The sequence below is a fragment of the Myodes glareolus genome, chromosome 19, assembly GCF_982192425.1.
Source record: "Myodes glareolus chromosome 19, mMyoGla1.1, whole genome shotgun sequence".
In the NCBI taxonomy this organism is placed as follows: domain Eukaryota; kingdom Metazoa; phylum Chordata; class Mammalia; order Rodentia; family Cricetidae; genus Myodes; species Myodes glareolus.
In genome coordinates, this window is record NC_142044.1 from 38744695 (window position 1) to 38795208 (window position 50514).

At 48.1% G+C, this 50514-nt stretch overlaps 2 protein-coding genes and 1 long non-coding RNA gene across 7 annotated transcripts in view; 1 reads left to right on the forward strand and 2 right to left on the reverse strand.

Annotated features, from left to right (window-relative positions):
• The window catches only part of Mb (myoglobin), a 6740-nt gene extending 4962 nt beyond the window's left edge, over positions 1–1778 (reverse strand). The window contains exon 1 of the mRNA XM_048454649.3: positions 1598–1778. Coding sequence (XP_048310606.1) covers positions 1598–1692 — 95 coding nt within the window. The 5' untranslated portion in view covers positions 1693–1778. The remainder of the gene's footprint in view (positions 1–1597) is intronic.
• Positions 1779–9880: 8102 nt separating this feature from the next.
• LOC125413346 (uncharacterized) lies at positions 9881–20291 on the reverse strand. Of its 3 annotated transcripts, XR_015735627.1 has the most exons (4): positions 18522–18698; positions 13648–13851; positions 12050–12130; positions 9881–10680 (listed from the first exon to the last, which is right to left on the reverse strand). It is a non-coding gene; the product is annotated as an uncharacterized LOC125413346 (long non-coding RNA). The 3 variants fall into 3 exon arrangements; XR_014997858.2 differs by lacking the exon at positions 18522–18698 and adding an exon at positions 19703–20291 and having other exon boundaries at positions 12050–13851; XR_007235927.3 differs by having other exon boundaries at positions 12050–13851; positions 18522–18706.
• Apol6 (apolipoprotein L6) lies at positions 18742–47754 on the forward strand. 3 transcript variants are annotated; one of them, XM_048454650.3, is made up of 4 exons: positions 18742–18897; positions 40565–40634; positions 42696–43545; positions 46357–47754. In XM_048454650.3, the coding sequence occupies exons 1-4, from the start codon at positions 18762–18764 to the stop codon at positions 46483–46485; spliced, it is 1185 nt and encodes a 394-aa protein (XP_048310607.2). In that variant the 5' UTR covers positions 18742–18761; the 3' UTR covers positions 46486–47754. The 3 variants fall into 3 exon arrangements, with proteins under 3 accessions (XP_048310607.2, XP_048310609.2, XP_087755039.1); XM_048454652.3 differs by lacking the exon at positions 18742–18897 and adding an exon at positions 33898–34004; XM_087898913.1 differs by lacking the exon at positions 18742–18897 and adding an exon at positions 38076–38295.
• Positions 47755–50514: the final 2760 nt, after the last annotated feature.

Consider the following 50514-nt stretch of genomic DNA (forward strand, 5'->3'; position numbering starts at 1 on the left):
GCCCTCTTCTGGCCTCCTTGGGCACTGCGTGCTTGTAATGCACATCCATACATGCAGGCAAAATACTCAAACCAAGTAAGTAAATCTTAAAAAAAGAGAAAAAAATTGCAGGTTTAAATGAACCAGAAAAGACCAGACAGAAAAGCGGCAGTCAGCCCCTTTCACCTGGAACCCACAGCTCTGCTAGCTGCTGGATCTCCTAGTTCTAGAGCTCTGTGTTTTCCAGCTTAGGCCTGCTAAGGCACTTGGAGAAATGACCTTGCTGAGGTCAGCAGACAAGGCTGGGGTTGGTATCTGGGACAGGCCAGGAGCCCAGTGTCCATGGGACCCTTGCTACCCTGAGAGTTGGGAGGCCACCTCCTTGTACCCACAACCGGAGAAGGCAGGAATAGCTGGTGTGGCCCCATGACCCAAGTCTGAGACATGTTATGCATTTGGGGCTTTTCAGGGTCAGCAGCCCTGGGCATCATGTCCCACCTGGCCCTGGGTCCTGGCAGCCCTCCACTACTCCCCTGGGAAGGGAAGCATATCTCTCTGATTACACAATACCCTGAGTCTCCTTCAAAGCCCCAAGTCACTGCCTAGGGCCTGGCAGCCTTGGAATCTTGCAAGACTCTCTTCTACCTACCCTGGCCCCCAATAGCCTGCTGTCCACAGCAAAGGAGGGCAGAGACTCCGAGTCCTGGGACACAGGAGTGGTCAGGGGTCTCAGAGCGGGGAAACAACTTGTCCAAGGTCACATAGGAAATCTGTGGCCTAGGAATTGGTGCTAACTTGTCTAGTCCAACAGGCCTGTAGGCCTAGCACCTAAGCGGGGTTGGGGAGCAGTTGGAGAAGAAAGACAAGCAGGAAGAACCAGGGGTTTCAGCAGCTGCCCAGTCTTCTTCCAGTATGGCTGCCCAAAGGGCTCTGACCTCAGAATAACCTTGCCCCCAAGCCGGCGGGGGGGGGGGGGGTGTGCTTAGCAGTGGACAGGGGCTGAGGGAGCATGCAAGACCATTGGGATCAGGAGGAAGACTCACCCTGGATCAAAAGTAGCAAGGAATTCATTTTCAAACTACAGCTTCAAGAACATTGTCGGGGCTGATAGCAACAAGCCCACCTTTTCCCAGAGCCAAAATATTACTCATAAATATCCCACTAGGCTTCTGAGCCAGTCAAGCCCAGAGCCCAGGGAAGAGCCACAGCCTCTGGGTGAGGCATGGCAAGTGAGGCCCCACATACCAGCCTCAGCACCCTTCACTTGCCCAGACTCAGAATTTCGGGTTTTCTGGGCTTATCTAGGAGACCCTTGCAACCACACGCTGTAAGCTTCCAGTCCACACTAGTGGGCAGGCTCTCCCTCAGCCCTCATTGTTCTGGCCATCTGCCATGATAAGCTTCTTCTTGGTGCTCAAGCTTGTTCCAGCTACTGACGTCAGCTGGGCTGGATGGGTCCCCTTTCCTTCCCCCAGTCCAGGCCCCGGCACTTAGAATCAAGTGAAATCTGAGCTCTTTATTGCAGCCAACTGGTCTACCCTGCCAACTTCCACCTTGCAGCCATACACGGGTAATCTTTAGGGGACAGGTGGCGGGATGGGGGGTCTCTCCCTCTTACCCGATGAGGACAGCCTGTCCATGGCCGGCAAGGTCAGCCTCCACCTTCCCCCAGGCGTTCAGCACCAGCTGCCACTCCCCATCACTGAGCCCCATGGCAGCTTCTGAAGAGGACCAAAGGAGTGAGCCGAAAGGAGTGAGTGTGGGCTGGCTGTCAGTTGTGGTTTGAGGCCACCTGGTCCTGAAGGGCTTTTATACCTTCCCGATGTTATTCTGGCCAGGATCACTGGGTACCACATGCTCCTCCTGCCACCCTCCTCAACCCCCCAGGGGTCTAATCTCTGCCTTTCTCTGGCCCTCACATGGGCAGCTATTTTGAGGCAAGTGCCATTGTGGGGAGCTAGGACAGCTTGGGGCAATAGGGGGTGGGGAGCGGGAACCAGCCAGGCCACTGTCTGAACTTGCACAAGACCACGAAAGGGCACTGAAGCCACTGCCAGCAGCTGAAAGTCAATTCTCCCCGCCTGCTGCCCAAGGGGACTTGCCATGTTTCTAAGCTTGGGCACAGGCATCCAGCTGGCCCCCAGAAGTCTCCTCTCACTTTCTGACTGCTTTTCTTTTTTACTACATTTGGGTGTGTATGTGTGCGCGCGCATGTGTGCATGTGTGCCACAACATGTTTGTAGAGGTCAGAAGACAACTTTCAGGAGTCAGCTCTTTCCTTTTAGAAAGACCCAAGGATCTGAAGATGGCAAACCATTGTACCCACTTAGCCATCATGAAGCCCCCTGCTTACTTCCTGACACTCCAAACGAGCCGGAAGTGGTAAAAAGGAGCCACCGTGGGTCTGCACTTGCTGCTGAACCACAGACAAGTCTCTGAGTCTGGGTCCAGCTCTGGGCCTGCTCCCTGTTCCTTTTGGAAGGTTGTGCTACCATGCTGCACAAAGCCCTCAGCCCCTTGCCTTGCCTTGGGATCTCCTACCCCTCAGCTCCCCTTGCTGCCTCACGTGGCATTTCCAGCAAGGTGGTAGCTGCCAGTGCTCCCAGATTCTACCAGGTTCAGGCCCCCTTCTCTTTGCCTGGCTCTTGCAATCCCCCAGGAGCCCTTAGGGCAAACACTGACATGGGCCCCAGGATGAATAACACAGCTGGCATTTGAACTCAATGAGTCTGAACTCATTGATCTTAAAAACCTTATTCAGGAGCTACAGATGGTTCAGTGGTTAAAGGTCCTTGCCGCCAAGCCTGAGGATCTGAGTCCCATCCTCAAGACCCACATGGTGGAAGAAGAGAACATACTCCTGCAAGCTGTCCTCTGAATTCCCTCTGTGTGTGTGCACATGCAATAAACAAATATAAAAATAAATTTTAAAATATTTTTGGGGGATTTTATGGGGTATTAGAGGGTCTGCTTTATTTATCCGTGTATCTTTGAGCCCCACACTGGTCATTGTACCAAATCTGAACTGATGAAATACTGTTGGCTTTCTAAGGCAGACAGAGGCTGAGCAGAGTTTCCATCTGTCTGTCCAGCTACCCATCCTTCAACCTGTCCATTAGCCAGCCAGTCAGCAGTCAGCTATTATCCATCCATCCACCTCTCCATTTATCCCCATACATCATTCACCAACCAGTCATTACTCATCTCTCAATCCATTCATCACCCATCTTCATCCATCTATCCATAATTTATCCATAATTTATCATCCATCCATCCATCCACTATCCATCCTTCATCCTTGTTCCACCCATCAATTATCCATTATCTATCTATCCATCTATCCATTCATCATCCATCCATCAGCCCTCATCCCTTCATGCCTCCTTCCTCTATCTACCCATCCATCACTTACCTACCATCTAGCCAGCAGTCACAGAGTACACATGGTATCACTGTCACTCTGTCACATGCTGACCAAACAAAATCAAGCACATTCCGTGGCCAAGAAGCTCACAGCACTCTCAAGGAGGGTGCTCAGTTCTGTGATGGGGGTCCCATGGATATTTTTGTTTGTTTAGGGCTGTGGTAGTTTGAATGTCATTGGCCCCTGTAAGCTCATGGAGTGGTACTATGAGGAGTTGTGGTCTTGCTGAAGGAAGTGTGTCACTTTGGGGGCGGGCTTTGAGGTCTCTTGCTTAAGCTTCATTGGGTGTCACAATCCACTTCCTGTTGCCTTCTGGTCAAGATATATCCAGTGTCACATCTGCCTGTTTGCTGCCATGCTCCCTGTCGTGATGATAATGGACTAAACCTCTGAAACTATAAGCCACCACTTCAATTAAATGTCTTCCTTTAAAAAAGTTGCCACAGTCATGGTGTCTCTTCACAGCAATAGAAGCCCTAACGAAGATGAGGGTGTTCCAGTTTTTGTATTGTTTTGGTTGAGACAGGGTCTCACTGCGTAAACCTGACTGACTCGGAACTTCTTATGTAGCCCAAGATGGCCTCAAACTCACAACCGTTTGCCTTCATCTGTCTCCCAAATGCTTGAACTAAAGGCAGGTGGCACCACACACAGTGGCTTTTCAGGTTTTAAAGTGTCTCCCTGGCTACCATTCAACCACCAAAGAGGACGGGGGCACTGTCTAGCTCAGAAAGAACAGGCCACACACATCTGACAATGCTGGGTCTTCTCTGGGTATGTCAAGAGTGGCTGCCCAACCTTCATGGTACTTTAGAGTGGTGGCTCTCAATCTGTGGAGCACGACCCCCACAGAATCAGTGTTATCAGACGGATATCATAACAGATATTTACATTGCAATTCATAACAGAAACAAAATTATAGTTATGAAGTAGCCACGAAAATCACTTTATGGTTGGGGGTCATCACAACATAAGGAACTGTATTAAAGGGGCATAGCATTCAGGAGGGTGAGAGCCACTGCCTCAGGGAACCTGCTCTAGTGAGACCTGCTGAGGTGGGAGAGGGGAGCCACGTTCTGGGAGCACACGACTGATCCCCCTCAAACCAGTCACCGGTTGCAGATGGTGGGGTCAGGGATGATACCCGACTCAGGGCTGTCAATAACAGGACTCAACCCAAACAGCTGGGGCTGTTAACTCTGCAGTCAGATCTCTCTTCAGACTGGGAACAGAGCAGTGGCTAAAGGCAAACAGGCAGGGGGAAACGCAACAGGAGAAGTGTGAAACTCGTGCCCCGCCCTGGGGAAGAATGCCAGAACAGAGGGCTCTTGGCCACCCTGGTCCCCACACCCTCTCTCAAATCAATTCCCATGAGGCCTCACTTCCAGCAGGACTCTGTGTGCACGCCAGAGTCCTGCCCCAGCTGGGTTCTGAGCCGCAGGATGGAGGTGTGAAGTCGGCGAAAAGGAAGAGCCCGGCCACTGGTTGTCTTTCAAACAGAGGGCCCCAATGGCTCGAGCTGCCTCATTCACGCATGTTCCAATGTGTCCATGCATGGGCAGCTTCAATTCATTTCTCCTCTCTAGCCATTTCCCAAGAGTCATTAACATTTACCCAGTTTAGTTCCTTTTTCTCTTCCCCGCTCCCTCGACGTCACTAACTGACCTTCTACCCTGTATCTAAGCATTAATTTTATATTGTAAGTGAAATGATTATAACTAGCCAGGCACATCTTATTTGTACTGTGCCCAGGTTGGCAGCAAACGTGGTTAGAGAAATGGGAGATACTCAGGCCCTCTGGCTAGTCTTTAATGGTAGGATGCTTGTATATCTGTGTAGTTAGCCGAGAGCAGGAAAACATACCTAGAACATGTCTACAGGTATAAGTCATTTTCTAAATGGCCTGCATATCACCTTTGTGTGAGCCGCTCTTGGAATCCTGTTCTTTATACAAACTCTGAATGGCAGTGATTATAATGCCTGACTCTTAGCTCTTAGGCCCAAGTTTCTATTCTTCCTGAAGTTTCTACCTGTTCCTTTATTCCCAAGGGGACTAGGAACTCCAGATTGATATTTTGGCACTGAAATAAATGAAATAAATTTATTCCCTGGCACCTGACAGATGTCTGACCTTTCACATCCTTTATCTTCTCCTTATATGTCCTTACAAGTTTTTAAATGTCATCTTTTAAGAAATTGTCTCTTATCTGGGTGGTGGTGGAGTGTGCCTTTAATCCTAGCACTCAGGAGGCAGAGGCAGGCAGATCTCTGTGTTTGAGGCCAGCCTGGACAGTCAGGGCTACACAGAGAAACCCTGTCTAAAAAAAAAAAAGAGAGAGAGAGAGAGAGAAAAGTAAAGTTCCTAAGTTCTTGGAATATAGTTATCTCTCAGGGTGACTACAAAGACTGCCAGGGACAACAATATGAACTGGTTTTTGTGGTAGACTGCAAAAAGGCTTAATTTCCTTGAAGAAACTTTAGAAAAATTATCAGTTTTTGTTCCCAGTAAACTCAGCCATAATCACAACTGACAAAATAAAACTAAGAATCACCATAGGAATAGGCACAGCAGAAGTTAGAGCTGTCTGAGGCTCAGGGGCATTGCCTCCGCAGTCCTGGGCTGGAGCGGCACCTCCACAGGTCCTGGGCTGGAGCATCACCTCCACAGTCCTGGGAGGAGTGGCACCTCTGCAGGTCCTGGGCAGGTAGGCAGAATTCTCCAAGGGGCCTGCCATAACAAGCTCCATTCACAAAACATATTCCCAGAGATGACAGCATGGTTTCCACCGGTGTTCTTCTGCAACAGCAGCTGCTTGTAGGGAGGAATAAAAGGCAAGAATCATTCTTGCTCATGCCTGATGCCTACCTAGGCTGCCCGCCACCAAGGCCCAAGCTGATGAAGCAGGTTCAAAGATATGGGCTCCAGAGTGAATGTCCATGTGTCATTTATCTGTCTCTGTGTTCATTCTCTATCCCTGGCCTAGTCGGTGCTGGCCTTAGAGGAACTGGCCCTCTTCCACTTCCTACCCCTCCGCATCTCTGAGGGGATGAGTTCTGGGTCAGGAGGAAAAGGCAGAAGAAAAGAAGTCAGCTGTCCCAGGCTGGCCAGACCACTTAGACCACATGCTCACCTCCTTGACATACCTGCTAGAACCAGCAGCTAGGTCCTTCCTTCCATCAGTGGGACACTGTGAGGGACTCACACTTTGTTGTGTGTCCCTGAGGAGCAGCTCCCAGGGATTGGCCTACTAGGGCTCATTAGGGCAGTACCACCCAGCTCTGCTCTGTCTCCAGCTTCCCAGAGTTGTCTGGTGGTAGCCCCGGTAGTTAAACCGTCATCAGTACCTCAGTGGTGCTGAGGTATTTAACTGGAAGCTGTCTCTAGTTTGGCAGGTGTCCCATGAGCCAGCCTGCCTGGGGAAGCCTGTGGCTCTGAAGTGGATGATTTTTTTTAAAGCTTTACCGTTAAGCTTTCGGGGAAGCATGCTGTCTTAGTTAGGGTTTCTGTTGCTGCGAGGAAACGCCATGACCGAAGAGCAAGTTGGGGAGGAAAGGGTTTATTAGGCTTACACTTCAACATTGTTGTTCTTCACTGAAGGAAGTCAGGACAGGAACTACAGGGCAGGAACCCAGAGGCAAGAGCTGATGTAGAGACCATGGAGGGGAGCTGCTTCTCCTGGCTTGCTCAGTCCTCCTTCTTATAGAACTCAGGACCAACAGCCCAGGACGGCACCACCCACCATGGGCTGGGCCCTCACTCATTGACCACTAAATGGCAGAAAATGCCTTACAACTGGATCTCATCGAGGCTTTTCCTCTACCGGAGCTCGCCCTTTGCTGACTCTAGCTTGTGTCAAGTTGACACACAACATCAGTCAGTACAATGTTCAACTGTGTGTACTTACACATTGCCACAATGGAGCTCGCCTCTCGGTTGCTATGGAGATCCAGAGCCAACCCCTCCATTTGATACCTGCTAGTCTCCCTGTGACAGCTGGACCCTGGCCAGGCTAGGAGGCTGCAGACCCACCGTAAGGAGGCCAGGATACCTTGGTGTGCAAAGCTCCCAACAGCCTGATTTCTACACACTCTTGTCACACGTGTACACATGTGAGTTTGCTAGACACCCATGGGACAAGCTGAACTACCAGTCAGCCCACTCTCCAACCATCCCAGAGTGTTTGCATCCCCAATTGTGAGGCTAGTAAAACCCATCTCAAGCCTTCAGAATCTCGAATCTCAAGATTCATGGACAAAAGTTCTTGGTACACAAGAACTTTTCTTTCTTTCTTTATCTCTCTCTCTCTCTCTCTCTCTTTCATTTTTAACCTCTCTAGAACCTTGGTTTCTAGATTCTAGGCATAGACATCTAGGGATGGAGACATCTAGAATGACAGGGCCATGGTGACTAAGCACTAAAGAGACTGTTTAATGTGCACCATCCCAGTTCCCACTCAATGTCACCATCTGATTGCTGCTCAAATGCTTCTAGGGTCAGTGAACACTATTCAGAGATGTCCAAACACTATATTGACCCCAAATACGCCTGTGTGCCACTCACTCTCCTGCTTGAACTTTGCTTTCTTCTGGACTGTAGAGGGTCTGCAGGGTCTCACACAGCAAGGGGAGGGGCTGGAGGCTAAAAACTCACCTAACTTTTTTTTTTTTTTTGTCCAGACCACACCTTCTGAGAATTCTGAGCACCACACCAGACAAGGACAACTAGATGCTCAGTCTGGGGCAGGAGATGGGCTTCCATGTCCAGTCTGTCAGTGCCCACTGGGCAGTTATGTACCTCGGCAGCTGCAAACCTGGCCTTACTCAAGGCCCTAAACTTCTCTAGTTACCTGGGAATTTGACAGCCCTTGGGCAACCGACAAGCTTCTCTTGCAAGGGCAAGAGATGACTCCTTCAGACTCTTCTGATACTGAGAACACAGTCAGGGGAGGGTGTGTGTGAGCACTCTGGCTCCTGAAACCTGGGTTCCCCTCACTCTTTCCTCCTTGATCTGGGCAGGACTTACGCCTGAGTTCTCCTTCCCTCACCTCAGACACATCCCCGGTCAAGCCTTCATTCTGGCTGTCACGGGCCAGGACACAGGTACAATAGACCCGATGTTGGCAGAACTGGGAAACACTGACGGGGTGGGGGGACCCACAGGCTTTCTTCAGATCTCTCGTCAGCTCACCACCCGTGGCTGAGGCTGTCCTTCCCAGTCATTGTCATACTGGCTGTGCCAACCTTTTCCCCAGATAGCCTCTGGAGTCTGAGCCAGCGACCAAGGCTAAGAGCAAAGGAGGCGCCTCACAGAGGCCAGGAGACGCACACGGAGCTAAAAATACAGTTTACACGCAGGCTTCTCCTTCCCCGAAGGCCCTTAGGAGCTTATTGGAGAGGCTGGCAGGGACACAGGGTCTGCTTGGACCAGTCAACAGGTGTGGCCCAGGTCACCAACCTTCTTCCGTCTTACCCTCTACCACCTCCGCCAAACCTGTCACCTGGATGATCCCGGCCCCCTCCACAGTCCCTCATCCCAGGGCTTGCCCATTCCTCTGCTTCCCTGGTCACACCCTGCCTTCACCTTCCAGGCTCCAATGCAGGCTTAGACCTCTTACCTCTCTGTTTTGGGGTGCAGCCAATCTGGACCAGTAGAACCCCATTTTTACTCTGCGAGTACACCAGAGCCAGGATTATAGACTCAGGAGTGCAAAACACAGCACTAGAAGAAGTTAGACCGTTGTCTCTGAGCCAAACAGAGCTGAACAGTGTTGGGAGTGGGTTCATGTCACAATACACGTATGCATGTATGGCATACACATACATACACATATGTAGGTGTGACACTATTCATCATGGAATGGCTATGTGAAGTGTTTGTTTCCTTGCTTGTTTTTGAGACAGGGTCTCATGTGGCCCAGGCTAGCACTGGACTCCTCATTCTCCTGCCTCTACCTACCAAACACTTGAATTACACACATCCACTACCACACATGTGCTCCATTAACTTTTTTTATAGTCAGGCAACAAACCAAAAATAATGAATTAAGGCATTTAGCAAACACATTGGTGAGGGTGACCCGCAAGGCATGTTCTGGGAAACCATAGATTTCAAAGCTGAAGACAATCTTAGATGTGGGGATTTGGGGAGCTAACGGTTTCCCTTGGTAGTAGAAATATGTTATGATCAGATATAAAGGGGTGGGTGATAAATGGCTAAGGTTAGGGAAGATATCCCAAGATAAGGCTGACCTTGGATCTGCAACACTCCAACTCTCCAGAAGCACAGGGCTCTAAGCAGTCAGATTGCAGGATCTTCGATCAAGACATGGCCTTACACAGGGAATCTACCTTCATGCACAGACTCCACAAACACACCACGCTTGCACACCACGGCTGCCCCCTCCCTCCTCCCATAGCCCGTCCTCTGGGACAAATGCTTTTAGAGTCCCCACTCTCATACATGAAGAAACAGGCACAGAAAGGTCAGGAACTTTATTCAAAGTCCCAGAGCTAAGGGTCCGCAAGCACGGCAGGACCCAGGGCGTCTGTGTCCACATCCGGACTTTCAGGCTCAGCGGTGGTCTGACTTAGTTCTCTTCGCCGCCTCATCTTCCTGGCAGCACTAATAAGAACCAGGTCTGGGCGTTCTGAATGCTTATTTTAGTGTATGGATTCCATCCAGGGTCCCAGGGGCCAGAGAGAAAAGGTCTTTCCTAGTGGTTGCCAACGGGGTGCCTGCTGCCATCTAGTGGCAGCAAGAAGAAATGTCACTGCCGTGCTTGCTTGAGATTCTGTTCACCATCCCTGGCCAGGAATGCATTCCACGTTGTTAAAAGATGAGTCACACACACTCCTGGCTCTCAGGGTCTCAGAGTCAAATTCTTGTGAGGCAGATATTGTGGCAGAAACCATGGGAGGACCGGCAGGCTGTGCCCAGCTTGTGGGCAGAGCGACAGTTGCCTGAGATGTTTGAGAATAGGAGGGAGCGTGGGTACTGAGGGAGGTGAGCCCCGGGTGGAAGGACCTGGTGGCCAAGTGCGGACTTGAGGGTGCAGAACTGGCCCTGTGTGAAGCTCTCGGGGCTGCAGAGAGAAACGTGCTCCCTGGGCTTCCTAATGGAGTGTAGGAAAAGTCGCTTTAGCTTGTGTGTGAACAGCTATGAAGGCAGCTCAGCTGGGTTGTGAGGCTTGGGAGTCACATGGCTGCCTGGCTTTGGTGTTGTTCTAAGATGTTTCCGCCATTAAGAGAAAGAATGACCACTTCATTTCTTCCACCATCTGTAAAATGAGAATTTTAAAAGGTGTTCATTCTCAAGTGCCATCATGAATATTATGTGTGTGCACGTGTTTATGCAAATGTCTCTGTGTGTTTATCTATGTGTGTCTGTGTCTCTGTGTGTCTGTGTTTCTGTGTGTATGTCTATGTGTGTCTGTGTCTCTGTGTGTGTGTGCATGTCTGTGTGTATGCTTATGTGCATGTCTTTGTGTGTCTGTGTGTGTGTCTGTGCTGTAGGACAATGGTCTGTACCCTGTCACTTGTACTTTGATTGGCCAGTAGCCGGACAGGAAGTATAGGTGTGGCAATGAGAACAGGAGAATTCTGGGAAGAGGAAACGATCAGTCTGCAGTCGGTCTCTCCTTTTTTTGTGCCTTTTGTGTTCTAATTTTTTGTAAACCTACTTTGTAACCCAGGTAACTGGCAGAATCTCCTCTTTGTATTTTTTCAGGAGCAATTTGTAATCCCCATTTAGGCAAAACTTTGTTTACTTCTCCAAACATTCTTTCTAAAGTATCTGCATCTGAGTCAGATAGGAAAATGTCATCCATGAAGTGGTGAATGTTCCTGCCTGTCATGTGGGAGATTCCAGATGTGCTGAGGACCAAACCACGTGGCTAACACAGACAAGAATTATGGGTTAAGATGTAAGATATAAGAGTTAATAAGAAGCCTGAGCTAATAAACCAACCAGTTTATAATTAATGTTGACCTCTGTGTGTTTCTTTGGGACTGAACGGCTGCAGACAGAAACCTCTGTCCACATGTCTGGATGTGCATGCGTGTCTGTGCGTGTCTATTGTATGCATATGTGTATTCATCTGCAAGCATGCATGTGGCATCCAGAGGAGGATGTCCTGCTCTCCACTTTGTTCCCTTGAGACAAGCTCTTTCACCCCCAGAGCGTGTTACTTTCCTATTGGGCTAGGCTGGCCAGCAAACCCTCCCAATCAGCCTATCTCTGTGGCCACCCCCAAGCCCAGCACTGAGGTCACAAGCACGGGTGGCCATGCCTGACTTTTTACCTGAGCTCTGGGGTCCTGAACTCAGGGCCCCATGCTTGTATAACAATCTCTTATTTTTGGTACCATCTCGCCAGCTCCTCACCATGAATGTTAAAACAGGGAGTAGGTGTCAACACTCAGCAAGGCCTGGAATGTAGTAGGTACTCAAAGCTGCACACTGTGATATTAGGTGCTGATCATGACTGATCAACATATACATATGTGTGTATTGTGAGTATACATATATGTGGTGTGCATGCATATATGTGTGTGTGACGTGTACATTATACAGGGAGGTGTCATGCATTTCATGCAACCTGTGTGGAGGTCAGAGGAAAACTGTGTGAAGTTGGTTCTCTGCTTTCACCTTTGTGTGATCTCCAGGAACAGGACTTCGGTCATCGGGCTTGTGTGGCAAGGGCCTTGACCCACTGAGCCATCTTGCGACCTGGTCGGAGGTTTTAATGAGCAGAACGAAGAAAGGATAAGTCAGAAGGAAAATTCTGGAATATTCTACATCTAATTACATGAAAGGGAAAGGGGGTGGGAAATTAATCAAACAAAATGCAAAGAGATTGTCTCACATCCCTGAAGGTACAGTGACCTTGGCTTAGACCCTGTCACAGCTGACCTCCAGAGCCTCCTGCCCTGAAAATTCACGTCTGAGCTTCCAGGCAGCCCTACCAGGCAGGTCAGGGGCAGCAGTCTCCACTCCCCCAGGACTGCCGCTCACCCAGTTTCCCCTGTCTGTTTTATCTACCTATAGCACCACAGGTTCATTGTTGCCAACACTTCCCTGCCTCCAACTTCTCTATAACAATCCCCTTCGCTCTGGGCTCAGCAGACACCTTCCCCGCTGCTGCTAGGACCTGTCCTAGGGTCATTTTTTTTTTCTGGATAACATCTAAAATGGCTCAATAAACCCTTCTATTTCAGATACCTTTTTGAAAAGTTTTGGCTCACGTAAACCCAGCACAAAGACTAAAGCTAGATCTGGGTTGGTGGGTTAGGACAGAGCTTGGATATGGGTGGCACCAAATTCCAGATAATAGGGTCTCATAAGATTCTATTCATTTCTCTTTTGTTTGGAAGTGCACTGTGAAAAGCATCTACTGGGTTCTGCGTGTGTGCGCACTTGTGTGTGTGTGTGTGTGTGTGTGTGTGTGTGTGTGCATGAATGTGCTTGTGCACTTGTGTGTATGTCTGTGCATGCGTGCATGCTCATCCACTCACCTGAGCACAGAGGCTGGAGGTGGATGCCAGAGGTCTGCTCTATGACCCCCAACCTCGGTGGCTGAGTCTCTCACTGAACACAGTGATTCTCCTGTCTCCCTCTCCACAATGCTGGGTTACACCTATAGTCACATCCGGCCTTTTCTGTGGGTGCTGGGTATTTGAACTCAGCGTCTAATGCCTGAGCACAAGAGCTCTTAACCACTGGGCCATCTTCCCAGCCCTAAAGGATTGTTTTAAAAATAAATGTCTTTATGACTTGTCTTCATTAAATGCTTGGTTTGTATAGCTAGTTTATTTTTTGCCTTTTAATTTTTAAAACATGTTTTTAATTGTAATAGCATTTCATAACTTTCCTCCCTCCAGCCCCTCCCAGGCTCTCTAGAAACCCTCCCACACTTCCCACTCTCAAGTTGAGAGCCTTTTTCTTTTATTATCATTGTTACATACATATACGTGTGTGTGTGTGTGTGTGTGTGTGTGTGTGTGTGTGTGTGTGTATGTTTGTATGTGTATGCACAGGTGTATGTGAACATAACCTGCCGAGTCTGTTTATGTTGGTGGCGTGTATGTGGTTTCGAGGCTTGCTCTTGAGACAGGCTAATACTCTCACTCCCAGCAGCCATTATTTGCCTGCAGTTCTTTCTGTGGGCTGGGACCCTGCAAAAAAACTCCCCCTTTCACGTGAACGTTTCCAGCGATACAGCCATCGTCCTGATCTTGTGTATGCACCCATTTCTAGTAGGGCCTGTTTCCCAGCAGACTTCTGGTCCTCTGCGATGTTCCCCGAGACATAGCTGTGAGTTATATGTATCTTCTGGGCCTGGCTTCCCTCCATCCATTGACCTCTGTATCGTGATCAGTGTGGTTTTCGGTGATGGTCTCCATGTGCTGTAGAGAGAGGCTTCCTTGGTGAGGGGTAGGAGCGACGCTTATCTGTGGGCACAAGCGTAAAATGTAGGATGTAGAACTGGGCAGTGGTGGTGCACACCTTTAATCCCAGCACTAGGGAGGCAGAGGCAGGAGGATCTCTGGGTTCAAGGCCAGCCTGGTCTGCGGAGCAAGTTCTAGGACTCCAGGGACTACAAAAAAAATTCTTTCTTGAAAAACAAAATAAAACAAGAAAGCTTTAGAATGCGGAAAGGAATTATGCTGGTCTAGCAAAATGGTGGTAGCAGCTTCTCTTCTAATGTCCATGGCCTCAGTAGCTCCAGGAAAACTGGCATGATTCCCTGCCTGTTGAATGGACCTTACGTCCAAATAGGGGATTAATATCCAGGATATGCAAAGGCCTCAAAAACAAAAAGACAAGGAAACAAATGACAATTGAAAATGGCTAGGCAAAACAGTCCTGTACAATAAAAGAACTTCTGGAGGCATCACAATCCCTGACCTCAAACTCTATTACAGAGCTACAGTACTGAAAACAGCCTGGTACTGGCTAAGAACAGACAGGAGGACCAATGGAACCGAATAGAAGACCCGGATATCAATCCACACATCTTCGAACACCTGATATTTGATAAAGAAGCAAAAAATATCAAATGGAAAAAAGAAAGCATATTTAACAAGTGGTGCTGGCATAACTGGGTATCAACACGTAGAAAAATGAAAATAGACCCATATCTATCACCATGCACAAAACTCAAGTCCAAATGGATCAAAGACCTCAACATAAAGCCAGCCACACTGAATCTCATAGAAGAGAAAGTGGGAAATACACTTGAACGCATTGGCACAGGGAACCACTTCCTAAATATAACCCCAGCAGCACAGACACTGAGAGAAACAATTAATAAATGGGACCTCCTGAAACTGAAAAGCTTCTGTAAAGCAAAGGACACGGTCAACAAGACAAAACGACAGCCTACAGAATGGGAAAAGATCTTCACTAACCCCACATCAGACAGAGCTTAAAAAATTGAACACCAAAAGATCATATAATCCAATAAAAAAAAATGGAGTATAGACCTAAACAGAGAACTCTCAACAGAGGAATCCAAAATGGCTGAAAGACACTTAAGGGAATGTTCAACATCCTTAGTCATCAGAGAAATGCAAGTCAAAACAACTCTGAGATTCCATCTTACACCTGTAAGAATGGCCAAGATCAAAAACACTCATGACAACATATGCTGGAGAGGTTGTGGGAAAAAGGGAACACTATGCATTGCTGGTGGGAATGCAAGCTGGTACAACCCCTTTGGATATCAGCGTGGTGATTTCTCAGAAAATTAGGAAACAGCCTTCCTCAAAACCCAGTAATACCACTTTTGGGTATATATCCAAAGGATACTCAACCGTGCCACAAGAACATGTGCTCAACCATGTTCATAACAACTTTGTTTGTCATAGCCAGAACGTGGAAACAACCTAAATGTCCCTAGATTGAAGAATGGATTATAAAAATGAGGTACATTTACACAATGGAGTACTACACAGCAGAAAAAAATAACAGCAGCTTGAATTTTGCAGGAAAATGGATGGACCTAAAGAACGTTATTTTGAGTGAGGTAACCCAGACCCAGAAAGACAATTATCACATGTACTCACTCATAGGTGGTTTTTAAACATAAAGCAAAGAAAGCCAGCCTATAAATCACAATCCCAGAGAACTTAGACAACAATACGGACACTAAGAGAGACTTATATAGATCTAATCTACATGGGAAGTAGAAAGTATAAAAAGACAAGATCTCCTGAGTAAATTGGGAGCATGGGGACCTTGGGGGAGGGTTGAAGGGGGAGGGGAGAGGCAGGGAGGGGAGCAGAGAAAAATGTAGAGCTAAATAAATATCAATAAAAATATATAGAAAAATCAAAAACAAATGTGCTAGGAATCGAAACAGAGAGTCCTCAATAGAAGGAATAAGAATGGCCACGGAATACCTCAAAATGTGTTCATCATCCTCAGCAATCAGAGAAATACAAACGGAAACAGCTGTAAGATTTCAGCTCGCTCCACTCAGAAGGCCTAAGCTCAGCCAAACAGCCGATGGCAAATGCTGGCGACATTGTGGAGAAAGAGGCGCCTTCAGTCACCGTGGGCGGAATGCACATCTGCGCAGTCACTCTGGCAACTAGTGCGGAGAATCTTCAAAAAGTAAAACTAAACCTGCCATATGACCTAGGGGTAGAACTCCCTGGCACATGTCCAAAGGAAGACATCCTACGCCACAGACACTTGCTCAGCCGTGTTCACTGCCTCCCTATTTACAAGTCAGGAAATGGAAAAATAAAAAAATGAGGAAAACCTAACTGCCCTTCAACAGATCCATGGATAATGAAAATGTGACAATAAACACAGTGGAATATTGTCTGGCTGCAAAGAGAAATGAAACCATGAAATTTTCAGCTAAATAGATGGTACTAGAAAGGATCATCTTAAGGGAGATAACCCGGACCCAGAGAGCGAATGCCGCGTGTTCTCTGTCATCTGAGGTTCCCAGCTCCAAACCTGCAGGTGTGAGCACACACGGAGTAACCACAGACAGCTGAGAAGACTAAAGGGAGCATCGGCGGGGGATGTGAGGTGGAAAACGGGAAAATAGGGAGGGGCTCTGACGGGGGATGGGGAAGGGAAATGTGTACAGAGAAGAAGTGGGAACAAATGACACCGAGGTGGTTTAACAAAGTCCCATGGAATCATATTATTTTATATTCACCTAAAAATTACATGTAACATAAATATATTCTAAAGGAAGTTAGACCTCTTGGGCCGAGCATACGCCCCCGCAAGAACCACAGACGAACAAAAACTGCAATAGTAGGTATAATAAGCCTTTCAAACGGTTGCTCAGGTTAGCCCTGGCAACTCCCCAAACCATAGAGATTATCCATGGAGCCCTTGGTTTCCTCTCAGGGGTTGAGAATCTTGGCATCTGTGGCTGAAGACACCACACACTTAGGACACAGGACTTGGAAGATTTGAACTGGATCTGACCTGAAAGTCTCTTTCCTGCAGTCGAGTGTCCGTGGTTCCAGAAAACACTGTGCAAGCTGCCGATGGAGGGAAGCCCTGCCTAGCCGAGATACCTGTGAACCGCGACAATGACCAGCACAGAGAGGGTTGCGGAAAGGTGCGGTGTCACTCAAGGGTCAGAGGCAATCAGCAGCTATATTGTTTGTTATTTTATATACCTATGTAGCTGAGTTTGCGGAACACTGCCTTAGGTGAAAAGGTAGTAGGCTACTCCATCTGTGTGATGTTCACACAAGGACCAGCAGTCATATTTTAGAAGGGATCTGGTCTCCAGGTGATGCCTAACTGCAGGCTTCTGGTTGCCTCCTGTGTGATGCTTCACCAGGCTTTCCAGATGAGAAGCAAGGCAGGCTTGCATTTAAGTTTCTTCCCAGTAACGCTCACCCTTGGCTCACCCAAACGATCAAGACCTAGGACACTGTCACCACCACCCCAAAAATTCCCTTTCACACCTTGCGGTCTGTCTCAGCCTAGCCCACCTCCTACACACTCTCTTAACTAGTGACAGAGGCAGAAGCATGCGCTCTCGGCCATGAAATTACAGCCAGGGTCTATTAGGTTTTTTAAACTATGGATAGGTTTGGGCAAGAAAGACACTTAAGAGCCTGCAGTGGGACGTGGCCAAGGCGGTGGTGCTGGTTCTGCAGAGGAGAGAGCGACCACGTGGCAGAGTGAGGGGGCGGGGGAGCAGCCGGAGCGGTCAGGGTGAATGACTCACCAACAGATGGCGTGCGTTACTAGGAGTCCTGCAGGCCCGGGGCCGGCTGGCAGAGTCTGCTCAGCCACCGCAGTGGCATTGAGCTGCCAGCGCGTCCTGGGTTGGCAGCGTCCACGTGTAACGGGGTGTCCTCCGCTAGGTCCCCAGCTCCTCCACTCTGGACTTCTGTCCTCTGGAAAACCCAGGACCTACTCCCCAAAGCTCTTCCCATGGGTGGGGATCTCGGAAGAAAAAGGGACAGGGTATCCTTGGGCCACTTAGACTTGCACCTCCAAAATCGAACCCACTCTGCAATACAGAATCCTGGGATACATTTACGATGGGAAAGAGCCCATGTGCAGGGCTGGGGCGTCTCTGAACTTAGCCCCTCCCCCAGTCTTACTCTGTCATCCAAGGGGGGCAGGGGTGGTTGTTCTGTTCCCTACCCAAGTTGTATCCCAGAACAACCTGGGGTTTATTCAACAATTTGGAGATGTCCCCATTTGCCCCACAGAGCACAGGTTTGGATGTAAGCTGTAGGGTCTATCAGTGTACAGAAGGGACAAGAAGGAAGGACCTTGTCTCAGTGTGCACTCTGTTGCTATGCTAAATCCAAAAGCAACTTATCCAGGAAGAGATATGTTTGATTTACAGATTACAGCCCATCATCCAGAGAAAACAAAGCAGAAACTGAGCAGGGGCTGGCTGGTTCAGCTTGCCTTCTTATACAACCCAGGACCACCTGCCCAGGGGTGACATCACCCACAGTGGGCTCCACCCTCTACATTGATCACTGATCTCGAGAAAAAGGCTCGTAGGCCTCCCTACAGGCCAGACTACCTGGTGGAGGCATTTTCTCAACCAAGATTCCCTTGCCCCAGATGGCCCCAGCTTGAGTCAGCTTAACAAAAACAAGACAAAACTAACCGGCACAGGCCCTGAGGATGCTAAAGCAGAGGAACTGGCAGGAAGAAGAGACTTCAAGGACCATGGAGTCTTGGCAGGGAGGAGAGTGATGACGAGTTGATCTGCACTGTGAGGACAAAGGAGAGAGCCTGGCAGAGGTGCTGCTGAGGCTCTGTGGGAGGAAGCAGGAGGCAGAGCATTCTGCTGTAACAAACAGCCCCCAGTCACAGTCACATCAGCCTCAGTGACCAGGCCTCATTTATGTCACCGTCCAGCTCTAGAGGAGGCTCCGCTCCACGTGACATTCAGGGAACCTATCTTCCTTCTCCAGGGGCACCAAAAACCTCTGGTCTTCTGGGTGAAGCCAAAATGGAAGAAGAGAAGTGCTCAGAACCAAGTAAGAGGTTTAGAGACCCCTCTGAGAGGACTATGAACTGATTTAGCTAGCCAGCTCTGCACACTTGCAGGGAGGACAAAGACAGGCCTCTCTGGGCCGGGGGGATGAGGCCAGAAGTGGGTGACCACACTGCTGCCGTGGGCATTGCTGGAGAACGGAAAACATCTGCTGCTACTCATGGTTGTGCTTGGCAAAGAGTAGGAGATGGTCAGGGGCAGGAGGGGCAGGTGAAGGGGCAGATGGAGGAGTAACAGCTCTGATGGTGGGGGCACTGAGGGATAATTAGTGTACACTTGGGGAAGCAGAAGCATCTGGAAACCCCAAGATGACCAGTCTGGCGGGGTGGGGAAGTTTGTGGAGTGGGTTGGTCAAGAATGAGGTTTTTAAAAGAGGGATTGAGTGTGAGCTCATTGGGAACGATTTTAAGCTTGGAGCATTTGGTGAAGCTCCAGCCGTCCAAGGAATGGCTGGAGCTAGGGGCGGTTCCGGGGCTCTGGCATGAATCAGAGGGCCAGTTAAAATTAGTCCCTGTGGTCCAGAAGCCAGAAGGCACAGTGTGTGAACTGTGTGGCAGCCAGCTACAGCCTCAGGGGAATCTTGGGCAGGGAGTGCTGTGTGGGATGGGGCTCTGTGTCGTCCTGGGAACTCATCTGGGGCTGTGGGCAACACCCTGGAGCCTTTTTGGTAGTGTGACCCGTGGTTGCTCCGCTCCCTGGTCAACCTCTCTGGAGCTGCCTCAGCCTGGAGAGCTCCCCTTTCTTTGCAGCTCCTCCTTCAGGGAAGCACTCTTCTCAAGAATACTCACCAGGTGGCACTAACATAGGTCCCCTCCTTGTCTCGGTGGCTCAGCCCGCTGTCACTTTAAACTGGACGACGAGGCAGAAGTTTTAAGCCCTGTATGGCGGTGCCTTTCCACAGCAGAGGCCGCAACCGCTCAGTGGCTCAGTGACTCCCGTCTCTCCTTCATCCCTCCCCACACTTTCCTCTCGTGAATTCAGGCCTTTAAATGTCAGGCAATGGGAAGAATCAGTAAAAAATGAGTCAATTCTGGCAAATTCTGCAAGCCCTGTAGTTTCCTAAGTTTCTCCGGAATCATGTGGCTACAGGCTTCGATATTCTTTTCTTTGTTATCACACGTGCTTTCCTTGGAACGGAGGTGGGGGGCGCTCTGCTTGCAGGGACGCAGGCTAAGAGAGACAGTGTCTGGGGCTGAAGTACTTCCTCCTTCTCCCCTTCCAGTCCTACTTGCTCCTAGGAGCCCCCATCCTCCCGTCTCTTTCAAGGACACTGCTGTTGGCGTCTCAGCCCCGACAAGCGGCAGGATGATCTCATCTCCAGATTTGAGTTGATTTTTTTTTTATCCTCAGAAAATGTTTCCAAATACGGTCCCGTTGCAGGTCACATGGTCTCAGGCTCAGCTCTGGGGGAGGGGGTGTCATTGTTCGACTGTACAGAAGGGAAAACGCAGGCTTGGCGCAGAAGGGATAGTCTGCGGACCTCGTGGAGCGCATCAGGGCAGCCCAGGGAAGCCCTGCCCCGGGGAGGGAGGCTAGGCCAGTGTCTGGACGGCCGTGGTTCCGGTTCTGGATTCTGGAAAAGCACTCATGTGAAAACCATCTGTAGCTCGGGCGGCACTGGGGAGTCCCCGCGTGTGATCACGCGATCACTGGCGGGTTTCCCTGTCTGGTGGTGGGTGGGGGAGGGAGCAGCTTCTCCCACCGCTCATGAACAGGCCACGTCACTCCCATGGAGTCCTCGCTTCCACCCGCTGGTGGAGGCCATTGCCACCACAGGGTTGGGGGCCGGGGGCACTCCCTGCCCTGCTTTCCCTGGAGAGGGTCCCTGCTCTCGGGTGAAAAGTCAGGCACACAACACAGGGTCGAAACTGAAGGTTCCATCCGCAGTGTCCTCAGCTTCCAGAGGTCATGGAGCAGAGGGAATAGGATTTGGCCTGGGAACCCAGCCGCCCGCCCATTCGGCCTCGGTTCCCTGAGACGGAAAGAGCTGGCTGATCATTCTTACTGACAGGGTGACAGACCACAGAAGGGGACAGCCTAACTCCATACCAGGCACCTGGCCCACTCTGTGGTGGTCCTGCCCTAGCCCAACCTTTCCTTCTGGCCCATTTGGCGCATCTCCAGCCCACACCCACTCCACTGCCACATTCCACCATGGTTGTCATGGTTTGGCTCAGAAATGCCCCTTAGAGGCCACACGCTGGGCTTCATACATCTGATGCTGCTGGAAGTAACATAACTGTTTTTTTTTTAAATTAGTTACGTCTATGTCTATGTGTAGGTATGCGCACACCAGTGTAGGTGTACACCAGAGTAGGCGCACACCAGTGTATGTACACACCAGCGTAGGTGCACACCAGTAATGGTGAATCAATCCCACACCAGTTAGGTTTTAAAGGGGATATTTATTTTGGGGGGTAAAACTTACATATACACAAACCATGTATACACGACCAGGAAAGGAGCCTGGTCGCTGGAGCAGGAGCCAGAACCAAGCGCTGGAACCAAGAGGCCGAGCCGAGGCTTGCCTCTCTTCTTTTAAAGAGAAATATACCATGCCCCAGTGGGCTGGTATTTCAGTAGCTACTGGCTGATGGAGTGGAAGGCGCTCATGACTAATTGGCTGAAGCAGCGGAAGGTACTCCCGCAGCACCTCCCCCTTTTGTTTAAGTAAGAGAGTTCTAAGCCTACTATGAAATTATATACCGTAAGTACAAACCTACACAATTATATACAATAAGTACAAATATCCTATTCTAACTAGCTAAAGTCTTGTATAATAAATAACTTGGCCAAGTCCTGAGAGGAAAGTAGCTACATTTATCTAGTCTTCAACCCCATAGAAGATCCGAGAAGGGAAATAATGTTACCTGAGTAATTAGGAAGTGCAATCAAAGAACTTCCTAAACATGCAACAAATCACAGAGACAACTGGCTACCTGGGCAATCACCAAAAACCTGTTTGCAGCGTTGAAGCAACCAACTTTGACTAAGGCCTAGAATAACTGACAGATCATTTTTAACAGGCAAGAGATTTTTCAAAACCATCTTACCCTGTCTTGGCAAGATTTAACAGTTCTGTTTATCCATTTCCGGATTTTATCCATTTCCGGATTTTAACAGGCAAGAGATTTTTCAAAACCATCTTACCCTGTCTTGGCAAGATTTAACAGTTCTGTTTATCCATTTCCGGATTTTATCCATTTCCGGATTTTAACAGGCAAGAGATTTTTCAAAACCGTCTTACCCTGTCTTGGTAAGATTTGACAGTTCTGCTTATCCATTTCCGGATACCGTGTATTTGTCAGTAGTTGAGGTATGGGCAGTTCCTTGCCCAGAGGCCAGTTTTGTCAAGAAGACAAGCTCCAAGTGGAGTGTCTTTGGTGCTCAACAATCTCTCGGGAATAGGTCGGTATTGCCAGGAGTGATTGTGTCACACTACACAGAACTCTAAGATTAAATTAAATGCCATTTTCTACAGCTCTTCGAAGAGGTTGAAGACTATTTATATATAATCTCTATGTATCTAAAGAACCTGATTAGTCTAACCATAAATATGACAGACATAGATGACTATTGATCTACAATTCTTAACATGTATCTAACTTAAAGACTAAGAGAATAAACAATTGTGCAATAATTGAGGACAATGACCTCCAAATGTAAACAATAAATATCAATACATAAACAATATATGAGTATCTTAATCAGATACACTGATTAAATGTACACTGCAATATGGTATACATATATCAATACAATATATATCAATACATAAAAATGTTTTAAACAGGTAGAAGCATGCATACATACAATATTCAATATAATTTAACTTTGTATCCATATACAAAAATCTATGCCGATGTAATTATCTATAAATAATAACTCACAAATACCATTATTATCTATCCAATTTTCCCTCTTTTTTTTTTCAAAAAGGTCCCTGAGCTTATAAAATTCCTTTCCCAACTTTCAACCGTATACTAATTATAATCAATCCCTAAATATTGTTCCTAAACCTGAGGATAAACTTTGCTGAGAGAGGAGACATCGTCCTCTAGAATTACTTCCAGCTGTCATGGGGGTGAGGTTCTTTCTGGGGGATCCTGTGAAAGTAAAATGATGGTTAAATTTCAAGATCAATGTCTTTTAAAATTGCAAATAGTCTCTGAGTATTTTGTGGAGGTCTGGCCAGAATGTTGTACAAGATGTGCACCATTTCAGCTAACCAAGTTGGAATCATCTGTGCAGCTGATACCCAAAACAGGACTTGTAGTAGCACTATCAGTATCATGAGGTCATATCAACCGAGTGGAGTTGTTGTTATGTTGTTATGGGAGTCCCATCTTCTTCCTGGAAACTTCAAATGTCAGTGCAGAAAAAACTCATTGTTCATTGTGGAAAACAAACATTAATTATATAGACATATACAAACATATATTCAATGAAAGGTATGATAGACATATTCAATGAAAAGTATGATAGATATGAAGAAAAACAAAGATTTTTTCTAAACTCATATTTCTTTTTGTCTCATATCATGGCTCTTGACATAAGACAGAAACTCCAGAAACTCTGGGTTTTTCTCCTAACAACAGGCTTGGAATTAGAGAGGGACCGAGCCAAGAGTCCAACTCCAAAACCAGCTCTATAAATTCAGAAATATGATTTAGTATATTCTAGAGCTTCATACTCACAGAACCTATTCGGTTTTCTTGCTAATCCATATTGGGTAGTTATTTTTCCATCTGTCAGTATTCAAACATCCAGGGTCCTTTGAATTTTTCAAAGACGAGTGTTTTCCTGTGGAGACAAGAACAGAACCCTGCCCCCATTTTATGTTTTTCTTACCACCTGTATGATCATCATCATTGTAGATGCTGTCATTTCTCCTTTCCAAGAGGTTTCTTCTCTTCAAATCTAACCTTTATTAATTTTGATGGTATCCACAATTTTTCTTCTCCTGTGGAAACAAGAGCAAAACCCCTTCCCCAACGTAGCACATCTCCTGGCTTCCATTGAGAGGTCAGCACATCCTTGATATAAACCGGTTGATTTAGTTCAGCAGACTTTTCCATTATCTAGTGTCTTTCTGCCGCTGTTGTTCCCTTCTCATTAGCGTTAAGAAAATTCAAGGTTAATAAGGCATTATGTAATCTATTTCTGGGGGCATTTTCCACCCCTTTCTGTTTATTTAACATATCCTTTATAGTTCGATTTGATCTTTCTATGACTGCTTGACCTGTAGGATTGTATGGTATACCTGTAACATGCTTAATATTATAATAAGCAAAAAAAGTTTCATTTTCCTAGAGACATAAGCTGGACCATTATCTGTTTTTACTTGTGCAGGTATACCAATAATGGCCATAACTTCTAATAAATGTGTGATTACTGAGTCAGCTTTTTCTGAGCTTAAAGCAGTTGCCCACTGAAAGCCTGAATAAGTGTCAATGGTGTGATGTACATATTTTAATTTTCCAAATTCTGCAAAGTGGAAGACATCCATCTGCCAGATTTCATTCCTTTGAGTACCCTTCAGGTTAGTCCCTGCAGGTAGTGGTGTTTGGTTATATAAAGAGCAAGGAGGGCATCTCTTTACAATCTCCTTAGCTGTGGCGCGCTGCTTGACCAGCAAGCAAAAACGACCACGAATCGAGGATTCTTCTCTGATCACACTTTATTGGAGCCTCTCGGGTTGAAGGGATAGCGTGGAGTGAGAGAGGAGAAGAGAGAGAAAAGTGAAAGAGAAAGAGGCCCAAGCGGCAGCTGCTTTTCTAGGGTGGAGGGGGTTGGATACTGTCCTGATTGGTGAATACCATTCTGCTGATGTCCAGGGCTCGAGATTGGCCAGGGGCAAGGCTCAGTTATGCAAATGCAGGCCAAGGGTGCCCACGCAGCAACATCAAAGGATCTGTTTACCTCTAAGCTGCAGGACCGCCAGCGCCATAATGGCGATGTCCTGACGGCTCCTTACACTTAGCTTGTTGCCAGGTAATGGAAAACTCTTTCTTTAAACTTTTGTTATTGACATGATGTTTTTTATGAAATTCTGAGGCCTGCAACATGCTTCCAATCAATAATTGATCAATTTCTGCATTACCTTGTGCTAGAGGACCTGGCAGACCCGTATGGGACCGGATGTGTGTTATGTACATCGGGCAAAGCCTATTCCTGATTATGTCTTGTACCTGGATAAACAATGAAGTCAACTCTGTATCATCTGGTATAAATTCAGCAGTTTCAATATGCAAGATAACTCTTTCTGCATATTGTGAATCTGTAACAATATTAAGAGGTTCTTTAAAATCCCTTAGCACCATAAGAATGGCATATAATTCTGCCTTCTGGACAGAAGTATAAGGGCTTTGTTCCACCTTACTCAAGTCATCTGATTTGTAACCAGCCTTCCCTGATTTATTAGCATCAGTATAAAATGTACGGGCTCCAGTTATTGGAGCATCACGTACAATTCGAGGAAGAATCCAAGAAGTTCTCTTTATGAGGTTAAATCTACCGCTTTTTGGATAGTCGCCATTAATTTCTCCCAAAAAATTAGCACAAGCCCTTTGCCATGGTTCATTGTCTTCCCATAACTTTTTTATTTCATCAGTAGTGAAAGGCACTATAATTGCTGCTGGGTCTATACCTACTAGTTGATGAAGTCTCAGTTTACCTTTTATAATTAATTCAGGGACCTTTTCTACATAAGTTTTCAATTTTTTACTTGGTTTGTGTGGTAAAAAGATTCATTCTAAAATAGTATCTTCCCTCTGCATTAAAATTCCCGTAGGAGAAATTCTGGAAGGCAATATGACTAGAAAGCAACTAAGATTTGGATCCACCCTATCTACATGTGCCTCCAGCACTTTTTCCTCAACCATCGTCAGTTCCTTTTCTGCTTCAGCTGTTAATTCTCTGGGACTATTCAAATCTTTGTCACCATCTAAGGTTTTGTTTAAATGAATTATTAGATCAGGTGTTATCCCAACAGCTGGTCGTAGACTGGAAATGTCTCCTAACAATCTCTGAAAATCATTAAGAGTCCGTAACCGGTCTCTCCTAATTTGTGCCTCTTGTGTCCTAATTTTCTGTAAACCTATTCTGTAACCTAGGTAATTAACAGAATCTCCTCTTTGAATCTTTTCAGGAGCAATTTGTAATCCCCATTTAGGCAAAATTATCTTTACTTTCTCAAACATTCTTTCTAAAGTATCTATGTTTGAATCAGATAGCAAAATGTCATCCATGTAATGGTATATTATAGATTTAGGGAATTGCTTACGTATTATTTCCAATGGCTGACTTACAAAGTATTGACACAGGCTGGGGCTATTGAGCATTCCCTGTGGGAGGATAGTCCACTGGTATCTCCTAGTAGTCTGGGAGTTATTATAAGTAGGCACTGTGAAGGCAAATTTTTCTCTATCCTTTTCTTGTAATGTTATGGTAAAGAAGCAGTCCTTCAAGTCAATAACTATAAGAGGCCATCCTTTGGGTAACAGAGAAGGCAGAGGAAGTCCAGACTGTAGAGGGCCCATAGGTTGAATTACCTTGTTGACAGCCCTTAGATCTGTCACCATTCTCCATTTGCCAGATTTCTTTTTTACAACAAACACAGGAGAATTCCAAGGGCTAGTGGACTCCTCAATATGTTGAGCATCTAATTGCTCCTGTACCAATTGTTCTAAAGCCTGCAATTTATCTTCAGCTAAAGGCCATTGTTTAACCCATATTGGCTTTTCAGTTAGCCATTTTAAAGGTAGGGCTGTAGGTACCTCTAAAGGTTTGTTAGTTGTTTTATGTTCTTGAACAGCCTGAATGGCTGGTGACCTTTGTGCATAGTACTTTATTACATCCTTCCCAGAATCATGACTTCCTGAGACTGCAGGAATGTTAATCTGGGTATTCCATTGTTGTAGCAGGTCACGGCCCCATAAATTTATTGCAATATCAGCTGCATATGGCCTTAACTTTCCTCTTTGACTCTCTGGCCCAATACAGTGAACCCATTTCGTGCTTTGTTTAACTCGAGATATGGTTCCAATTCCTAGTTATTGAACATCTGCCTCTTGAAGAGGCCAATTTGGATGCCAAGATTCTGGAGTGATGATACTCACATCTGCTCCTGTGTCTATCAAGCTAACGATCACAATTCCATTTATACGTACTCTCAGCTTTGGTCTCTGATCATTTATAGAAGTTTGAAAAATATACGTTTCTTATTTCCTAATTGAATTTCTGACTTATCCTCCAAATTTGCATCATTTAGAACCTTATGATCTTGTACAGAAGCTTCTAGAGTTTTTAATTTTCCTGGTGTGACATGTCCTCCACGGTTACTGGGAATGACTGGGCCACTTTTGGCTTGGGGGCCTGTGAGAGGCCCCTCAGGGAGTTTCCCAATGGTATCGGGTGGCCTTGTCTGTCTGTTGTTGATCTGCATTCATTCATCCAATGTTTTCCTTTACCACACCTCCTACATATACCTGAAGGCCGAGGTTTCCTATTCCTGCCATTCCCAGATGAAGTGTTATTCCTAGAAATACCTTGCCTGCAATCCCTTTTTAGATGTCCAAATTTACCACAATTAAAACATTTGGCAGGTTGATGTCCCCTCATCACTTTGGAAATCGCTTCTCCTACCCAAGATTCGTCATCGTAATTAAAGGTCTGAAAATTCATGGTATGCTGGATCCATTCATCCATAGGTGCTGATCTAGACCTTAAAGGCCCAGTTATCTTTTTGCAGTCTAAGTTTGCATTTTCAAAAGCCAGTGATTCAAGAATTAGTTGTCTAGCTTCTGGGTCTGTTATTCCTGTGTTCAGAGCCTTAATTAATCTTTGCAAAAAGTCAGTATAGGGTTCTCCCTGTCCCTGCCTAACCCTAGTATATGACTCTACCTTTATTTCTGGCTCTGGTAATCTACCCCAGGCATTTAAAGCTGCCTTGTGGCACAGAGACAATACTTCATCATCATAAAGAGCTTGGACCTGTGGATCAGCGTAAGCTCCTACGCCAAGAATTTGATCCTGTGAAACCTCCACACCTTTTGCTCTTCCTTGCTGTTCCATATGTTTGGATTCTTCCTTGAAATAAACTCCAAACATCAAGGAAGGTCCATCTTCAAGGACCGCTGAAGCTAACTGTGAGAAATCGTGGGAATAGCCCTGACATTAGAAGCCCAAGTCCTTATCATTTCCTTAAGAAATGTAGAGTGCAAGCCATAATTAACAATGGCTTGTTTAATTTCCTTTAGGTCATTCATTCCTACTGGCGTCCATCTAGATTCTTTGGCTTCCTTTGAGCCTTTAGAAGTTGATGCTTTGTCAGAATAAATTACAGGGTATGTTGCTAAAACCCTGGGTAAGCCAGTTCTAACAGGTGGTGGTGATATTGTATCCTGCCCTTGTGTCTTCTCACCTGAAATCATCAGTTCCAATAATTTTTTCAATCATTTCAAATCTTTGTATCATCATCTCTCTTAAATCCGGAATCTCCTGACCTGCATGTGTTTCTAGTGATTTCTCTAAGGTATCAATTTTTTGGTCCCCATTCTGCACTTGTGATTTCAAGATCTTAATGGTTCCTTTTAAAGATAATATCTCCTCCTTGAACTGCCCCTGGATATCATGTAAATTGCCATCCTGGAGGTATATTCTGTCTGTTACCTTATCAAAACTCTGTGATAACTTTTCAAAGTCAAATTCAACAGCTTGGATCCTTTCAGGTAATTTCTTAGTGCCCTTAGATAAGGAGTCAATTTTGCCTATCACAGTATTAATCCTATCAATTAATGCCACATATTTCCATAATGATATAACATTAAGAAGGAAACTAAAACCTAATAACCAGTAAATCGAGGTACCTCCATAGGCATATAGGCCACTTGTGATTTCTACCAAAGTGGCAGCAAAAGCTGCAGCTAGAGTCCCATTAAAAAAGAAACCTGCCATTTTACCTGTCAGCCACTGGATGGCGATGTCTCCGAGTCATGACTGGAACCACTGTAGGCCTCACGACAAATCCTGTTTTAAAATCTGCTCTGTTATTTGTTTAAAAACTGGGGAAAATAAGTCAATTGTACAGATGTACACAGAGAGAAAATCCAGAGGCCAGGCACAGAGCACAAAAGGTCAGAGAGCTTCTAGTGGCCAATAAACAAGGCAGCCTGGCCTACCCCGGCCGGGCTCTCCTGCCCTGCCGCTCTGTTCAACCTGATGCAGAGGGTCGTGACACAGCCACTGCACTGTTGCTAAAGAGGCCTAGTGCTTTGGGCCCTGTGTCCCTGTGCTGGGATTAAGGGTCAAGCTGCTTGCAGCACTCCCAATCAGTTATGGCGGATGGCAGGGGTTTCAAACAGCTTGCTGGAACTTCAATGGGAGCTTGTGCTGTGAGCTCTTTGACTCATGTTGCAAGGAAAAATTTAAAAATCCGTGCAGAACAGGGCAAAGTAGGCTGGCAGAGACTGTCCGGACCTGTGTATCCTGGGAGGCATGGAGGTTATGGCTGAGGGAGGGCTCGTGCCAAGCCAAGCTGGCCAAGCCGAGCTGGCGGCAGGTAGCCAAGCCAGAGGCCGCAGCTGAGCCGGGGGATGGGGGGTGTGGGGTGGTTCTTAAACCAAACACTGGGCGCCAAATAATGGCGAATCAATCCCACACCAGTTAGGTTTTAAAGGGGATATTTATTTTGGGGGGTAAAACTTACATATACACAAACCATCAGGAAAGGAGCCTGGTCGCTGGAGCAGGAGCCAGAACCAAGTGCTGGAACCAAGAGGCCGAGCCGAGGCTTGCCTCTCTTCTTTTAAAGAGAAATATACCACACCCCAGTGGGCTGGTATTTCAGCGGCTATTGGCTGACGGAGCGGAAGGCACTCCCACAGCACTGTGGGCTCATGCTTCAGCAACTATTGGCTGAAGCAGCGGAAGGTACTCCCGCAGCACACCAGTGTATGTGCACACCAGTGTAGGAGCACACCAGTGTAGGTGCACACCAGTGTAGGTACACACCAGTGTAGGTACACACCAGTGTATGTGCACACCAGTGTATGTGCACACCAGTGTAGGTACACACCAGTGTAGGTACACACCAGTGCAAGTGCTCGGCGAGCTCAGAGGAGTCGGATCTTCTAGAGATGGAGTTACAGGCGGCTGTGTTTTACCTAATATGGTTACCTGGAATTGAACTTGGGGCCTCTGGAAGGCCACTACATGTTCTTAATAGCTGACCTGTATCTCCAGCCCAAAGGGTGATGGGCCCTCTAAGAAAAGAGACCTAGTGCCAGGAAGCGAGGTCATTATGTCCACACAAGGAAAGGGATTGGAGCCAAGTTCTTTTCCCTTATATTCCTTTGTTGCTCTGCCCAGCTCGCCTCTTCCCCTCCTTCCCCTCCTCCACTGCTTCCCTCTTGCCCTCCTCCTTCGCTCTCCTCCATCTCTCTCACCCCTTCACCCTCCTCCCTGGCTGCCCTGAGGTGAGCTGTTCCCTCCACCACAGCTTTGGGTGCCTCACCACAGACCCCATGGGACCAGCTCACCACAAACTGAAGTCCCCGAAATCATGAGCCCAAACAAATATTCAGCCCAGACCCCTCCGGCGTTTCGTTCCAGTGACTGTCCCCACCTGCTTCCCGCAGCTCAGAACAGGGTGGGGGGGGTGGGGGTGGGGGTGTGAGGGATGGAGGGTGGGGGGTGGGGGTGTCAGCGCTTGGCAGGCTGGGAGTTGGAGTCCAAGCCAGGGCAACCGCCAGGCCAGGGGCTTCCAAATCCCAGACTTCTTGGATATAGGGGTGTTAGAGGGCTGGGGTGACGCCTCCAGCTTAATATTACATTCCAGACTCTTTGGATATAGGGGTGTGACAAGGAGCTGAGGTAATATTTATGACCAAACATTCCAGAATGGATGCCAGGGACTGGGGTGACGGGTCCAATCACCCAATGGCTATAGGGGTGTCATTTTTGACCAAACAAGCATCTCCTAAGAGAGTCAAGTACAAAGCATACACATTTCCACATATATCCTGCATACATGCACATAAGTGCCTATAGGCAAGTTCCCTCCCGGGTGATCTGCTGTGTGCGCGTGCGTGCGTGCGTGCGTGCGCGTGCGTGTGTGTGTGTGTGTGTGTGTGTGTGTGTGTGTTCCTACTGCACTCAAGACAATTTGTTGTCTACAGGAACCCAAGCCAGGGAACATCTAAGGAGCTACCAGAGCTGAAACGCCATGTTGTTAGGATCAAGTTTGGTGCCTCTGACTCTACTCATAACCACTGCTTCCCTGTTCTGCTCTGCCTGTAGTTACCGGGGTCCTAAACATTGCTTCTAGGCGGAGCCTGCAGGGCAGAGATGGAAACTATAACATTCGGCACTGTGCAATCTCAAACATCTTCAACACAAAATGTGCTTACAAACAGAGGCCAGGAAAAGATAATTGTTTCCAGGAATCAGAGACTTGCAGGGTCAGAATGCTCCCTGGGCCATCCCCCTGCGGTGGATGTGTCCACAGTCATGCATATATGTGTGTACATGCTGAAACTATGATATTCATGGGGAAAGACTCTAGGGTCCTTTCAGACACCAAACCCTGGGGCTGCTCAAGTCTCCCGGAGAACAATTCATGCTATTTGCAGAAAGCCCCTGCAGGCACTCCTGTCTGATTTTGATCCTGGTCTCCTGGGACTTACAGCACTTGATACAATATAAACGATATGCAAATTGGTAGCGATTTACGGTACCAGGAAGCATCTGTATGTGTTCAATGATCAAGCAGTACTTTCCCAAGCCAAAGGGAAAAGGATGGTTGTGAAGCAGTATGATGTTGTGGAGCTGGCAGCCTTTAACCTCCTCATCCTCTGGGCTCAACCCCCAGAGCGCTGGGATTACGGGAATGCATCTCTCTGCCAATTCAATATTACTATTTGTGGTTGGTTGATCCACAGCTGTGGAAGCCCCAGATGTGGCTGACTGACTGTAGCATGTGTGTATGAACCACTGAAGCATAAGCTGATAAAGATGAGGGTTAATTTAGAGGTCAATTTGATGCTCTGTGCCCCTCAGAGAAGTTTCTCCCTGCAGCAAATGGCCGTTACCTCAGAGCTCACAACTAATCAAAGTGCAGAGAGCAGGCGACTGTGGAAGGCTCAGGACACTCATGTCTTACCTTCTCCTGGGGGCTGAGGTCAGGTTTTCCCACCAAATGTGTGGGCTAATCGTGTGTAAGTATTCATATATGTGTGTGTACACCTTTGTGCACAGGTGTGTGTTTGTGGAGGCCAGAGACTGACATGAGTCTCTCCATCAGTCAACTTCCACCTTAATTTTGGGACAGTGTTTCCCACTGAACCTGGCTGACTGGTGGACCAATCTAGGATCCTCCTGTCTCCACCTCCCCAACTGGGATGAAAGGCATGGAGACTTTTTACTATGTATGCTGAGGACCAAACGCAGGGCGTCATTCTTGCGTGGCAGTTTACCAGCTGAGCCTTCCGTCTTTAAAACACTTCGTATCAAAGGATCTCAGATGTGGTTATTAGTCCTGATGCTCTCTTCCTAGGGGGGTAGTGACAAGGGTCACACATCTGTATCAGATGCAATAGCGTACCGGGCGCGAGGTCCTTGTGTATTGGAGACCGTGGACCCCCAGACCCTGAATTTCCTGTGACCTCCCTGCCTGCCGGAGTACACAACTTGTTTTCCTATGCTTGCAGCTGCTTTGAGCAAACAACTTGTTTTGGAGCTGCTCTGAGCACGAGGCCCTCACAAGTTCCTGATGGCAGGGAAGTGGTTTCTGGTGGGCTTGCAGCTGAGAGTTAGGGCGTGGCCATTAGTCAAGGAGACCGTATATAAGCTGCTCTGGAACGCAATAAAAGGGACATTCTTGGCGTTACCCGTGTCACTGTGTGTGTGTGTTTCAATCTCCAGGCCCTTGTCCAACTCGTGAACCATACTGTAGCGTGTAGTGCATAGAGCAGGCGTTGCACTACACTTGTGCTCACAGAACACACACAGGCTTTTCTAAACAGAAGGGAGTTGTGCCTGTTTCTGCCTTGGATTGGATCTGGTTAATAGCCTGGTGACCTGTGCTGTCTGTAGGGTCAGTCCTCAGCCGAATACCCCAGACGATTATTCTTATTCCAGATGCTACCCAGACTCCTGAGCATCTGTCTCTCCGTCAATGGAACCCATCTTTGTGGATGAGGTCACTGATGCTTTGCAAAAGACATGTGCTTTGAGAAGTTTCGACGTAATCTTTGCTGTGAAATGTGTCACAAGGAAACCTGTTGCCAAAGTTGTACTGTGTTTTGCTACATCAAAAATAAACCACTTGGTGTCAGGGTCTAGGCTAAGATGTATTGAACTGGATTTTCTTCTTGCCTCATGGGGATCTTACTCTGCTGACTGACTGTGGGGATTGCAGAGACACCACCACCACCACACACACACAGTAGGAGACAGCCTGGGATGGGGGAAGGATAGAGGGGAACCCGACACTGAATACCCGCTGCTGCGGCTCTATTACATTTGGGCTGCCTGCTGGGTGACACAGCGCATGCTTAGGGGCGTCTCACAATTGTTTAAAGCCATCAGCACTAGCTTGGTACCCATGCACAGGACTGTAGAGGCAGATGCCCCATGGACTTCCGCGTTCTGGCTCCGCAGGGACCACTCAGTATGGAGCCTGGCAACCGCTGGGAAGCAGGGGTGAAAGGGACGGAATTCTTTGGCAGAGCTGGGGACCGAATTCAGAGTCTGGCCCGTGCAAGCTCTCTGACCCTGAGCCAGGCCCCAGCCAGTCCTCTGCCCTTCCACTTCGCTGCGCACGCACGTGGGAGAAACAGAAGAGCGTGAAATGTCAAAGCGGGCCGCTTCTCAGCAACGCCCATTTTCCAGGAAACTGACTTCCAAGCTGTGCTGGTTTCACAGCACCCTTTGAGGTTAAGAAATATTCAGTTTCATAATCCTACTCCCGCCTCCATGAGCCACCCCACTCCGACCATTGGCCCAGCTAGTGAATAAAAATGTCTATCTTGGCTTCTGTCTCCGTTCAGCCCAGGCTCCTGCCACGCTGACCGGAAGGCTCTCGGTGAGGTGAGTACTCAGGCCCCCCGCTCCATACATCTGAGGTTCCACTGGGAACCTCACGGGCTCAGAAGGGCCACTTGTGAGGGACATGTGGCTTGGCCTGTTTATTTACTCGGAGTTCCTTCCTTTGAATTGAGTTTGGTTTGTTTTTATCCTCTGTAATTCTGAAAAGTTCAGGGATGATGGACCCTTAGCAAAGGATTGGCTCCCTAGCTGTTCCGCAGACAAAGAGACACCAAAGAGCAAGCTAGATTCTGTGGAAATCATGGCTGTCAGGGCTGCGCCTGCACTGCCGAGAGCGTCTGTCTTCCCTCTTCCCCGCTGCCTGACCTAGCCACTTGGGCCCTTGAGGACAGCAGAGTTACCCTTCCTGTCACCATCACAGCAGAATCTGCCATGGTATGTCCTGGGCCACCACTTGACCCATGACAGAGGAAGGTCATTATGGGTCAAAGGTGGAGAAATCAGGCCGGATATTGAAAAATACCCGGAAGGCTGGAGTGGTCCCAGAGGCTTGAGAACGTGAGAGGCCTGGGTTCAAGGCCCAGCAGTCTGTGCGATGGTGGGGAGCGGGGGCCAGAGGACTATCAAGCAGGTCCTCTCAAACATTCTCTCAGACACACTCACCTCTGCTTTCTCCTCCTGAGCTGTGACACTGGGTGACTTAGCTTCTACTTTGCCTCTCTCACCTGCTATGTGGCTTTAGCTGTTCCCTCGGCTCTGGCTGGACACTCACTCACCCCCCACCCGGCCCCTTCAAATCAGTGGGACGGCTGATGGCCCCTTGAGCTCAACCAGGGGCCAGCCTCTATCACGCCCCACGACACAGAAACACCCATCAGCCTTTGCATCAGCACAGAGGTCAGCTGAACAGCTGTTCATGCCTCGGGCTTGACGTTGCTCTTGGATCTCACACCCCGTGCCCCACTGGGGGAATTTAAGGGTTTCCATAACCTGGCCTAAGCTGTCACCCATTTGTTCCAAGAGCAACAATGCCATTCTTCCTGTGACTCCATTTCTTCTCCACAGCCTGAAAAATGGTCATTTGCACACTGGTCAGTGTCCCCGCTGCCACTGAGCTCCCAACTAGGCCACCTCCAACAGTGGCAAGGTGGCTGACACAGAGTTCCTGGAACTTCCTGGGTTCTCCTGAGGGTCCTCTTGAGTTTTATGGAGGCTCCCGTATGGATGTGTGAGTGACAAAGTCATCGCCTACTGGGTGGCTGAGTCAATCTCCAGCCCCTCTTTCCCCTTGGAAGCCTTGGCACTCGTCCCCTGTCCCGCGCTACCGTCTCGCCAGCAAGAACCATGCGGTACACATAGGATCCTTCTGCAGAAAAGCTTTATGTCTCTTGGGAGCTAGAGCATAAGCCACATGGCGGAGACCCAGAATGAGGGAAACCCATCCCTTATAAAGGAAACAGACCCTGCTTTGGACGTGTCATTCCTGGATTGGTTAACTGCTCCCAGTCCCAGGTGAAACCTCGGGAGAAGGCAGGGACGCAGCGGGTAGAGAGTTACAAAGCACGTGCGCTGGGATTAAAGGCGTGTGCCGCCACACCTTGGGGTCACAGAGGTCAATTTCCACCTCCGTTCCTAGAAGCAATGGAGAATGTGGTCCGGCCCTCCACATATCCCCCTTTTTTTACTTCTTTGCAGAAAGGCAACTCCCTAGGAAGGTAAAGATAGAGGTCGCACTTCCCAAAATGAAAACATAAAAATGGGCTTACATGGAATCTGTCCCTAGGCTCATGACACCTGGAACCTATCCGGCCTGCCCTCTGCCAATTTTCTGGGAAAGGGAATATATGGCAGGAAACCCTTAAGCAGAGCGACTTATCTCTCAGAGAGGGCCATTCTCTGTGTGATGCTCTTTAGCTCGACAACCTTTAGGGCTAGCTAAGCCAAGCATTCCACCCTGTGCAATGGACCACAGTCCTAGGGGTGCAGGAGCTGGTTGGCTTAAACCTTATTGCTTTAACATAGATAACCACATATCAGAAGAGGCTCCCTGTTCTAGGGCAGCCAGCGCTGAGCAAAAACCATTTTATCCCTATGGCTTTGGGATTTGAGTCAGCAGACCATCCAGAGGAGAAACACTAATCCATAGCATAGGACTGTTTCAAACATTCCAACCCCCACCCATTCTTTGAAGTAGGAGATGAAGGACACAATCCAGGACTGGAATCCTTTGGCCAGGCTTATGTCCATTTGCGTGGAGTTGATTGTCACGATGGACCATCTCAAGGAGGACAGCAAATCATCAAAATTTTTTTGTAAGATACAAAGACAATTTTCGGGACAAGTTAGCCATTTTTATAAAGTTTTTATATGGTACATTGGTCATACATAAGGCTGAGTTTTCCATTCATAGTCCAATTGGGCAAGCTGCCATAAGATATCCACCTGTTTTTTATTTTACCTCTAATAGATGTATCTATGGTAGCCTGTTGATCCAGGGCTGTAGCCATTGTGGTAGATAACTGATTGAGGGTCTTTGTTTTTTATGATATAGGCCGTGCTGTCCCAGTGGCGCCTAGGAAAAACCCAGGCCCTGTTTGTTGATATTAGGTTTAAGATTTATTGGCTCCCGTATTTCTTGTTGGTACGGTGACCTCGGGTTCCAGAGCCCGCCCGCCATCCAAAGGCTGTGTGCGGCCCTGGACCTGCTCGCTGTGCGGCTCCCCGTGTCCTGCTGTGCGGCTCCATCCCTAGGCGCCCCAGCCTTTTCCGCGGGGCTAGCCTAGTCCTCCATGGCGGCTGTGTTGGTGGGGGAGTGTGGCGGGAGCCGACACTCAGACCGTGGCGGCACAGGCCGGCAACATCTCAAGGTCCGCGCCAGAGCCGCTGCGGCTCAAGGGGCCAATGGGAGAGGCGGCGAACAGGGCCGCTTCCCTACTAGCAAACTCTCAACATCTGTGCCATAGCAAAAGCAGCTGTAAACAAACTCTCACAGACCCAGCCAACGACCCAATCACTTTAAAAATCTAAGGGCTTTTTGCATCTACCTCCCTGTGGATCCTGAAACATTAGATTTAAAACCAAATAGTTGTAAGCTGTCATGTGGTCACTGGGGAATTGAACTCATGACCCTTGGAAGAGCAGGCAGCATTCTTAACCCCTATGTTATCTCTTTAGTTTTTTATTTAGATGGAAAATCTCTCGGGCTAGTAGCCAGTATTGTTTGCCCCGCCCGTTGCCCCAGGCTATAGGTCCGCCTTTGTTACCTAGGATCAGCACAGCTCAGCTCAGCCAAGCGGAACAGAAGCCATTCCAGCCTCAGAGCCCCTCATAGTTTTAGGCACATTGTAAGCCTTCTGGCCTGGCAGCTTGTGGCACCGTTCTCATTCTCGGTACTGCTGTGATACCCTCCAGGCCAGGCACCAACTGAGCCTGCGCAATATGCCTCCCATCATAGCCATAGAGCAAAGCTCCGCTCCAGCCGCCCTCCAGCCCCAGCTGCATCCATTCCGAGCCCAAACCGGTGCATGGAGCAAAGCTGAACTCAGAGAAGCAGGCTTGAAAGGATCTCATTTAATCTTTAAGGGAATTTGGGCGTCGTTTAGTCTCTTTGGCTGCTTTCTGTTGTTATTGGGCCGCTGTATTTTAGGGGTATACATTATAACATTTTAGGAGGTCTCGGTGATTCAAACCATTTAAATCCCAAGTACACCCTTAGGCTCTCCCCCTCCGTGGAGACGAAAACAGAACCTCCCTCCCAAAACACCATATCCTCAGCAGTCTCCAAGTTTAAATATCCCTCTCCCATCCAGTACATAAAAGACAACATGAACAACACAACATAAAGCTTTTGACCCTGCAAATCAGCCCTCTCCCCCATTTTTGCTTTTTAGAATCATTGGGGGGTCCTTTTTAATTTATTTTCTTTTTTGTCTCCCCCATTCTTTACCGGAGGGTCCTTTTTAACTTATCTGGGTGCGCGCATAACCTCCCACTGCTGTTCAGTTTCTGATATGTTCTCTGGACTTTAGAGCGTACCTCTCTAAGCTTGTATGCCTGCAGTTTTGAATCCTCCTTGTGTCCAAGGGGTCTCCGGTGGTGTAAAGTTCTTCTTTTTCCCGGGTTTCAGCACCAGATGTCCCGCGCTACCGTCTCGCCAGCAAGAACCACGCGGTACACATAGGATCCTTCTGCAGAAAAGCTTTATGTCTCTTGGGAGCTAGAGCATAAGCCACATGGCGGAGACCCAGAATGAGGGAAACCCATCCCTTATAAAGGAAACAGACCCTGCTTTGGACGTGTCATTCCTGGATTGGTTAACTGCTCCCAGTCCCAGGTGAAACCTCGGGAGAAGGCAGGGACGCAGCGGTAGAGAGTTACAAAGCACGTGCGCTGGGATTAAAGGCGTGTGCCGCCACACCTTGGGGTCACAGAGGTCAATCTCCACCTCCGTTCCTAGAAGCAATGGAAAATGTGGTCCGGCCCTCCACAGTCCCCCAATGTTTACAGGGTTTTTCCCAGTCACCTCATTACAGAAGCTCCATGGTAGGAAGGACTGCCGTTAGCAGCCAGGATAGTCTTTTTATCTCCACGGCCCGATCACGTGGGATCTTAGCTATCCCGAGAACAGGGAAGAAGACAATATATTTCTGCAATAACGGGAAATCCTGGAGCTAGTAAGATGGCTCATCAGGCGAAGAAGGTGTCTGCCACCAAGTCTGAGGACCTGACTTTGATGCCCAGGAACCAGAAGGTGAAGGGGAGAACCAGTTCCTATGAGTACTCCCCCACCCATCACAAGGGCACAGTGGCACAAACGTGCTTCCTGGCCCCGCACTCAAAAAATCCAGTAATCAACGTAAAATGTTGAGGATAAAATCCAAGTGCATTTCATTTTCAAGAAATTGATTGGCCCCATTTTCACTTCTAAAATTGAGTAACACTTCACAAAATGGAGCGAGTGTTCGGGAGGGCTGAGTGGGCAGGCTGGGTTCACAAACCTGGAAGAGTCGGGAGAGGGGGCATAGCCTAGAGAAGTGGCCACTTCAAAGTTACTGCTCTGCTTCAGCAGGAACCGCAAGTTCATTATTCATGTATATTCATGTATAATATATATTAATTGATTAATTAATTTTGGTGAGGACTAGGCAGAGGGAACTTTCACTGAAACTGGCCTTTAGGCAATGGGGTGTCGGCTCTTTCCTGAGGTCTCTGAGGGTGACAGACACCCTAGGTCTCTTTGGTGTGGAGCATCAGCGTGGGCCATTCCAGCTTAGGCTTTAGTTTGGTGTGGTGTGTCAGAGCCCAGCACATGAATTCAGTCGGATGATGACTTCTCGACTGAACAGGTGTTAGAAAATCAAACATGACGCTAACATTTTATATAAATATAATTTGTACAAAATCCTTAACAGTGCCATGTTGTTCTATGAAAATGAACTTTGATTCATTATTATCGGTTTGTTCTCAGTAGCCAATAAGAAACAACCCCAACACATCAATCAATAAAACAGAGAAACCCCTTGCAATGCATTTGCACCATTAAATGCTACACAGCAGTAGTGGTTTTTAAAACTTTGCATACCGTTGACAACATGGGTGGATTTCACAGAGGTCCTGGTGAATGGCAGAAGTGGCCTGGAGTGATAGTTCAGTCCATAAAGGTTTGTCCACGCAAGCATGGAATCCTGAGCGCCCAGAGTCCAGGTTATAAATGCAGACAAAACACCAGTGCACATAAAGCAAAAATAAATAAATAAAACCCAAACAGAACAAAACCCAATCATAGTGCCCAAGGAACAACACATCTGAGGTTGTCCTCTGACCTTCACACACAAACGCACATGCATGTGCAGACACGTGTGCACCCACAGAACACACACACACACACATACACATTAAAAAAACCAATAAGTCAATTTATCCATGGTTCTAGAAGTCAGAGTGTGGTGCTGAGAGGAAGGGGTGAGTCTTGACTTGGATAGTGACAAGGTGGGGGACAGTAACTCTGCAGTACCTCTGTTTTGCTTTCAAGGTTTCAGTTACTGCAATCTAAGACAATTAAATGGAAAACGTCAGAAGTAATCCATACATTTTAAACTGCACAATGTTCTGAGTGGTCCCACCTCTGACAGCAATGACTTCTCTACCCAGTGTTTCTGCACTGTAGATGCTACCTGCCCATTAATCACTAGCACAACATGGTCTGTGTAGGGCTTGCATCATCCTTGGTCTCAGCAGCCCTTCAAGATCTTAGGGGGAAATGACTATCTGGTTCTCAGTTACCAATGCTAAGAATTACCCCTGTGCCAAAGTAGCATATTTTTGGGTGATAAATTCTGCAGCCTTCCAATATAAATATTTACAAAATTTTTTCCAATATAAATATTAACACTCATTGGACTGAGCACTTTACTGGGTATGCTGCTATGTATAGGTTATACTTTAATTATAAATTGAAAAACAATAGATTGCAGATATTGTAGTTAGTATAAGCCATGGTTTAGTATGATTTCATTTCTGCATAATCTAAAATCCTTCCACACTTGAGTTTTATAATGTTTTATGATATTAGCAGTAACTTTGCTTTCTATTTTTCCAATTAGAAGACAACTTGACTCATAAGGACATGGCTCAGATGGGGAAGGAATATAAGGCTGACGTTGACTTGCAAAGGTAACCCAGGGCGGGTTTCTTGGGAAGGGCTGGTTCTATAGAAGGCAGCACGTGTTCTTTCAACCAGGAATAACCACTTGTCGTGGTCACTGTTCTATTATTGTGAAGAGACACCATGACCAAGGCAACTCTTCAAAAGGAAAGCATCTAACTGGGGGCTGGCTTACAGATTTAAAGGTTAGTCCATATCATCACGGCAGGGAACATAGTTGGCACTCATGGGGCTGGGGCAGTAGCTGAGAGCTTTAACCCTGATCCACAGGCAGGCAGAGAGAGAGAGAGACTAGGCCTGGAGCAGAGTTTTAAAACCCCAAAGCCCACTCCCAGTGACACACTTCCTCCAACAAGGCCACACCTCCTAATCCTGATCCTTTCAAACAGTTCTAGTCCTTGGTGAGTAAGCATTCAAATATATGAGCCTATGGGGCTGCTGTTATACAAACCATCACGCCACTCCAGGATTGCTGTGTGGGAAGGGAGCTTATATTCTCAAAAGTCCCCATAATGCCAGGGAAGTGTTTTCCCTGGGGAGAAAGTACTGCGAGGATGACTGTGATACTTTGGAGAGTTGATAAAGATTTAGTCAGATGCACAGTGTTGGACTCCAGGGACAGAAATCACCCTACTCTAAGGTTTTTCTACTGTAAGCCCCAGAGATAAGGAAGTCCTCCTGGCCCATATGCCACACAATAATATATGTGAAATAATACAGTGGAAAGATCTCCTTTTCAATACATCAACAAATTCAAGGTCAGCCATGCATTAGTCCAGAGCCAGACCCAACATCATGCAGCGGCTTATGGGAGGTGAGAAAGTGATGGCGAAATTTCACAGGACTGGATGGGAGCTCACGCTGTGCTGGGGGCATGGCTGCCCAACATGGCTGTCCTGGACATAGCAGGCTACAGCTTCCATTGCCTAAAGCCATGTAGAGACGAGACGTCATAGCCATGTAACACGTACCCTCTAACTGTAGATCTGTGTCCGTGAGTCAGCCCACCGCAGATGGCATGCCATGCAGTCAGGCCTGTGACGGTTACATCTTCACTAACAAGGACAGATTTGCTTTCTCAAGTCAGTCCATAATGATACTGTGTCAATGTCCTACAAGATAGTATATCATCTAGACTCTAGAGATATTTAAAAAAAACAAAACAAAACAGGAGCTCCTAGATTGTGTTAGCACACACCTTTAACCCCAGCACTTGGGAGGCAGAGACAGGTGGATCTCTGAGTTTGGGGCCGACCTGGTTTACAGAGTGAATTCCAAGATAGCCAGGACTACACAGAGAAACCAAGTCAAAACAAACAAACAAACAATAAAAGGCAGGAGCTATGTGTAGGCTTTATATGTAAAAAGTTCTGAACCATGTTATCTACTGGACTTCAGTATTGGAGGACTTTGGTACCTGTAAGGGTCCTGGGCATGGCTCCCACCCACACATGAGAGAAACAACAGGATTCATGGAGCAGGTTTCTCTGCGAAGCCCGTTTCTTCCCTGGGCTTTGGGTTTCTCTCTCTCTCCTCCCTGTGCTGTTCCCAGCTCCAGTTTTCCCCTTTGGGCTGGGCGCCTATGCCGTCACCAACCTCCTCTGCTCTCCTGAGGAGTCGTATGACTGACACTTAGCAGGGGAAGGGGCCTGGAGGGGCCAGCTCTGCCCTCCCCAACACGGTCCCTGTGGAAGCCAAGCCCCTCCTCTTTCTCCTCCTTTCCCCAGGCTCCCTCCCTCCTTCTCTGCCTCCTAGGCCCTTTCTTGGTCAGGACAGTGGCATTCACCCCTCCAGGGTGGTACTCTAGTTCTTCAGAGCGGGGCTGGGAATGTCCCTCAGAACCATTCTATCTTCTTCACGTCTTTGAACAGGGCCAAGGTCACCTCCAGGGTTGTCCCTCTGCTGGGATGCTTCTCCTTATTACACCAGTCACTTCCTGCAAGGGTTGAACTCAGGACTTTGTAGGAAATGTAGGAAGGCTTCAAAGTTAGGCATAAAAGCTGCCTGGAGGCCACATGGGCTTTTTCCTCTGGGAGGTTGAAGCTGTGTTTTTGTGTCCTCACCCACAGGGACAAGGACGGAGGTCCTCGGGGTGGAGATTCGACTGATGAGGAAGAAGTGGAAGCTGAAGATGATGTTCTAACAGATGAAGAATGGAGGTTTTTAAAACAATTCCACAGCTGGAGAAAGAACGAAAACAAGCGCATTAGAACACTCTATGCCATCGCAGACAACATTGACAAAAACGACCAAAAAGCCACCAAGGCCAAAATGGTGACCGACTCTGCGTCAGTCATCTCTGAAGCCATGTGTCTCCTGGGTTTGGCCCTTGCTCCAGTAACTGCAGGTGGAAGCCTGGTGCTCACTGCTGCGGGGACAGGTTTGGGGGCCGCTGCTGGGATCACCAACATCGTGACTCACGTGAAGGAAGACTCTCGCAACAAAAGTGCCCTAGCTCAGGCCAACAGAATCATACCTAGCCATGACCAAGAGCTTGAGGAGGTCACGGGAAAGATGACAGCCTATGTCACGGCCGCCGGTGAGATTGCCTACAAATGTGGGAGCGCCTGGGAAACCATCCGAAAGCACATCCGAGCCCTCCAGCTAACCAAAACACACCCCCATGTTGCCTCGGCTGCCAGCAAGCTCATGACTACTGGCCGGGTCTCAACCCGAAGCAGCAGGCAGATACAAAAGGCCTTTGGGGGCACAGCTCTGGCATTGACCAAAAATGCCCTCATGAAGAACGGTCTACCTGCTCTCTTCTTTCTCGGCCAGGACATACATGCTCTCTGGAAGGACTGGGAGAAACTGCAGGCTGGAGAACCAACAGAGCTTGCAAAAGAGTTAAGATGGCGGGCTCAGAAGCGGGAGCGGGTGGTATCAGAACGCACCTGTCGCTATGAAGGGCTGAAGAAGGTGAGGGCTGGGTTTTGGAAGGGGCCAGGTGGCAGAAACTGGCGTCTGTGGGGCCAGTTTAGAACAGCCATGGTTAAGGGAACCTTTGTGTGTGTGTGTGTGTGTGTGTGTATGTGTGTGTGTGGTGTGTACATATTTGTGAGTGTGTGTGTGTGTTGTGTTGTCAAGTTTTCAGGGATATCTCTCACCACAAGGCATATGGTAGACCCAGAGGTCTTTTCTAGTTAGGTTTCTATTGCTGTGCTAAAGACCGTGATCAAAAGCAATTTGAGATTGAGAAGGAAAGGGTTTGTTTGGTTTACACATCCCGAGTCACATTCATGGGGGAAGCCAGCGCAGGAGCTTAAGCAGGACCCAGGAGGCAGGAACTCAAGCAGAGGCCATGGAGGAACACTGCTCACTGGCTTGCTCCCTCCCCATGGGTTGCTCAGCCTGCTTTCTTATGCCACCCAGGACCACCTCGCAAGGGAGGTACCACCCATAGTAAGCCAGATCCCCCCATATCAGTCACTAAACCAAAAAAATGCCCTACAGACATGCCCACAAGCAATATGATGGAGGCATGTCTTCAATTCAGGTTTCTCTTCCCAGATGATTCTCTGTTAAGTTGCCCCCCAAACAAACAGACAAAACAACAACAACAATAACAGCAAAAGCTAATCAGGACTAGGTCTAAATAGTATCCAGTGCTCTGGTGTCCCTTGAACAGTGGGAGGCCAGTCTTCAGCTGACTTGGTTAACCTTCTCTTTCTTCTTACAGCTTCCTGGTTGACTAGAATAGGTCTCCGAGTCACAAGGAGCATTTGGACTAACTACCTTCTCAAACCCCATGTGGAATCTTTACTTCCTTTATATTTGGAGTGTGGGTGTGGTTAAGGTTGGATAAGGTTGAAAGGGTAGACAGAGCCTTCCAGGCCTGATGTCCACAAAAGAGAAGGCAGAAACTGGGGAGCCCACCCTATGCACCTGCACAGGGGAAAATTATGCAAAAGCTTCCTCTTAGGAGTAACCAGACATTTGTAAGCTGAGACAAAGTCAGCATCCAACAGGAGTTGAACGGGCTAGCGACAGAGTCTGCCTTTCCCTGGGGTGCTGGGCAAGTGGTGAGTGTTGAGAAGCACCTGTGGTGGTGGTAGTGGTGGGCGGTCATGGTGATGGAGGGTAGGGATGATTGGTGATGGTGGTGGTGGAGGTGGTGGTGGTGGCGGTGGAGGTGGTGATGGTGGCGGTGGGTAGTGATGGTGGTGGAGGTGGTGATGGTGGTGGTGGTGATTAATGGTGGTGGTTGCAGTTTAGTTTAGTAGGTAGCCCAGGCTGACTTGATATCATTATGTAGTCCAGGCTGGCCTCAAGCCTATGGTCCTTCTGTCTCAGGCTCTCAAGTGCTGAGATTATGTGTTTGTGCCACAATCCCTGGTGTAAGCACTGTTAACTCACTGATAAAATCACTAATAGTACTAACGAGAAGTCTTTACCATAACAACTCTTTCCAATAGTCATCTTACCTGTAGATAAGCTAAGATTTTGAGGGACAGGACAATATGACTCCCTAACTGGTAACTAACTGTTAATCTCCCTGGTTCTCTGGTTGCCTTGAGGGAAGAATTATCACCCAAGAGCCAGTTGAACTGTGCCCATGCCAGCACTGGTTGTGTTGATTGCCCCATAAACGCCCTGAGGAAGCTGCACAGCACTGACAGCTGCTTGCTGCTGAAGTCTAACAGCAGCTCCTGGATCACAGCCCTGGAACCCCGATGGTTCCAGCTTTGGCCTTCACAGTCCTCAGTGAAATGGAAATGACCCAGCCACCATTTCCACTGAGGAGTTTCTGCTGGTGGCCCCGTAGAGGGAATGCCTTAACTGGGTTAGGACTGGTGTTAACAAAGGCTGTAATTTGCATGCGGATGTGCTGTGGTTTGGGTCAAACATCAGTTTTGGCGGTATACAAGCTGTTTGGCTCACTCCTGTGCTGTCTGCTTCAGGTGTCACATTAGACCCAGTAAGGCTTCTCTCCCGTGGCCTTTCATTCATCATTTGTAACACAGGCTGAGCTGGTGACACAGAGCGAAGGCAGCTATAGCATGAGAGACAAGCAGACCACCAATGGTCCCTTTCCCAGGGCAGCTCTTTACCCCATCCTCAGGAGGCCCCACTTCCTAATTCTGTCACATGAAGATTAGGTTTCTCAAAACTAGATAGTGATAAACTGAATTTGGTGGCACACGCCTTTAATTCCAGCACTCAAGAGGTTGAGGCAATGGATCTTCATGAGGTCAGGACTACATACTGAGTTCCAAGTCAGTCAGGGTTACTTAGTGAGCCCCTCTCTCAACACACACACACACACACACACACACACACACATACACACACACACGCGCGCACGCACGCACGCACACACGCATCCACGCACGCACATACGCACGCATGCATGGTTGTAGAAGACCCGGGATGGCAAATGCTGGCACTGACACCTGGCTGGCTGGGAAGCAGCTGCCTGGTGAAACCAAACCTGGTCTGGGACTCTTCTACTTAGTGATTTTCCTCCTCCTTCTTCCCCTCCCTCTCCCCTTCTTCTTCCCACTCCTCCTCATCCTCCTCCTTCTAGACAGGCCCTCACTTACACAGTCTGGGAAGGCCTTTAACTCATCATAACCCAGGCTGACCTCAAACTCACAGCAGTCTTCCTGCCTCAGTCTCAAGAATGCTGGAATTATGTTTACACCACTGAGCCTGGCTCTTCTTTTCTAACAAGACTCAGACATGGATAATTATACAGTGCTCACCTTTTTTATTTTTCTTTCCTCTCAGAGACTCAGAGAAGATGCCTGGAGGTCTTTGAAAAGAGCCATGGAGACTCAGCCTCGGCCTCTCTCCTCCACTGAGAGAGCAAAGCCCAAGGGACAGCAGCGAAGACAAGCAGAGACCTTGGGGTTTTGAGATCAATAAAGGGGGACCAGGGTGGGGGTAGCAAGGCTGTCAGAGGTGATGCCTGAGGGTCACACACAAGGAGGTGCCAGGAAGGTCCCTGGGGTCTCAGAAGAGAGGGTTCGGTTAACCCTACCCCTGAACCTGCCTCCCTTCTTCACTCTGACTCAACACCACATCCCCCCCCCCATCCCTTCTGCACCACATCCCTGGCCCCCATCACTCACTAACACAGCACCAGGTTGGTTTTAGACAGATAACAGGCTTCCTGCCGGCCAGCTTCCCTAGTAATTAGCAATGATAAGGTGTGAGGATTCCCCGCCCACCTGGCCTCTCCGTGTGTTCTCTTCATCCCCGCCCTGGCCCAGTGGGAACTGCTGGCTCCCAGTCAGGTTTCCACACAAAGGCTGTCACCGGAACCTGCTAGGCCAGATTCCAGAGGAAGGACAGAGCCTCGCGTCCTGAGCCCTCAGCTGGCAACCTTCAGTACTTCACTTGGCTGCCGGTTCTCTCATCTTAAAAATCTTTTTCTGTCTGTGAAAGTCACACATGCGTAGTACAACACACACACACACACACACTCACATGCACGCACACACTCTGGGAAGGCAAAGGCTGGGGGGTTGAGAGTGTGGCATATGCACACAGAACTTCCTGTGCTCTTTCTTCTCAGGTTGTCTAGGTGTTGGCTGTCCACTGCTGTCCTTGGACTCTGCAGGGACCCTCCCTCCCAGTGTGCTGCGGAATTGAGCCCCTTTCTCTAATCCCTCACTTGCCTGTGTCTGAACCTCCCACCCGGCTCGCTGTAGTACACGGAACTGCCTGCCTTCACCCCTTTACACGGCAGGCAGATATGTTGGCACACAGGTGCTTGGGCTTAGGGGTACGGTGAGCACACACAGGTCACAGCTGTCTGTCTCCACCTGGGGGATAGGTGAGTAAGGGTGCTCACTGCTACCAGGGAGAGCTGTATCTCCAGGCCACGCCCTGCAGGTTCTACTCTAAGGAAAGGGAACTGTGTAAGAATCCAGGGCATACTCTGATTGGCTAGGAGGGACTGGGCCAAAAAAAAAAAAATCGAAGACGTACTCTGATTGGCCAGGACCAGGCTTTTCTGGGACAAGCCTTATGAACCAGAAGAGAGGAGAAAGAAGAAGGTGGGCAGATCTCCGAGTTCAGGACACCCAGGGCTACATAGAAAAACTGTCTCAAAAAAAAAACTTAAAAAAAAAAAAAGCTAACAAAAGCAAGCCCGAATAAACAGACTCCTGCACTGCGTCATTTTGTGTCTGCTTCTGTTTTCTTACCATTCCACAGGCATGTCTATGAGCAGTCTTCCCGGTAGATGGCGCTGCAACAGGAGACGGTGCTTAGCACTTACTGCTACCCTCAGCTTGAATTGTCCCCTCCTCCGTTAGGGACTCCCACTTACGAAGTAGGATTTGTTGGAGGCATTGTTTGGGGAGGTGGAGGAGGTGTGGCCTTGCTGGAGGAAGTACGTCTCCAGGGGTGGCCTTGGAGATTTTCAGACCACTTCCTTTTTCCTGCCGGGTGCTTGCCTCTGAAGAGGTGAGCTTAGCTTCCTGATGCCGCTGTGTCCCTCCCCCTCCCCTCCACAGGGTGGACTTGTATCCCCCTGGAACCAGAAGCCGAATACCTTCCTTCTCTAAGTTGCCTTGCCCATGGCATGTTATCCCAGGATCAAAAGAGTTTTGCATTCTGTAAAAACCATTGCTGGGCTTCTGGTAGGTATTGACCGAACCTGTTGGCTCTTTGGACAACGTTAGTGTCTACAACAGTGGTTCTCAACCTTCCTAATGCTGCGACCCTTTAATACAGTTCAGTCATGTTGTGGTGACCTCCACCATAAAAATGTTTTATCAGTACTTCTTAACTATAGTTTTGCTATTGCTATGAATCATAATGAAAACATCTGGGTTGTGACCCACAGGTTGAGAACCACTGACCTAAACAACGTTAAAGCTTCCAACCTACAAACACAAGGTATCTTTTTATCCATATAGGTGATACTTCTTTCTGTGATGTTTACGGTTTTTCTCTGTGACCTCTTCACTTTCTTGGATACCAACAATTTGAAGATGGCTTCTGCACGTGTCATGTCTGTGACAGTGTCTTTCAGAGCTCTGTGACAAAAATCCCCGAAAGGAACAACGTACATGAGTGAGAAAAGATTCATTTCCGTTCACAGTTTCAGAGGGTCTCAGTCCCCTGAGGAGTGGGCAGTGTGGCTGAGTTCTAAACAGCAGTGGTGTGTTCTGGAGGATCCTGGCATCTTGGGGTCTGATCATGACTTCAGCCCTTCTGAGTCACTTAGCTTCTGTACCTCCTAGCACAGCCACTAGCTGGGGACCATTCCAAGCATGAGCCCGCAGAGAGTCTCCCAGATCTAAACATTTACCCACAGTGCAGGCTGTGACTAATGCCACGGTCTAGAGAAGCTCCGTGCAGCCCGAGAGACTCTGAAAAAAGGAGAAACTTTCATTTTCAATTACCCACCTCCCAACATCTACAGAGCCCCCAGGGCTGATTCCTGAGGCAGAGGGGGCTGGCTTGAACTAGGACCTACCCCTGTTAACTGAAAATTGAGCAAATAAAGCTGGCTCCATTTAAAACGACTGTGTAACTGTCAAAGTCACCCAGTGCAGTGAGCACCAAGCATGGGTCTCCATAACTTGTGTAACCCAACCCAAAGGCCGGAGCAATACAGTTTCTGAGTAATCTGATGTGCCATTGGAGGGTGCACCAGCCCAGGAGAAGACAGAAGAATTAAGAGGGGGATTGGTGAGGTGACTCAGCAGGTAGAGTGATGCTGACGGCCTGAGGGCCTGAGTTTGGTTCCTGAGACCCTTGCAGTGGAGAGAACTGACTTTCACCAGTCCTGTGACTTCACAGGTATGGAGTGGCATGTGTTGGCCCCCAACTCCCTGTATCCAAAACAAATAAAAGGCAAAGAATTCAGCAGAGGGAGGTCAACACTTGACCTCACTTCCTGTAGAGCTGTTGGAGAATGGGGCTCTGGCCTGAGTCATCTGAGAACATCTGGCAGTGAGCCCCTCTCAGGTGCAGGCTTCCCCTGGAGCCTCCCTCTCACGCTTCGCGAACAAAAGACCAAGTGTCCTGTGAGCAGGCAGGACCTAGGGACAGGAAAAGGAGGTACTGGGCAGCTGAGGTCCCAGCCTAAAAAACTAATGTGTAAACTCCTCCCTGGGGATCTGGGAGAGTGGCAGGGAGCTGACTGCCATGATTTCCTCAGTGGAAGCGCAGGAAAGAAAGATGTGTTGCAGGCAGTAGGTCACCTGAAGGGCACCTGAGATGATTGTGTAGTGTGTGTGTGCATGTGTGTGTGCACGCACGTGTGTGCATTTAGAAATTGCCCTCTTCGGTCTCTCTGCCTTTTTTTGGAGGGGAGGGGATGACAATAGGGTCTCTCACTGAACCCAGAGCTCACTTGTTCCAGTAAACAATCTGTTGGGGGTGCCCTGGGGTCTTCACAGGCCACCACACTTGGCTATTTATTTATTTATTTATTTTGTATACAATATTCTGTCTGTGTGGATGTCTGCAGGCCAGAAGAGGGCACCAGACCTCATTACAGATGGTTGTGAGCCACCATGTGGTTGCTGGGAATTGAACTCAGGACCTTTGGAAGAGCAGGCAATGCTCTTAACCACTGAGCCATTTCTCCAACTCCCACACTTGGCTTTTTAGATGAGTGCTGGGGATCCGAACTCAGGTCCTGATGCTCATGTGGTAGGCACTTTACCCACTCCCAAGCCAACACTTAAAATTTTGAAAATATTGTGTGTGTGTGTATGTGTGTGTGTGTGTGTGTGTGTGTGTGTGTGTGTGTGTAATGTGGCCATGATCATACCCATGTGTCACACACACATACCATGGCGTGCGTGTGCAGGTCGGAAGACAACTTTGGGTGTAAGGATTTGCCTTTCTACCTTATTTGAGACAGGCTCTCTGCTTGCTTCCATATATGGCAGACTGAGCTTCCAGCTTCTGGGGACTCTC

What these genes read in the sequence shown, in the direction of transcription:
- Apol6 (XM_048454650.3), top strand. Translation starts at nt 18,762, where the DNA reads ATGTCACCGTCCAGCTCTAGAGGAGGCTCCGCTCCACGTGACATTCAG. An exon ending in GCTGACGTTGACTTGCAAAG is followed by an intron (nt 40,635 to 42,695) that starts GTAACCCAGGGC and finishes CCTCACCCACAG; the next exon opens with GGACAAGGACGGAGGTCCTC. An exon ending in GCTATGAAGGGCTGAAGAAG is followed by an intron (nt 43,546 to 46,356) that starts GTGAGGGCTGGG and finishes CTTTCCTCTCAG; the next exon opens with AGACTCAGAGAAGATGCCTG.